This window comes from Leptidea sinapis, chromosome 43, assembly GCF_905404315.1.
Source record: "Leptidea sinapis chromosome 43, ilLepSina1.1, whole genome shotgun sequence".
Taxonomy (NCBI): Eukaryota; Metazoa; Arthropoda; class Insecta; order Lepidoptera; family Pieridae; genus Leptidea; species Leptidea sinapis.
Genome location: NC_066307.1, coordinates 2,716,950 through 2,789,038, shown reverse-complemented (window position 1 = coordinate 2,789,038; position 72,089 = coordinate 2,716,950). Strand labels below are relative to the sequence as shown.

At 35.6% G+C, this 72,089-nt stretch overlaps 2 protein-coding genes and 2 long non-coding RNA genes across 7 annotated transcripts in view; 2 read left to right on the top strand and 2 right to left on the bottom strand.

Annotated features, from left to right (window-relative positions):
• Positions 1–15,891: 15,891 nt before the first annotated feature.
• Positions 15,892–40,929, bottom strand: LOC126977105 (serine/arginine repetitive matrix protein 1). Of its 3 annotated transcripts, XM_050825798.1 has the most exons (14): positions 40,655–40,929; positions 38,224–38,313; positions 32,769–32,891; positions 31,767–31,937; positions 30,495–30,628; positions 29,946–30,049; positions 27,027–27,195; positions 25,986–26,074; positions 24,738–24,840; positions 23,401–23,538; positions 20,186–20,260; positions 18,003–18,137; positions 17,625–17,746; positions 15,892–17,412 (listed from the first exon to the last, which is right to left on the bottom strand). In XM_050825798.1, exons 1-14 carry the CDS (start codon positions 40,667–40,669, stop codon positions 16,082–16,084), a joined length of 2,799 nt encoding a protein of 932 aa, XP_050681755.1. In that variant the 5' UTR covers positions 40,670–40,929; the 3' UTR covers positions 15,892–16,081. The 3 variants fall into 3 exon arrangements, with proteins under 3 accessions (XP_050681755.1, XP_050681756.1, XP_050681757.1); XM_050825799.1 differs by lacking the exon at positions 20,186–20,260; XM_050825800.1 differs by lacking the exons at positions 32,769–32,891; positions 38,224–38,313; positions 40,655–40,929 and adding an exon at positions 32,529–32,604.
• Positions 40,930–42,855: 1,926 nt separating this feature from the next.
• On the top strand, positions 42,856–44,093 carry LOC126977125 (uncharacterized). Of its 2 annotated transcripts, none has more exons than XR_007732152.1 (3): positions 42,856–42,907; positions 43,594–43,737; positions 43,867–44,093. It is a non-coding gene; the product is annotated as an uncharacterized LOC126977125 (long non-coding RNA). The 2 variants fall into 2 exon arrangements; XR_007732151.1 differs by lacking the exon at positions 42,856–42,907 and adding an exon at positions 42,973–43,065.
• A 10,623-nt stretch (positions 44,094–54,716) lies between these two features.
• Positions 54,717–56,199, top strand: LOC126977126 (uncharacterized). The gene is made up of 2 exons (XR_007732153.1): positions 54,717–55,060; positions 55,975–56,199. It is a non-coding gene; the product is annotated as an uncharacterized LOC126977126 (long non-coding RNA).
• A 13,602-nt stretch (positions 56,200–69,801) lies between these two features.
• The window catches only part of LOC126977137 (sporozoite surface protein 2-like), a 5,239-nt gene continuing 2,951 nt past the window's right edge, over positions 69,802–72,089 (bottom strand). Inside the window, exon 3 of the mRNA XM_050825839.1 lies at positions 69,802–69,909. Coding sequence (XP_050681796.1) covers positions 69,802–69,909 — 108 coding nt within the window. The remainder of the gene's footprint in view (positions 69,910–72,089) is intronic.

Below are 72,089 nucleotides of genomic sequence, written 5' to 3'. Positions count from 1 at the left end.
AATAAACCATTGATTTAAACGCGACTTGTAGCTTTCCCATTCTTGTGAGAGATGGTCGAAGGTCGACAGAACGCCGAAAGTCACGGACGTAGACATTTCCACAAATTTTGAATACCTCGTCGCCACTGTTGAGTATTTGTCAAGTAACGGGAGGGCGCACGAGCGTACGTCAGTGAAACTAGTAAGTCGGTAACACACTAATTTATTGTCAGCTGTATCGTAGCGATGAACGCCGGGTCGCAGCCCGCACACATAGATGCATCTATACAACAATAATGTAATGTATGTTCAAGGCACATAAGTGAATTTGCCTGAAACTGTCATAACCATAATGTTAACACCAGGAACAGACATAAACTTATGATGCCTACTACTCGGCTAAGTCGAGTTAGTAAGTCTTTTGTGGGGCGATGTATATGATTTTACAACAAGATGCCAGAAGATGTTCAAAACAAAAGTATAACGATATTCAAAGGAATTGTTAAAAAACGTTTGTGTGGTAAAGGTTACTATAACATAAATGACTTTCTTAATGATACCACAGATTGGGAATTGAGCGACCGCTTCTGGCTATTAAATAATAAGTTTAATTGTACAATGTTATTTTGTAAACATATTTATTCGATGAAAAAAAAAAGCCCGCTGAGTTTGTTGCGCCATTCTTCTCAGGTTTGAGGCATTCATTTTGGAATGGGTGGTAGTTTTTTGACTTTCAATAAGTGATGTCACATCCTATTTTGAATAAAAATACTTGAATTTGAATTTGAATTAGAATTTGAGTTTGAATTAAATCCCAAATTTTTATTTTATTTCTTTTTTCTTATTACATATACACTATTTGTCACAATTTACTGATTTAAGGAAATGTCTATTCACTTGCAACATTATTTGGCTGTCTGTGTGCGTGTTGCCGAATACGTACGTGACGCTCACGCACATATCACTACATAGTATAAAACAAAGTTGCTTTCTTTGTCCCTATATCCCTATGTATGCTGAAATCTTTAAAACTACACAACGGATTTTGATGCGGTTTTTTTTAAATAGATAGAGTGATTAAAGAGGAAGGTTTATATGTATAATAACATCCATTAAATAGTGGAGAAATACTGTTATTTTTGAGGTTTCTAATGTGATGTCGTAAATAATTACATTTATTCCGCTTACATTGCAAACGCAGGCTGAACCCTACAAGATTTATCTAAATAATGTACTAAGTATCGTACACATTGAAAAGGTCTACAGAAAACTCCGCTATTGTATATGTCTATCTCTTATGGATATCCTACAATAACATTTTGTTGTCATTTTATACCCATGCGAAGCCGGAGCGGGCCGCTAGTTAATTATAATGTCTATACTGACAGGAACTATGAATGAAACTATGGTTCTGAGCGTTATTATTTTAAGGATAAAACAATTTACGTTAAAGGTTTAAAAAGGTAACTGAGGAATGAGGATGTAACCAAACCAATCAAAATAACGTTGAACACAGTGTAGATAATGGGACACAACACGTCGTAGATGACCACGTTATTTACTGAGAAAACAAAACATAATGAATGCAGGTACCTATTTTGGTATGTTACGTGTCTACTGAAGGACAGCCGGCCTACAAAGCGGCTCATTATATCTTCAAGTAAGGCTTCATGAACACAATACTAAAGTCCCACGCTTATAAAGGTTCGGAACTGTACGCACGAATGCATAGCTCATCTATAGGTTAAACTATTTGACGGTGCCTGACAACATACGTCGCGGTCGATGTGAATTATACCTGCAGTATCTATATAAAACACCACTTCATTTTGGGCTAAGGTGAGTTAAGTACGCAGATTTATAATAATTACATAATATATTATAGATATCTAATCTGATCACTACTCTCTTTTTGATATATATGTACAAATAAGTTTGTGAATTTGAATTATTATGTCTTGGAGATGTACTTAGCAAGAAATTTATTGAGATATTTGTGTAAAATTATGTTTTTGACTTTTGCTAGGGGTAGCCAGATTGTTTTTCTCATATTCGTCTTTAAGCTTCTTACTAACTTACCTATTATAGGTAAGCATCGGTCTGTAATCGAGTTTTACGATATAAAATATATTTTTGGTGTTTTTATAATTTTTATTTGCGCCATCAGTTTATTACTGAAATATGAGGATATATATGGAAGTCCCCTGATGGTAACTAAGTGATCACTGCCACCTGGTAAGGGTACTACGCCAAATCCTCTAGAAACACTATAGGTAGAAAATAGGCAGATTTGGACTCTACTTTGGACCTACTCGTTTCGACCTGCAAACACCGACTCTGGAAGTTCATTCGACAGTTTGGTTGCACGATGGAAGAAAGTTCATTGAAAACTGCCTTGTGCTCTATATAACGAAAGTACACATCCAGGTAGTGAGGATGATATGTTTGTGGCCTGTGGTATGATGGATAATTCGGCGGCAGGAATCAGGCGACCAGCTCTTTGGGATATTCTCCGATAATATTTGATGTTATTTAAACACGGGTCATACATTGCATGCAGCACCTTACAAACTATTTTGTTATGTATATTACAGCCAGTATGTAATTCACACAGCATGTAATTTAATAGTAAGTAGATTGGAAATAAAGAGGTTTAATTATTATTATTAAAATACTCTATTTGGTTAAAATGAGTGACCGTTGAGTTTCTTGTATTCTTCTCAAGAGCTCTACTCTTTCCGATCATATGGTAGATTCAGTATTTAAAAAGAAATATTTATAGTGAAGCCTAATTAAATAGAGTTTATTTGCCTTTATAAGTGCGGTAGAACACATTGAAGTTTAAGGGTAATGCCCAGTGTTCAGTTCACATACAACTGGATCTCTGATGTCTGAAGCAGTGCAGCGTCCGAGCTGATGCTGGGGTGCACCAGACCAGAGATGAGAGCAATACACGATACTATGTGACTGGATAGATGTTCTTTGTCTTGTCAAACACTACAGTTCAGACTGACAATTTCTTCGAAGCTAGGGCTATTCCGTTGTAATTATAGATATAATCAGTCGCGATTTCCCCTTTGTAGGTTTTACACTTTGACTAGGTATTCAATCGGATTTTGGAATTTCAGTTTTATTTTTGTTTGTTGATTGCAACACGCTTCTTTAGGAGGTATAGGAGGTATATTTACACGACATTTTAGAGTATCCCTTGTACCTATGTCATACAGTTGTCCACTCCCCTTCAAGACCCAATAACTAGACTCTATAATAACCTTGTGTATAAGTTCGACTTATTCTGATATTTCTTCCCTAGGTACTTAAACAACTTGAAAATTTTATCAAATCACCTCTTATATCCAAAAATAATTCATTAACTCAAAATAGGTAGTAAATCTTAACGCTATATGGCAGTAACACCAACATACAGCATTATCGCACTTTCGTAATTCAGATACACCTAGTACCTACCTAGACACGCTAAATTTATTCTAATATGTCAATGATATTTAAAATACTATAGTATCATTGTAATATGTAGGTACACTCCTTTTGGAAAACAGAAAAATTGGCACCTTAGTCATTAGATAATACCCAAGTTCTAATATTTTTAGTATGCCATCAAGTACAAATTCCTTATTATCAATGAGAATATTTTTTTACACATGATAGGCAATTTCTAGCGAACCTCAATCGAGCAATCCGGTGCTCCCGGGATAACATGGGTCGTCTTCTGCGTAGGTATATCAGCCGTTAAAAGCCTTCTAATTCCTGGTCCAAAGACTAACTTGTGCTCCTCATATCTTCTTCTCTCATACCATTCAAGATTTCTTTTGAGGTCTACGTAATTTCATTTTAGGTTCCTCAGCCCCAAAGCACTAAAAAGCGGACGTGTCTTGGTTGTGTGCACCGTTTTTCACCAGAATCTGGCCTTTTCTAAACGGAACCTGTACGTGTCCTGGTTGTGTGCACCGTTTTTATATATTATATTCAATTATATTCTTGATAATGTAATGTATATTCATAGGCACATAAGTGAATTTGCTAGAAACTGTCATAACCATAATGTTAACACCAGGAACAGACATAAACTAATAATGCCTACTACTCGGCTAGTGAGTAAGTATTTTGTGGGGCGATGTATATGCTTTTACAACAAGATTCCAGAAAATGTTCAAAATAATAGTATTACGTTATTTAAAAGAATTGTTAAAAAACGTTTGTGTGGTAAAGGTTACTATAACATAAATGACTTTCTTAATAATACCAAAGATTGGGAATGGAGTGACCGCCTTCAGGCTATTAAATAATAAGTTTAATTGTACAATATTACTTTGTAAACATATTTTTTTGATGAAAAAAAAAGCCCGATGAGTTTGTTGCGCCCATTCTTCTCATCATCATTTGAAAGTGAACAGTTGCAACCTTTTTCTTGACAATGTACCTCTGCAGATACATCAAAGTTTGAAAAATTGTAAGTCTATCATTTTTTTGCTAAAACGAAAATATCTCTTAAATATTTAGATATTTTTATGCTCTTCGAACGCAAATTATTTTTTTTAAGTAGGCAACACGGTTAAACTGTCAAACTCCTTTAATTTTCAACCGATGACGTGCTCCCGCGCAAACAGGTAAGAAAAATTTAATAAATAATGTATTTTATGGTTATTATATGCATGTTTTTGTTAAATTATAAAATATAATTGTTTTTCTACTAAATTTAATAATTTGCAGCATAAATCATTATCTGGTGGGTGGTTTTATTCACATTTTAATTCATTTTCATTCATTTCAATGGATGTATCTCGTCGTGCACCTTACCAAGTGTCCAACAGTTTTTTGTTTATTTGGGGTGCATCTCGTGGTACACACTGCCAACTTCTCTAAGAACTTTTACAGAATCTCCCTGTATCTACAGGTGCACACTGCCAAACCCATAAGCGATTCATTATGCTTAAAAAAGGTTAGCTTATTTTCTGTTTTTTTAGGTAAATGTGTTGCATGTGCTTTCAATGCGCAGAAAAATACTTGCTTTGTTTCCAGAACCTAATCAATCATCAAATGATTTGGAAAATTCGTAGTCTGCTTGTGTATTTGACAATATTATTTTTCAAAAGCACTTCAGTTATTAATCTTCACTGGTTGCTTTGCTTCCTTCTTCGCTTCAAAATTTTCACTTAGTTTCTGATGATGAATGTGACGTTGGAAAAGTGCAAACGATATCCGATTCCAGCCCTTCAGTACCAGCACAACCCCTTATTGGAACCATTTCCATGGACTCTTCAGCTCAAGATTCTCTTCTTTCGTTCATTCCTCCGTCATCAATTGCCTACTTGAATTTTTGTCAAACCAAAAGATCAAGGATTAACCGAATAGGACCTGAAACACCTGAGCCATCGCCACCAACAGTAGTAGCTTCACCATCATCATCCAACATAAAGAATACGCGTTCTAAGCAGTCAAGATTAGCTGTAAAGAGACCAGTGCCTGTAAAGAAAGCAAATAAATTTCTATTGGGTAAACAAGAAATTTCAACACGAGACTGAACTACATAAAAAAAAAGAGTTCCCAACTACGAACAGTTTTAAAATGCCACTAGAATATTTCCATTATCTCTTCGATGACAACCAGAATATGATAACATAACAAAGTAATGTATATTCAATTCAAACGATCGGTCTTTTAATTTTTCAAAGCAAGGTAAAACAATTATTGCAATTAATTTTCGTGTGGGAATTGTGAATAAGGTACAATTGCGTGGTGCGGAGAAGAAGCTTTTAACCGACAAAGCTCTAAAGAAATAAAAAGGACGAGGCTCATTCATTCGTGTGTCATTCATCTCGAGTCGTGTGCAATAAATTCTCTGCGGCATATGCCTTTAGAAAGATTAGAGAGTACACGAATGTTGCGACCGCTAGATTAGTGTACTTTAGTTATTTTCACAGCATCATGACGTATGGCATATTACTATGGGGTCATGCTGCTGACATTTATATAGTGTTTGCACTGCAAAAGAGAGCTGTTCGTGCTATATACCAGCTTGGTAATAGACAGTCTCTCAAAGAAAAAATTAAAGAAATAAATAGTAATTATGACTGTTCGTTGTCAGTACATTTATGAAAATTTAATAAACGTTCACAAAAATCGTCACCTTTTTGCTCTTAATAGTGATTTTCATTATTATAACACTAGAAATAAGGGATTGCTTGTAACTAATTCTAGTAGGCTTCATAGGATACATAATAGCTTTAAGGACGCGTTCTCAAAACAGAGGTATCGAATCGCACCACTACACTGACACCGCTCAAACACATAGACGTAGTAAAAGTTAATTGCGGGAATCAAATGAATTTGATACTTTGCAAGTTTGAATTTTGTTTTTTTAATACCTATGTATTTTTGATAATTGTTTGATGTATTCGTTTAGTAGTTAAATATTATAACTTTAGATGGCAATTTTGTCGGATAACATCGTGTGCAGTAAAACGCAATTTTTTTTAAATCCAAGATGACCGCCGCAAAAATTATGATTTCAGCAATATGGGTATCGTATCCGAGGTTATCGAAGGTGCAGAGAACGATTTTGGGATCATTTTTGAAATCCAAGATTGCCGCCGCGCACAATTATGATTTCAACAATATAGGTATCGGATCCGAGGTTATCGAGGGTGCAGAGAACGATTTTGGGATCATTTTTGAAATCCAAGATGGCCGCCGCGCAAAATTTGCTTTCAACAATATGGGTAACATATCCGGGGTTCTTGAGGGTGCAGAGAACGAATTTGGGATCATTTTTGAAGTGAAACTTCCTTGCCCGCATGAGGGTAAATTTTTTACGGATGGAACGGATTAAAGTGTCACAAAAATGAAGGACGTTTATATCCAAGAAGAGGGGAGGGAGATTGGGTCTGATTGAGATAGAGTGAGAAAATGCGAATGTAGCATGAAGCAGACGCTACCGCTGTAAAGTAAAACAACTTCACTACTAGCGTTGTATCATGCAGGTTTAGCGCGCGGCCGCGAGTAAGTAGAACATCTTCCCTACTAGCTTTGTATTGTGCAGGTTTAATGAGTAATAATAATTAGTAAAACATCAAATAATTTCTAATATTGACAAAAATCAATTGGTTTAGAGAACAGATTAGGATAATTATTAATATAAACGAGATTTAAAAATTGGTTTTCACAAATAAGTTTCACTTCTGATATGTGTTCTTTGTACGCACGCCATTTTTTGTGTTGTCTGGTGCTTTGGACGTAGCTTCCCGCCTAAGGACACCTCCTCTAAAAGTGGAGTTGAAAAAAATACTGGAGACTTACCTTGTGGGGTATCGTTGAATAGGTCTTTGAAATTTAGATTCATGTATCATACATGACATTTCCTTTGGTCTTTTGAAATAATGCGGGATTAAGGAAGATATACGTTACATTTATGTAATAGCTTATGATTACAATATCTATTCAAATAACTCTTCTTGACATAATATGGTGGTAATAATTATTGATAAGAAGGGTAGAGCGTCTTGTGGTTAAAAAGAGGATGAAATTTTTTTGAATGTAGGGTATCATTAGATAGGTCTGTCAAATCAAATTCTGAGATTTTTAATTAGATTGGTAACGGAATGTGTTTTGTAAATAATGTGGGTGAAAAGTCGAAACGTAAATATTTCTATATTTAGGGAAAGAAGAATTAATTTAGCATGTGTGATATTGTAAGATTTAGTTAGGCCTTTTATAATATAATTTAAGTTTATGAATGAATTCTAATTTTGACGATGTAAGAAGACCCATGAAGGAAATTTTGTAGATTTCATAGGCGCCATCATGGATTTCGATTTTGACCCGATATTCGTTATTGTTGACCCCGAAAACCATGAAAATGACATCTATGAAGAGAAGTTGGCAAATTTCATAGTCGCCATCTTGAATTCTGATTTTGACCCAATATTCGATATTGTTGACCCCGAAAACCATAAAAATGACACCCATGAAGAGAAGTTGGTAAAATTCAAAGGCGCCATCTTGGATTTCGATTTTGACCCGATATTCGTTATTGTTGACCCCGAAAACCATGAAAATGACACCCATTAAGAGAAGTTACTTAATTTCATAGGCGCCATCTTGGATTTCGATTTTGACCCGATATTCGTTATTGTTGACCCCGAAAACCATGAAAATGACACCCATGAAGAGAAGTTACTTAATTTCATAGGCGTCATCTTGGATTTCGATTTTGACCCGATATTCGTTATTGTTGACCCCGAAAACCATGAAAATGACACCCATGAAGAAAAGTTACTTAATTTCATAGGCGCCATATTGGATGTCGATTTAATATAGACCTTATATTTAGAGATGAACTTATAATTTATAAATCACTTATTCTTGAAAAAATACAGAAACATAATTTTTTGAAAATCTGACCGCGTACAAAATATGTAAAGTATCAAAGACAGTATTGTAGAGCTTATAAAAAATATTCATGTTCGTACAGCGATCTTTCCGAGTACGAGCTGCTACTTACAACCGACTCAGTGTCTACCCACAACGGCGGCCCAGCGCGGACTGACGTTGTTTCGATAGATCTTTCTGTGCAATGCGTACGGAGTGACAAAATAAAATAACCCTTAATACGTGTGGTATTAAGGGTTATTTTATTTAAAGCTCATGCTTATCAGAAAAATATATGAATTTTAGACGATTCATTTTTATTTTTTTATGAGATTATTTATAACATATTCATTAATTCTTAAATTACTAATTCATTATTTCCCGCGTTTTTGAAAATATTATATCTGCTTTCCTTACGTAATTTTTAAGAGACAAAATTATGTAAGTAGTAGCAGAAAACTGATCCTGAATGAAGCCCCATTTCGTCAATTTTGTGTGAAGAGGTAACGGATAATCGTTTTTACGACATAAAATATCAAAATTTCAAAGCAAAAATTTCCCGCTAATTGGAGATAAAAAAGTTATCTATTTGTGGCAATTTTTAGTTTTGTTAGATTTAGTTTCATTTCACCACAAACTCTACCGAAAAATATCTTATTTTGTCGGATTCGTAAACGCGTCCTTAAGGGTAAATGTATACTCTTTTATAATAAAGTCCCAGCCACTGTTCAGGCATTATCTATAGATAAATTTAAATGTTTTATAAAAAAATGGCTCTGTCGTAAATCCTATTACTCCACAGCTGAACATCTAAGTGATCGGACAGCCTGGGACTAGATTATGATTATTTTATAGCGATAGAAATGACTGTACAATATTGTTATTTTTATTAAAAGAGCGCATTAAAAGAATGCTGGGACAGTCTCTTGCGCCGCTTCTTCTCTCTCAGAGCGCCATTTGTTTCGGAAGCGGTAGTAGTATCTAGTATATTAGAAATGACATCAAAAAGAATTACAAGAAGTAATACAGTAAATATTAAATATTTTTATTATTTATTTCTACATTACTTTCAGATATCTACTTATAACAAGGCATATCTCAGTGACATAAGTCTATAGTATAAATAATAAGTACAAAACTATGTAGCATTTTATACTACGTTTATATAATTTATTATTACAAATTTTAATATATGACGTGCTTTATCGTAGGACCCGGTTCTTAATATTATCCACAATGCGGTGTTTAATTGATTTACTTTTACGCCTATCTTTATTCTAGAAAACTACCTGGGAGGTATTTACTTGTCAACTAGAAAAAAAAGTTATTTTTAATATGTTCTACATAAGTTAGGATGTTGTATATAAAATTAAACATATTAAGCAGTTATAATAATACTTAGTTTTAATTTGACGCAACAGGTATATAAAAAATATATATAAATAGTTTTGAAATAAAATAAATAAAATCGCATATAACTTGTACCACAACCCAAGAACCTGTCTTGCGTTGTTTTTACTATTTTGATAATAATTTCGTTACTCATTTACTGTATTAATTGTTAACAGTCATTTGCTATTGTGATATATCACTTGATTATTGCACCTGTTATTAACCAGTAATTCTTTATACTAACCACATATTCATACTGGATAAGTAATTAATACTAACCTTATTTTTTGTTTAACTTAGGTATCTCTCATGTAAGTGACTTTTTTGTTTTAATGGGAATAAGGAATTCTATACACCGAAATAATGTATCAAACATGTCTCGAAATAAGAAAAAAGGGTATAATATTTATTTCTAAGATTTTTTTTATAATATGCATAAATATCAGTTAATTTAATCAACGTAACCAACTCCATTTTCATATATAAATCTCCAATTATTTTGCTTTCCTCAAACATTATCCCTGTAATTTAACCAAGTGTTAATAAAACAAACAATAAAATGAGCTGTAGGTACTGTATCACGTGATGTACTTAGTTAATATTATTCATATGAGCTATTAATGGTCCTCGACATCACCATTATTACTTAACTTTATGGACATAAAAACATTATTGTTTTGAAGGCGGACATGACATCTGCGATCAAACGGCGAACAACAGGTGATTATTTTCCGAGGGTCATGCATGACTGTTTTACCTTCACAAGCTGCCTGGCAAAGTAATTAGTAATGTTGATTTGTGACGGCTAGGTTATCAAGCTAACGTAACTACTTCCGAATCCATTAATTAAAATGTATATTCAGTTAATTTAGTCCATTATTCATGGATTTGTGCTGGCTTTAAAATGAGTTTCATTAAAGTAATCTAAGCAAAGCCATTAAGACTAAGCTCTGCGCTTTGTACCTACAAGGAAAGTCGGTTGGAAATTTAAAAATCTTATTATTTATTATTAATATGATTTTAGAAACATATCTAATATACGTACGTACTTATAAATAATACCTTATAGGGATCTCTCTGAAATGATATCACAGGTTGTGCTGAGAGGAATTAATTATTCCGGCTAATACCAGTAGCCGAACTTCACTATCGGAGATTACGTCAAAAACCGAAATTCCACACGTATAACGAAGTCGGGCATTTCACAAGAGTTGTTTCGCTAGAAACTTTTAGGCATTTTGGTGAAATCACCTGCCTGATGCATGCAATCCCGATCCAATAGTACTGGGGGAACTTGTCTATTCTCCCACCTACAAGGTCATGCAGTATGTTTTACGTTATCGACATACACATTAACTGCTGAAACACAACATAGAAGAAGTACATATGGGCACCTGGTGTTTTAATACTTAAACGTTCGAGGGCTAGTAGCGATAAACATACAAAGGTTATAATATTTGAGAGTTTCAGTATCAAGGTAATTTGTTTATGTACTTAACAATAAGTATTTATTTTTTCTGCTTATAGATGCCGTTACATCATAGCAGTATTCATTACATCAGTAGAATATTCGTTGGAACATTTTTAATAGCTCGAAGCAATGCTGGAAACGTAAATAGAGTACAAGACTCCATAAATAAGGATCTAAATACAGCAAGCAGTTCTTGTAAGTAAATAAAAAGTTAAGACTATTACATAACGTAATAAAATAGTAACAAATAGTTACATACTATGTAAGTATGTAAGCTGAAATCGAACCTTGTCCAATTTAACCCGCAGAAGACTCAAGTTTGCGCGTTCACCACTAAAATACCGCATTTGTATACCTCTCCTCGATAACACCTCCTATAAAGCCTCACCTGAGGGCCTCCCATCAACTTTTAATAAGCGATGCGATTCCAATGCAGTTCAGTTTAGGTACCTAAACTGAATCGCTAAAATTCGTACCATGAAGTGCCTTTTACTGAATGGATCACTTATGAAGAATGAACGAAATAAATTTGTCTGTTATCCGCGGTGTGAGAAATAGATGACGCTCTACAGTCGTTGCATAAGTTTGTCTCTCTTACTTGAACCATATGGGTTCCGTTTTGAAACCAAAAATGATATGATTTTAGCGGTTTTTTTTGCGTTGTAAATACTATAAATACATTTTAAAATCGCGCTTTATAGCGCGATTTTTTTTTTTTTCAAATTGCAAACCATCAAGCCCTTTTTTGTACTTATTAAATAATAGTAATATAAATAAATATAGTTCTTTGAAATTACAAATTAAATGTTTGCTTAGGTGTTTTCGTAAAAATAATGAGTTATAAACGCACCTCCAATGATGTTTGATTTGACAGGAGCACAGAGTACATTTTTTTTAATTCGTTCTTGCGAACAGGCTACAGCCCGGGCCCTTACTGCCTCGTCTTTAGTATTTTCATTTTTGGTATTTATTTTCGGTATTTTGTTTTACAAAAAAGTCCAATAAAGTATTCTCATCACATGTTTCATCAATAAAATTTTCCTTTTCTGTATGTTTTCTCTATTTTTTAAAAGTTATTAACAACTCGATTCTTTTCTTAAAGGAAGTTGCAACTTTTTTCGAATAGCTCACTTTGAAACATAAGCTATCCAGTGTAGGTTGAAATATTACCTCATGGTACGAATGAATGAACGAACTAAATCAGTTTGCTATTCAACTGACATCATTCTTGAGTTGCAATTGACATCATTGCGAATTAATCAGTTGATTTGACGTCAACCTAAATTAGATAGCTCTAATCACGTCGTGGTACGAAATAGCAAAGCAGTTTATTTTAGGTTGTCAATTGAATTGCAATAAGAATTCATGATAGGCCCGCTGGTATCTGAATATTGGGTCACGATATCTCGAGCGATTGCCAAATCCGTGGTCATCTGTATGGTAAAGCCAAATTGTATGGCGTTCCTCTACAGTGCGATTTTCAAGTTACTTTCACTTCCACGTATTACAAAGCAATGGAGTGAGTATGCGGTGTTGCACTGGATACTTTCAATCATCTGCTGGTTGTTGTATTCCCGCATACATACATAGCTATACTACTTATATTAGGAGATAATATTGTGTGTAATGTAATGCACGGTGTACTTATTTGCGATTCGTTATTAAACCTAACCTTTTTGAAGAGATAGGTAACTGGAGAAGAATGTGCGAAAAGGGTCATGGTCAAAGGTCGTTCAGGGCTCACAGACTGTTGTAAAACCTGGGTTAACTCGAAATAGGTCATGCTGTACGTGTGGTGGTATTGCAAGGACATTGATCATTATGAGCTTTTACCGCCGGTGTGTCGATTTGGATCTGTAATACCAATAGAAGTAGTAAGAAGACCAAGAAAAATAACAAAGCGGCCGGAATTGATCAATTAATGGGTTTGGTGTTTCATCACGTTTGCTTGGGTTATGGGGAGTGTAAATGCATCTGCCATGGCTCAGAGCTGATCTTGTATCTTCAGATTTCCACCTGTTTTGGTCTCTTCAGAATTCTTAAAGCAGTGCCAGGTTAACAAGGACTGCTAAACCTACTTGTCTCGTTTTTTCTATCAGAAGTCCCATTACTACAGTAATGGAATCATCCTGCAAGATGTCAAAGTCATCATATAAAATGGGGCATAATAATATACAGAAAAAAGAAGTATTGAGTTCAAAATGCTAAGAAATTTGTTTCCCAACTTATTATTATACCTAGCCTTGCCAAACAAAGAAAAAAAAACTATTGCAAATAACATACTTTTACAGTGTGTTAGTTTAATACATAGTTAAATATAAAACAATATAAAAAGCTTATACGAAGTGGTCTCCATTAGCTGCAATACAGTCCTTAAATGTTGAGAACACGTTAGAAGTACGCACTCTTTCCATGGGAAAATTCGTCACTGCCAATTGTACGAATTGTTTATCCAAATTATCACGGCGTTTAGAGCATGCCGTACTCTCTAAGTGACCATAAATCATAATCCAGCGGATTAAGATCGGGACTAGACGACGGCCAGTCTTCAGCTCTGATGAAGTCCGAAACGTTCGTTCCCAACCAAGACTGCGTAGACCGAGCTTTATGACCCCTGAGTCTTGCTGGAAGAACCATTCTTGGTTATTGAATATGGTGTTGTTAAGGGGCTTCACTACCTTCTTAAGAATGGTATCTTGATACACACTTGTGTCGATGTTTTTATTTTTTATGGAATAAGAGGACAAACGAGCGTACGGGTCACCTGGTGTTAAGTGATCACCGCCGCCCACATTCTCTTGCAACACCAGAGGAATCACAAGAGCGTTTGTTTTGATACCTTTTGCCCAAATTATGGCTCAGTCACTCCTTCATAGCTAATACCCCACCAAACCATCGCTGAAGTCGGTTAATGCGCACGTTGCACTCTGTAGACTAATTGGGAAGCTTCCTTAGAGCTTTGAGCATAAATACGGTCATTTTCTTTGATAAAATGTTATTCAATAGTAAAAAAAAATCTTTGACCTCCCTTTACGCACCGCTTAGCGTAGCGTAGTTATTTCGATTTTACCACCCTATTATTTTTTCAATTATCACTTAAGGAATGACCAGTCTGTCTCGTATAGGCTGCAAGTCCTTAGTCTTCTTTTAAAATACGCGAAATGGCTCTACGTGCTTTCTTCATCTCCCGAGAATAAAGCTTTTGGACAGGATTTCTTCGAATTCACTTCCCTTACCTACCTTACCTTGACCACCTTTTTCGTGCGAACACTACGTGGACGGCCAGATCTTATTCTGTCAAAAACAGAGGTCTCATTGTACCTATTAATAGCCCGGTACACAAACATTTTACTAATACCAAGCGTATGGAGTTTTAAAAATTGCATTTGGCGGATCCATACCTACTTGGCGTAATGAAATCATAGCGATTCGGTTCTATTTATCACCCCATTCCATTCTAATATTGTACAATGTATTGGCGCAAAAATGAGAATTCTCAATGAACAATCATATAAAAATGACAGAATCCAAATGTAATATTTTGTTTATCTCTAATTGAAACAGTATTTCAGACTAGGTAAATTATCGACAACTATGTCCAAACTTTTATAAGTGGGTACGCTCTGGCTCTTTTTTTAAATGTGATTATTTCCTGAAAATCGCTATGTACCTACTCACTACTTAATACCAACATTCACCTTAAGATATACCTAGTACAGGATTTTTAACACCTGTATATTATCCTCAAACCCTGCATTCTATTCAATCCTTACTGTGTATTGCATAAAGCTATCACCGTGTATACTGGTACGTTGCTTTAAGCGACGTATTTAATTTTTGCGTGGTTTTGTCGCACTGTAGTGCTGTGGGTCATAACTGCGCGGTTATTATGTACAAAATATTAATATACCCTAAATACCTAGAATAATTTATAAGCATAATCATCATGCAAAAGCAAGTCATATAATTAATGTAGTGCAGTAAATAATTATACAATATTCAAGTGAATTTTATTTCTAACTTGATAGTTTATTTATTTTCAGATTCCTCACAATATTTTGACTTGGGTAAATACAACCCAGCCAGCTATGGCTTTGCCATAACTGGGACTGGAATTATCGACGACCCATATTCAAGGATTAATAGCTATTATGATAATAATAATATAGATGGTACTATTGGGAATGGTGCTGGCATTGGACCCCAAAATTATGGACATGCCGGATATCATGGAAATAGCGGTGGAGGCCACTCAGAGTTAGCCGGTAATGGAGGTTATGGAGGATACGGCGGAAATGGTGGATTTGACTCATATTCTGGTTACAATAACCCTAATTATCTTGGGGCTAACCATATAGGTTATGGATACTACAACAAGAATGGATACGGAAATATCTACAGTGGAAGTGTAACTCCAAACATAGTAACTGGTTACCGTGGCTATTCTAGACGCTGAAAATATTCTAGTAGAAAACAGCATCAAACTGATTTTCAAAGATATTTATTTTAATATGAAGTAACTTATGTTTTTTTTTCACGTTATAGTATAAGCAAGAGCAAAATATTTATAATTTTATTATTGACCAAAAATTACCAAAGATATATATATATATTAAAAATATATGCCTCCAAAAAGATTTTAGTTCATTTAAAACAACTCATTTTCCTATTCAAGTTTATTACCAACGAGGACATTGTCAATCTTATAGTTATACAATACATACTTCATTATTGTTAGAATACAACACTGTAAATTAAAAACTACTTCTACGCCTGTGTTTAAACCAAACATTTTAAAATACGAATTGAAAAAAATTGCCTGACTGCGTTACTAAAAATAAAGGGGCATGTTTACTCCGAGCCAGATGCGCTATTTTGTTTTTTCATGGATTTAAGTGCCCTTTCTCGAAGTTTCTTTTCTAAATCCTCGTTATTGACTTTATTTTCTTCTTCTTCTTCTGCTTCCTCACTTTCAGACGATTCATCCTTCTTTTTAGACGACTTCTTATGTTTCTTATGCTTCTTGTGCTTTTTCGAATGTTTCTTATGTTTCTTAGCTTTTTTGGACTTCTTAGGCTCATCACTCTCAGAATCAGAATCTGAATCAGAAACTTTCTTTTTAGCTTTCTTCTTAGACACCTGATCACTATCAGAGGACGATTCGTCCTTTTCGCGTTTTTTACCTTTTCTTTCGACATCATCACGGGATTTGGCCTTTGTTTCTTCACTTTGCTTACCTTTTGTCTTATCATCTTTTTTTGCTTTATGAAGCTCGGGAGATCCAGTCTTTGAAGACTCAGACTTCTTGCGCCTCACATCTTTATCTGAAGACGAATCACGTTTAGTTTTCTTCTTTGATTTTTCATCACTTTCAGAGCTTTCATCATTCGAATCATCAGAATGATCTGTTTTTTTAGCCTTAGCTTGCTTAGAATCCACTTTATCAGTTTTCAATCTATCAACACTTGGGTCTTTACGTTTTTTAGATTTTTTATCACCGTCTGATTCATCTGGAATGTTCTTTTGTTTCGATTTGGAACTCTTATGCTTGACCTCCTCTTCAGAACTAGATTCAGAACTTGAGGACCGAGCACGTTTCTTCCTCGATTTCTTGGCCAACTTCTTCTTCGAATTTTTCTTATTTTTCTTCTTTCTGTCGTCTTCAGATTCACTAGATGAGGAATCGTCAGATTCACTATCGCTCGATGAGGTTTCCTTCTTTGCTTTTTTTGACCTTTTCGAAGTAGCCTTCTCCTTTCTTTTCAGTTTATTTTTTTTAGATTTCGGCGGCTCTTCGCTGCTCTCACTTTCAGACTCGGATTGTTTTGGTTTACGTTTTGTTTTCTTCACTTCTTCAACTCTTTCTTCTCTCTTTTCTTCGGCTTGCTCTTTTTCAGAGGCCTCATCAGCGGATCGGTCTGATTTCTTGGCCACGCGCCTTCGCAGGAACGGCGATGGTGTGCGAGAAAGGCTCTTGGAATATTCCCGTATTACTGGTATAGCAACGAAATCGTCTTCATCAGATGAATGAATAGACTTACTCCTAGTTTTATCTTTTGAATCGGATTTATCTTTTTTTTCTACGGAAGATTCCCGACTCGAACTAGATACTTGAACCTTGGGTTCGTCGCGCGGCAGAGATACTCGTTCTACCGACTTAACTCGCGGTTTTTCCAAGTTTTCTAAAAGAATAAAGGTATATTTTTAATTTAGGATTTCACGATGATATTACTGATTTATTATAATTAATAGCTTTAACCTACTTATGCTTAAAATTTTTATTAGTAAGGAACACTTGTCGATATATAATGAAATGAAAACTTTAAAAATTGATGATATTTTCTAACAAAAGAAAAACGAAATATGGAAACCTGAATCATTTAAGACAAAGTACCTTTACGTGGTATCGACACAGATTTCTCGAGTCGCTCCTTAATCAAATCACTGGATCTTCTGTCACGTGACTTTCTGTCCCTCGACTTTCTGTCCTTGGTGCGGTCCTTTGAACGTCTGTCCCTGTTAGTCAAATGAAACAATAATTATTCACTATCCACTTAGTCCTATAATGACAGAACTAAATTCTGGCTAAAGATACAACTTATTAGAATAAGGCTCTCTTAGTCAATTATATACTACTTTACTACTGTCAATGATATGTGTATAACTATGTTATCAAATTTCTAGAGAAAGAAAGAGAGAGAGAGTGAAGCAATAGATAACTAGTTATACACACACACATATATCTATTATACTCATTGCTAGATCGTGTCACCTGGAGCGGTCTCTAGAGCGCCTGTCCCTGTCTCTAGACTTCCTGTCTCTTGAGCGCCTGTCCCTGGACCTGCGGCCCGAGCGCCGCACTGAACGGGAACGTCTACGAGACCGCGAACGACGACGCTCGCGAGACCTTAAAAATGTTACGAAAACTTTTTTATGACGATAGGGTAACAAAGAATTTAAACCACGATCTTAAACTTAGGTGGGAAAGAAATTCGTATTGATCTATCATTATTTTTCATAATTAATTTTACCGACTAAGTTGTATGAAACTCAGATAATAAGTTGTAGCATATTTAGTTAGGCCGAAACCCACATTCATCTGTCTACTAACTGCATTGACTAAGTATTAAGTAAAACATGATAGTTACTCATACAAGAATATTTTGTGTGTTTAAAACTTAAATGGAAAATATAAATTATATTCAATAAATAATATGATAATAATATGCTAAAAACTGTAAAGGGATGTCCTGCATAACCACATGCCATTATGGATAAATTGGTCCTTTCAACTACAATTAATTTAACTTAGAATTGAATTTGCTCAGGGGCAACACTTATATCGACCCTACACGTGGGAACAAGATGTCAGAAATACAAAATCAAATCCCCCTAATTCCTCCGGAGTGATTGACCAGGCTTCGGATTCAGCAAACATAATTAATTACATTACATAATCTTTGGATTTTTGGATCTAAATAACTCGTACAACAAGCTTTTCGACAAGACCATGCAACTCTCTGAGCGACACACCAAGTTCACAGACCACAGAAAAAATACAAAACTACATTTAATCAACTCAACTCAAGAAACAAAAACACCACAAAGAAAAAATTATTCTAGGCAAAGAATTCGCAACATTTTAAAATAAAGCGCCTAGATGTGATCAAATACTGAAAAATAAACCTTCGCCCTTCGGCAATCAGAAAAAAACAGTTATTTGCCAGCTTTTCTTATAGTATTAGTTACCTTTATGTGTTCACCTTTGCCTTTAAAATAAGACCAAAATTGAGGCCTACAGGACGTCGAACTTATACCGCCGTTGTTTTACAAATTAAGGAGAATTTTGCTGATAAAAATAAAAGAAGCTTCAGACTGGCAGGGTTTTGGATCCGACCCCCTATATGGGGTATTTTCGTCCATCAAATAATTTATAGATACTACTTCTTCCCGTGCCTCTCCATTATTGGAGGTCAGCAGACAGCTTTTTAAACTTCTCCTTGTCTATGGCTAACCGGAATAGTTGTTGGACTGTCTTGATGCCAGTCCACTCCCTTAAATTTCTAAGCCAAGACTTCTTTCTTCTTCCAACTCATCTTATCCCAGCAATTTTCCCCATCAAATAATATTGCAGCAGCCGGTACCTATCGTTGCGCAGTATATGACCGAGGGACGGGATCTTACGCTGTTTGATAGTTCTCACTAACTCGATGTTCTTCTATGATGATGATAGTTAGGACTCCGAAAGTTTTATTACTACATGCAGGGACACATTGTATAAGACCATCTTGAGGCCAATATGGACCATTGCAAATTCACTATTGGGCTCGGCAAGTGATTACAACATTATTATAATATAGAGATGTCAAAACTACATACTAAAACAGATCTCAAACGCACCGTGGTTTCTGAAATCTATAGCAATCTAAATACATATTAATGTCTTGTTGTCTACGCTGTCATGTCGCTAACTTCATAACAGCATAACATAGGTACTACACGGTGGCCTCATGCCGTTGCCATATGTCAACGGCAGCAAGCAGGAAGTTAACTCAGTGAAAGAGGACATAAGGAACATCAATATTAAATACAAAACCAACTGATGCAGCACCTTAACAACTTGCTGTGCATACGACTGTCCAGAGGTAACGTGCAGTCTGAGAAGACATAATTTAGACAGCGATGATTAAATATGTACAGATAAATTCCTTACAAGGAATTCAGTCTGATCGCCATTAATCTCGGAACATATCTGTCCATGGACTCGACTGATCGCATGATAATATTTATCTACAAAAATATATTGAAATTTTTATAGATATATTAGAGGTACTATCCACATAGTCTACCTATAGATTAATTGTAGCTTTCAAGGTCATCCATTTGCAGAAATTTACAATGTAAAGTGAAACATAAATAAATAAAAAATTGTGGGAGCAACTCATAACAAATTACCTGTCGTTTGAACGGCGTCGAGACCGCGATCGGGAACGTCTACGTTTCTCCAGCGATCGCCGACGCTCGCGGGACCTGCGCACGTGTTACTTGATCTCATCCGCGCGCTTCTCTCATCACACGAGTTAATAAAGTGCAATTTACAATGTAAAGCTCGGTTCGTTTCAGTATCTAGTAGCCGCGGACTAGTGGAGGCACCGACACCTCCTTCATGCCATCTTGTGCTACCCCACGTAAGGGTGATGTAAAATTTTGTTTTTTACATATATGATTTGTTTGTTTGAAAATTGTAATTATATCTTTAAAATTTAGATAAAGGTTAAATGTGTTAACCTGTGTTCACCTGTGTGTTCAGTTCAGTTAATGTCGCCAATGTAGCGCCACTATCTAATACTGTTTGATACCAAACAAAACAATTTATTGTAATTCATCCAAAATGATTAAAAATAAATGCATTATTGGATTTATGATTGCACGTTATTAACAGCGTGTTGCGATATTCGTAAACAAATTAAAATAATATTCTAATAAGAAATGATAGGGTATAACGAAAAAGGCAAAAAAATTAAATTAAAAATATATAAATACAAAATAATTAGATATAATATATTGTTACTTAATAATAATGTTTTTTTTTTTAATTGGAGACTATAGTTTCTACGCAAACAATATTGGCCACTTACGAGAAAACGTTTTGACAAAATTTTAAGAATTTAATTTTGCGTCGCAAAATGAAATCAACCACGGATTCACGCAAAAATTTTATACCAGTTTACATAAGTATGGACGGTTGCTATGTACAGATGGTAAATTAATGAAAAAAACTTTCTTAAGTTATTGTTAGTGCTTATAATTAATCGACAGTTCATAATCATTAATTAATTAACTAATTAACTAATTAATTAATTAATTAACGATGAATTTTAAATGACGGTGATATAATAAAGGCTAATTCAATTGTTCTTTCATTCTGCACATAAACGGCTGTTTGATGTCCATGTCACACAACCCAAGTTATCATCTTCACCAACAGATCTTACATCCTCGGACAAACTTAGTACAATATGAGCATGGCTCCAGGAAGTCCTTCCAGAAGTGTCATGTTGGACATCCTCAAGTGTTGCAAGAGTCTGGGCAGCGGTGATCGCTTTCATCAGGTGATCCGTACAATTGTTTGTCCTCCTTCTTCATAAAAAAATACACTAAACTAAGTTATACCTTTTCAGTTAATACTAAGGCTGCTGTTAAGGAGCTTGACATGATAATATATCCAGCGCATTCTAAATTTATAGAATGTGCAACTTTATATTATTGAATTTTCAATTGGTTGTCATACGGCTTTAAAATTAAAGTGAATACGAGTTCTGGTGTCGAAATAACTTAGCAGAAAAAGTTCACAATATCAATTCTCTGTTTGGAGAGGAAACGGCTATGCTTTTATTGAATGAGCTATGCATTTTTGGTTTTAACCCAGAGGAATATCAGCCCCAAGAGAGATAATGATAAATTGCTTGCGATGGTAAAAGACGATTCGCACCAAACTACAAAGAAACTAGCGGCGTGGTGCGATGTTAGCATACCCATAATATTGACCCAAATCAAATACGTAAAAAAGGTTTGTAAAATGAGTTTTCCGTTCAAGTGAAACCTACAGAAATAAGCACGCATTGAATCTTGCCTTACCATGTTGACCGCAAGTGTTATATTATATTATACTGTATATAATGTGGTGCTACACACGGGTAGAGCTACTTTACTAACCTGAATCACATAAAAATACATAATTCACCTTAATAAACATCATTTGGTAACAACCTGTAGTAATCTAGTAGTCGCGAGCTATCGTAGACACTGACACGTACTTGTTCCACGCGGCGCCGTAGCCTTCACAACTATAATAGCGGCACGCTATGACGGCCGTTTTGACGTGTCAACTCATGAAGTTTCGTATTAATTAATAATTACATTGAAGGAGCAAATTACTGTTCTTTATTATCAATAGTGACGTGCAGTTAGTTATTTCTAAACTATATTAGGGTCCCGAGAACGTTTACTTTTTATTTTTATAAGATTCTAATTATTGGTGTACTTATTTACCACAAAACACGGCATTTGTTTTTCGAAATTCAAAATTTTTAAAAATGAAATCTAATACGATCGTCACATAGGATCGCTGGCCAGCACAACTACAATCTCCGGTAAACTCGCGTCAATGCTCAATGCAAAACAAAGCAGTTGCCACTTGACGTTGCTTCGAAAAGAACAATTTGTGAGTGCACTGCAATTGTGATATAGTTTTGACCTGGTCGTTGCTCGTTAATTTGGACTCTGTTTACGCCTTTTGTTGTGGATTTCGTTGATATGGCCGAACGCACGCAGAGAACTGTTCTAAGATTTGGCAAAATTGTTGTGTTTTTGGATGAAACATGGCTTAATGCTAACCATACTAACATATAACAATAACTATACATATAAACCGTTCTTGGACCGATGACACTGCAGCATCTACATCCAAAGTTTCAGAATTAGTACGTCTTTTAAAAGAAAACAAACCAATCAAGACCAAGATCAAGACCAAGGCCAGCTTAAAGCTTTTTATGACAAGTGTATTATGGGCTTGGATCGGCTTCCATTACTCTTTCAATTCATTGTTGTCTGTGTGGGCGTCCTTCCACGTGGTTCGTTCTACAAATCAAAATTTCCATCACGAAAGCATTCAAACCAAAATAGCACGGTGCGTTCATTAACAGGCCCCTCTCCAAACGCAACATTGATATTACGAGCTGTTTCTGCCGCGTTGGTTCCGCGTATGGAACTCGTATTCAAAAATCACTCAGATTTTTGAAGTATCCATTTTTCTTGTCTAAGCTCAATAAAAAAAAACTACTGAAAGTTGATAATTGAATACTACACATTTTGAAGAAGAACTACATAGGTACCATGTGAAATAAGTTTCGCTAAAAAATTTTAAACCATGAGGGTTCTAAATGTCAATTCGAAGTACCTTACAATAAAACGGCAATTTCATACTTTTACCCCTAAATAGTATTTGTAAGAGGCAGGTACAGCAAGTTAAACGTATAAATAATATCTGATCAGTGACCTCGCTTTAGCATTAAGGATGAGGAGAAACAGTTTCATATCTGACTCTCAATCAATCAAGCTACAATGCAAGCTATAATACTACCTCATATACTTATAATGTTTACACAGACCTGTCTCTCCTCTCCCGCTCGCGCCGCCTCCGCTCTCTTTCCCTCTCCCTCTCCCGCTCTCGTTCCCGTTCTCTATCTCGCTCTCTGTCTCGCCGGTCCACTGACCGACGTCGACTGCTACGTTGCCGCGACTTGCTTCTGTGTTTTTATGTTCATCGTATCATTATTATAACTCTTTCCAATGAAGTATTTATAAAAAAAACTTTCATGTAAGCAATTTACACGTGGTAGAAGTGAAAACTATTCTATAAGGCTATTCAAACGCGCCATTTTGCGCGGGGTTTCTGTGACGTCAGAGTCTAAAATCTGGGTTTGAAACACAAAAAACGCATCATAATTGCGTTTATTTTTAAAAGATTATCTGATTGCTCTTTAACAAATCCACTCTCAGTCATAATATACAGATATAGTAAATAATGATTATACAGATCAATCAATAATAAAAAACCAACATAAAATGTAATATATTGTAACCACCGAAAATAATATCTAGGAACCATACCCGTGATTATGTTTATCTAGACTTTGATGTCACACTGTGCTTCGACCAATAAATAGCATTGCGTTTCGATGTTTTATATTTCGCGCGTATTTATTGCACTTTAGTTTATTTAATAATTATTATTCAGCAAAAATTTAATAGGCAAAATCTAAAATAAATGAATAATAATAAAGATAATAAAAAATATTTGAAATAAATATTAGTTACACGCATATACGCCATTTTATAAGAAAAATGATGAAAAATCTCTACAAACGTATAATACGTTCACGCAAAACACCACGCTTGTTGTGATGACGAGTCTCAAGCTTTGTACTACGGATACGAGCACAAGCAAGCTGTGGGAGATGGACGAAGCAGAGCACACAGAGAACAACGACGGGTTGGTACTGATATAATAACTTTAAGACGTGGCTTGTGCATGAACCTCTAAACTGCATATGAGGTCCTGGTACATGGTCCTGAGAGGACATATAATTTCAACCGCTATGTAAGGCATTACTATCACCACTAATATATATATTATGCTCTCCTGGTGTCTATGTAATACGTCGTGCATGACGTCAGAATATATTAAGGTATACTATTCTGATAACATTATAGCGTCATACATAAGACAATCTCTTCTTCAACTATGATCGCCCTGGTATTAAAACACTGTATAAAGCTTCCTATCTCATTTTCTCCCACGTTAAATTTTATGAATTTATGTGTCTCATTCTCTCGCCGGCTGTATCCTGTACTATTACCTGCTTGTGTCTCTATCTTCTCGCTTTTTCGTTTCATCGAGTTTCAAATCACAACGATTCTAACGAAGTTGTACTAAAAAAATTACCTCTCTCTTCGAGAGCTACGTCGAGGACTGACGCTGGTAGAGGAGTCCCTGTTGGAGCGGTAGTGGCGCTTCTTGAGCGAAGTCGGTTTCTTGATACTGCCATCTAAATTAAAATGTCATTATATATTGTTAGTGAACTCGATACTACTATTGTGTAAAGCTGTTAACTAAGAATGTGCCAATCTCTGGACCTACTGGTTCAATCTAGTTATTATTTTCCTAATACGATATCCTGATTCATGAGGCTTATACAAGGCTCCTCGCTTTCCTTAAAAACTATTAACTATGATGTCGGAAGAAATGTCGCGCCCGAACTGATTGCTCAGACGTTATAGCTATTGATCAATGTGATACCACGTGCTCATTTATTATCCGTAAAACAGCAGGTTCGTGTTTCAAAATTATTTGAAATTGGACTGTCCGTTTGTTATGTGAAAATAAATCCTTACTACTGAAGTTATATTATATTCTAGACGAACAATTAATATAAGAAATAACGCCTTTTTTGGCTTATCTTCAAAACACCGGTCCGTTACATGGAATAACTTCTGATACTTTTATATTAGAAAATGAATTAAGGTTCCGTTAATTTTTTAAAAATTCCGTTAATTTTTTAAAATTACGATTCAGTGGTGTGGTTGACGCGTAAATAAAATCTACGTGTGCAGCCAACGCAAGACTAAAAGTGAAACTGTTTGTTAAAATTTTATCATATCATAATATAAAGACGTCACCACTTGTATAGAACCATTGGATGGGCCTGTAAATATTGTTAAGTGATATCATTCAATATACCAGTATTCGATGTGACAGCAGTACACTTCGATATGCCTATTAAAATAGTTATTAATCCTATTTTGCTCTGTCTTCCTTCTTTTGCTCGTAGTGCTTCGGTGTACATTTAGGTAAAGTTTTAATAGAAATTTTAAGCATATTATTTTAAGTCAAGCACAGTGTATAACCAGTGCGATCTGGTCAACTTGTCACACAACCTTTGAAGTTCTCTGCGGTTTGTTTAGCTTCTCTCGATGGCTTCCTTCATTTGGTACCACTGCTTTGGTATAGTATAGCATCGAATAAACACACACTGAATTTGCAACACGATTGTATGTGGTGAGAATTGAACTGGCAATTTGTGATTATTCTAAAATGATTCCTGGTCACAACAATCTCTTCCTGTGTATTATTAATTGGTATAAACAAGTTGCGTCCATACTTCAACTACAACAGTCAATGGATATGACTTACGCGACGAGCGAGACGACGACCGCCGTTCACTTGAAGACCTTTGCTTCTTTTCCACTGTCTTCTCACCATCTTCCTTACCCTCAACAGACCTAATATAAAAAATTGACATTAATTTCTTTATAGATAGAAGTGAGGTACATATCGATACCTCAGTTCCAAAGATTAACAATTCCAAAAAGGGTTCTCAAATACAATTCAAAAATCAACTTGAGCTGTTACTGTATGAATAAAAAATATCCTAGACTCATGAAGATATATTGGAAGTAACAATCAAACTATTTGTTATGTTTTTAAAGTGATAACCTTCACTTCTAGGATTAATACACAAAAAAAGACCTCTGGCGTTCCGTGCCAGTGCTCCAACAAACTGAGCTAACGGTTTGAGTAACGTATCGTCATAAATTCTTGTATGCTTTGTTCAACTCTCAGGTTGTGGCTTCATCATATTTCAAACGCAAAATGTTTGGAATGTTATAATAGACACATTGTAATTATAAAATAATATTTCTGTTTCGGATAAAATGGACGCCATTTTGGAAAAAGTGGAGCAAAATCGGGATATCAGTAGTTAGGGCGCTGCTGAAGAAGCGGGAACTGACCAAAAGCTATTTTTAGAATTGACAAGAAGATCGATATTTCAAGTGATGAAAAGTGGATCACGTCAAACACAGACCAAAGATTGGCGAAACCCGACTTTAGTCGCAATAAGGTAATGAGATAACGCTAGACCACACACATCTTTAACCACTCAGCAAAAATTAAGAGTTTGGCCGGGACGTGAAAAAGCCTTGTCACTATTATATCAGATTTGTCTTGTCCCTAAATTCGTACAGCAACGGGGGATTATATGTGACTATCTATATACTTTAATTAAATGCAAATTAATTTTGAAAAAAGTCTCGAGTTTTCGAATTAAATGTGATTTTTTACGATACTACAAAAAATATACAAAACACTATTATAACTTTATAACTAACTTGCAAGTCCTATATTATTAATGATATATTAATTATTTTCAATATTAAACAAGGTAATAAATACTTAGCAGGCGACGCCGATCTTGACTTTTTTCCATTGCTCTCAACAGCTTTCTCCCCACTGTCATTTAGTTCTTCTTTCACGGAATCATTAGTATGATTCTGTACGGTTTCTTCCTCCTCCTTCACATCCGATACTTCATTCGTCTCTTGCCGTGGTGACTTGCCATTCTCTAAAAAAGTTTATGTTTATATTCGACTCTTTAGCTTACTTGGAGAAAAAGAAAATTATTTATTAAGAATTAACGACAGTAACAAAGACTGATTCCTAAAATTAACGGTAGAAGAAAGAGGTCAATTTCTGGTGTAGAAGAAATGAAGTCAAGTATCAAAATCGCAGAATCAATCATGTCTTTCAGCCGGAAATATTTGCAAAAATGATTTTCTTTATCATCATCCATAACCTCTTATTGCAACAATTTTTATCGACCTGTTTAATAGTAAGTGATGGGCAGTAAACAATGGAATAAAAGTTTCAAATTCTTGTTTCATCTTTTGTCTAAAGACTGTGATATCTGTGAAAAAGACGATAAAATTGAGGTTGGCTGTCTAATCCTGCAAGCTCCAGCCCTATAGCTATTACCTCCCTGCTTTCCAAAATCATTGAGAGCATAATTAACCACCAACTCTTGGTATACCTAAAATTTCACCAGTTGATCAACGACCGACAATAGGCTTTCACCATGGTCGTTCGACAGGCGATCTGTTGGTATACCTAACACATAGACGGACGGCGGCTATCGAAAGCAAGGGGGAAGGCCTGGCAGTTTGTCTGGATATAGCGAAGTCCTTTGATCGTGTTTACACAAGGGGCTTCTCTAAAAACTTCGAACATTTGGGTTTCCCAAGAGTTTATGCAAGTGGACCTGCAGCTTCCTCACTGGGCGCAGCGCAGGTCGTTGTCGACAGTTATTCCTGGGACCCGAAGCCCTTTAACGCTGGAGTGCCCCAAGGCCGTGTGCTATCCCCTACACTGTTTCTTCTGTATAGCAATGATATGTTGGACGACTCCAACATATTATAATATGTGAGTTTTTGGGCTAATAACCAACGGTAGATAACATGACAAGACTACTTCAATGTTATATATGCGTTCACCAATTCAGCTCGCACGTCGCAGTGAGTGACTACCGAGTACTTTATTAGTGAGTTCATTCATATTTATCAACTATAAGATGATAAATATTTATTGTTTTTTCCCATTCTTGTGCGCAGATTGGAGGGCCTGGGCATTCGTAACAAAGATAAATGACCGAATACAGGAAGTTAAGGTTGACCTATACCACAGCACAATGGAAAATGTGAAATTTGGCGTACCGCAGGGCAGTGTCCTTGGCCCGACACTCTTTTTAATCTATATTAAAACCTCCAGATCGACGGGCGAGTATATTCACTTATGCTGACGACACAGCCATTGTTTTCTCTGGTATCTCGTGGGAAGCCGTACAGAGGAAGGCTGAGATGGGCCTTGAAAGTCTCAAATTGGCTAAACCAAAATCTATTGTCACTCAATATATCAAAAACAAACTATATATGTTTCTCTCCACATGACAGATACCAGCCCGTTCAAAACTTCTATATCAGAATCCATTCATGCTCCAACCCACACGATTTGAATTGTAACTGTCCCTCCATAGAAAAGGTGAATTGTACCAAATATCTCGGCATCCTGATTGACCAAAGGTTAAGTTGGCATTCCCAAATCGAACTGGTCATAACCAGGGTGAGAAAACTTATGTGGATTTTTAAAACTCTGTGGCACGTTATGAATAGCACAGTCCTCAATAAAATATACATCGCTTTGGCTCAATCAGTGATCACCTACTGCATCCCGGTATGGGGCGGTGCAACTAAGATAAGCCTCTTAGAATTGGAAAGAGCTCAAAGATCACTTCTCAAGGTCATGTACTTCAAACCTTTAAGATTTCCAACTGATTCACTCTATTTGACTTGTAATCTTTTGACAATTAGGAAACTTTATGTTCTTAACATCATTTCAGCCGTCCACAAGTCACTTCTGCTAGATCACGCCAAATTGATCAGTAGAAGAAATGATAAAGTAGCAGATACCATTACTGTTCGCACTACTTTTGCTGAACGACAGTTTAGCTGTCAATCAGTGTTCTTATATAATAAAATAAATCGTGTCCTAAATATATATCCTATGACATTACATCTATGCAGAAAAGCTTTAAATAATTGGCTAACTTGTTTTGCTTATGATGAAGTGGAAAATCTTCTGAGCAGACTGACATGATAAACACACGCATTGCATAGATGGACCCAATCAAAGGTCCAATTCTAACCCACATCCACACACTCACACACACACACACACACACACACACAATTAATTGTAAATTGTAAAATTTGGTTTTTAATCATTTCTGTTTATTTCTATATTGTTTACTAAATAAAAAGTTATCTGCTAAGGAAGTTGCGAGATATTCCCAATACAAGTGTCCTGAGACAACTTACTGGGAAGTCTCAACCACTAAAAAATGTATATGTAATCTTTGAAATAAACGAAATTTAATTTAATTTATTTATTATTGTTAAGGACTGACCACCGACCGAAAGCAGTTAGCACCTTACAAAATTGAATCAAAGGTTTAAAATGAAAGGAATATGAAAAAGTCAATTGTGTCAGTCAGTCTTGTGCAAGTCACTACTTGGAAGTGTACAAGGTTTAATTCCACTACAATTCAATTTGTTTTGTTTCAAAGCTATGCTAAAGAAAAGGATACCAATGCATAGTAGATTACTGAATGACTGGTTCGGCACCTTGTCACTGGTTGTTAGTATGCAATTGGTTGCCAGCCCGTAGTCAGTGGAGTGAGTCTTTGCTCAACTCATGTCAGCTTAGTCTAGGAGTTTGTCAGTTAGTGAAGATTGGCAGTAATTAATATTAAATAATATATACCTTTAGGTTCTGGTAGTTTAATTTCCTCAATGTGGGTGGATTTAGGTGGACTCTTGTCCCGACTTCTACGACGAGATCTACGAGATGAGCTGCTTCCGCGATATCTACAATATTATATTTAACAACTAAGTTTAATCACTTTGTTGTGACTTAATTTAATAGTTTAGAAAATATGATATCTTGTCCCCAGGTTAAATCTCATACCACTTTTTAGTAATTTTGTTTTGAACTAAATAAGAACGTTACAGAGTTTTGAAAATATAAAAAAATCTTACCTCAGTGCTATTTATAATAATTTAAGATATAACTTTTGCGCAAGGACAAGAAATGAATTACTAAAATTCTTTTAGTTTTCCAAAATTTTTCTACTTAAATTTACAGTTAATTTTTAAGATGATAGCTTGTTTGTAAATTTTAGTACGTGGTTTTACAATTTATTAAAAAAAAACCCTTTTGATCTTATTTCCTAGAATATATAGAAATAATATTATGGTCCAACGTTGGCCCAACTCCCCCTTTGAACATCAGTTGTACCATGTTGTGACTCACTTCCTGTCCGCTGACCGGTCCCTGGAGCGTGTCCTGGAGCGGCGCCGCTCCCTGTCCCGCGAGCGTCTGGAGCGACTCCTGGAGCGCGAGCTGCGGCGCCGGTCTCTGTCCTTCTCCTTATCTTTCTGCTCCTCCTAAAACAACCAATATTTGACTATTAAGCTTATATTGAGATAGTATTTAATGTAATTCCCGCGGAATCCCCGATGCAACATTACTTGAATCACAAATCAAAAGTTACGGCAGTGTTGATGTGACATGGTTCCTCCCCCGTTCCGACGCGCTGTCATTTAATATTGGTAAAGGTCAGATATTTATTAGTAAACATTCTCTATGGCAGCCGAAATATTTAATAGATACTGATTCCAGAGATCATCGAAACAAATTTCAGGGCTCTTAAAGACAATCCCCCTTATTCATAATAGTCTGCTAACTTAAAGCATTGCTAATTCGCACTCTGTCTTCTTCTATTGACCTAGGTGAGAATGAGAAAAAACACTCCTTAGCGGCTGTTTAAAGTAAGCGGACCATTATGAATAAGGGGGAAAATTGTCTGTCAGTAGAGTGAAAAATAAATTTGTAAATGAGTGTGTTGTGTTTAATATTGATGGAGTCATGGGTTTGTATTGAGTAAATGAAATAAGTGATATTTGTGTTTTTTATTAAAAAAATTATTGAGCATTTTATTAAATAGAAATTGAAGGATTTCCCTTTTAAGTTGTCAGAGCCGAGTACTTTTTGACATTAATTCAAAGTATTACATTTGTTAAATAGTAGACATTAGGTGGTATAGAACCACCTAGAACCAGGCGGTGAATAATTAATGCCTAACATGCTCTCTTGCAACACTAGTGGGTTGCCAGCCTGTTACGATTGTGTTTTATGAAGGTCCCCATGTTGATACAACCTGGAACTACGCCCATACGCCCAAGGAATAGCATCCCAGTTTGGTGAAGAGATAGGCCGCGTATCCAGATGGCCAGGATGATATTTTATAATGCAAATCAGATCTAACAGTTCATCGGAACACACCCCGTGAAAAATGCGGGAAAAGACACAATAAATGGACATCTCTATACAACACCAAGCCGTCAAGCCTTTCACACACTATTGTCTCCCCGACAATTTGAACAGCATATAAATGGTTTTAAAGTGATACTAATACATCAGACCTTAAAGCAATACTTAAATTGTTTTTTAACCCCATTCTATGCAATGAAATAATAATAATAAACATGTGTTTTATATGATACAATGATAACAATGACACACCATCCTCTTCTTTATTTCCTCTTTCTTCTGTTGAGTAAATGTGTCCGGTATCCCACTCTCGCTGGCCTGCGCACTCAGCAGCAGCTCCCACAGTTCTCCCATGAACAGCCGCGCGTTCTTGCCGTTCAGGAAACCCGTCAAATTGATCTGCATCTTTTTGGGGCAAGGGAACTGGAATCGGGGACGGTCGGGAAACAAAAAAATATATAATTAGTTATCCATTCATTGATAACAAGCACACTCCTAACAGCCCTACACTGCTTCTGTGATATTACGTTTACTTGGAACTTTGTTGTATCTTTTTGAATCTGTTCCATTTGGGGCCACTTCATAAAGACGATCAGAGCATTTATAAGATAATTAGTGTTAATTGTGTACAACAAAACATTCAACAGTTGATATGACTCGGGTAGGGAAGTGAATGCAGCACAAAATAATACATCATATGATTAGTGGCGGCTGTTGAATGTAGACGGCTGCTGCGGCGCCGCGCAGCGAGTCGAGCTCGAGGACGCGGCGCGTGTCGGTGACGGAGTCGGTGACGGACGACGTCAGCAGACGCGGCGCTCCGAGTCTTCAATCTTCACTCCGAGGTATCTGGAAGGGGTTTGCGACACAACCACATTATGCTGAACGCCAAGCCTAGCGGGGACACTTCCTTACAACGAGTCATGCGATACTCTGAGCGCCTTCACACAATTACTGATGTTTGGTGATAATTGGTATGAATTAGCATTAAGTACTAAATTTCCCCGTAAATACCGATTGGAAATGTAAATGGCCTCTGCGAGTCGGACGGCGCCCGGAGTCTGCGCGGCGGCGGAGGCAGCAGGCGGCGCTAACCGGATCGGACCAAGAAATAGCCATTCGCAATCAGTACAGATACACCTCGACATGTAACATACAATTGCAGTTTCCTCTCATGCACTTCAATGGTTTCCAATTCAACACACTAAAGAAACTGCAATCAGACATGTTCTACTATACATAAAAGTGAGCCACCTTTTCCTCGAGTTGGTTGTTGACGTAGTCGATGACGACGTCGTCTTCCATCTTGAGGATCTCCGTGATCTTCTGAGTTATCCACGGCTTAATGATGTCCAGCTTCACCTTCGACATGTCCACCTACATAAAATCGTTTATGTACTTTACATTTCTTAGTGATGTGATTATTCTTATTAATATTTTTTTGTTGTTGTTATAATTACATAGATAGCTTTCATTATGACACACTTAAATATTAGGGGTTAAAGTATGAAATTACCGATTTGTACAGAAAAATTGAAATTCATTTATTTTCAATTTAACATATTTATTCATTCAAAATAATTACCACTATTATCTATAAATTGCTGCCAACTAATAGGAAGGTCATTTATGCCGTTGCGATAGAACTGTAGTGATGTAGATTCGACAAACTGTGTGAATGCATTTTGTACCGCCTCCTGAGCAGAAAACTTTTTATTACGTAGAAAATTGTCCAAATCACGAAAAAAGTCCATTGGAGCAAGGTCTAGCCAATACGGAGGGTGACGAATGGTTTCTAATTGCACTTCCTGTTGACTTAAAACGGTTTCTCATGCTGTATGAGTTGTGGCATTATCATGGAGCAATAATGGTGAAGATCGATTCATAAGTCGTGTTGTTTCACTGCTTGCTGTTTTGCTATCATTGTTCGGAGTTCGGTACAGTACTGTCACATCTGCCGTTATTGCTTGACCAGATCGTAGAAATCTATAGTGAATTACACCATGCTGAGACCACCAAACAGTTGTTACCACTACCTTTTTATTAGTAAGCTTTGTTTTAGGACACTGTTGGGGCGTTTAACCTGGATCAGCCATTGAATTTCTCGCTTACGGTTGTCGAAAAGAATCCACTTTTCATTGCATGTGTCACAATTCGATCCAATATTCTTTCATTTCTGTATCGATTCAACAAGGCAACACAAGTTTCAACACGCGTTTCTTCTGCAGATCAGTCAAATCATGAGACACCTATTTTTCATATTTTTTTTATTTTATGGACTTGACGCAAATAAGTTAATATTGCTAGTAAGGTAACGTTAAACCATGCCTCTAATGCATGGGTAGTTTGGCTCGGATCAGCTTCCATCACCTCTTTCAATTCATTGTTATTCATCTGTGTGGGCGGTCTTCCACGTAGTTCATTCTACAAATCAAAGTCTCCATCACGAAAGCGCTTAAACCAAAATTGCACGGTGCGTTCATTGGCAGTCCCCTCGCAACATTGATATTACGAGATGTTTCTCCTGCGGTAGTTCCGCGTCGGAACTCTTATTCAAAAAGCATTCGAATTTTCGATAAGTCGATAATCGAATGTTTCCCTTTTTTTAAAAAGAAGAACTACATGGGTACCATGTGAATAGTTTCACTCAAAAATCTCAAACCATGATGGTTCTATGTTAATTCGAAGTACCTAATACAATAAAACGGAAATTTTATACTTTAACCCCTATTATATGCACGTACAATCCGGCACATCGTACTGTGGCTCATACCAATACATCTATACCGAGGTCTCTCTCTGCTCTCAACGCTCATCTTGAAGTCGACCCTGCTTGTGATATACAGTGCTTCCAAATTAATAATGCGCATATAGATCTTCGCCACTTTTGGGCAACGGTCGTATTTCTCGACCGTCGGGAGACGATATCTATATAGAGTGGTAAAATGCATTACTTTTGCATAATTTTGTAGAATTATATTACAATAATAATAACAAGAGGGGTGTGTAATAGGAGCTCTATATAATTCCACATAGACTGAACACGTGCAGTCGGCACCAATACTTAAACACGACTGACTGACCGGCTACCACAGCCGACCGCCCGATTTGTTTTCGTATTGTTGACGCATGATTTGACTCCTATTTCTTTCGCACAAGGTGCAAAATGCAAGTGCATTGTTTAGGGCTCTTACGGTTAAATGATTCGGGTGTTTCCGGGAATACGCCCATTAGCGAAGATCTGTATGCGCATTATTAATTTGGGAGCACTGTACTTAGTCTGGCCATAAATACTATTATATAATATATACTATTATATAAATATTACATTTGAATTTACAATCTGTCATTTTTATATTATTATATATAGTATATTCATTGAGTTTTCTCATTTTGGCGCCAATACATTGTACAATATTTTGCGATATTAAAATGGAGTGGGGTGATAAAAGAGAACCAAATCGCTGTGATTTCATTACTCAAAGTAGGTATGGAGCCGCCAAATGCAATTTTTAAAACTCTCCAAACGCTTGGTATTAGTTAAATGTTTGTGTACCGGGCTATTAATAGGTAATAGAAAAAGATCCGGCCGTCCACGTAGTGTTCGTACGAAAAATATGGTCGAGCCGTCGCGTATTTTAAAAGATGACTTAGATTTTAGAACTTGCAGCCTTTAAGAGACGTACTGGTCATTTCTTAACTGGTAATTTTAAAAGAATAGAGTGGTAAAATCGAAACTAGTACTAAAGCGGTACGCAAAAGGAGGAAAACAGAAAAAAATTGTTTACAGATGAGATTTTTTTTTAATCGAGCAATATTTTAACAAACAAAATGACCGTATTTATTGTCAATGCTCTAAGGAAGCTTCCCAATTAGTCGACAGAGTGCAACGTGGGCACTGGTGGTTTTGTGGTATAGCTATGGAGGAGTGACTGAGCCATACTTTTGTGAAAAAGGTATCAAAACATCGGCAAAGGCAAACAAAGGCAAGAAGGTAGTGAAGCCCCTTAACATCACCATGTTGTTCAATAACCCAGAATTGTCCTTCCAGCAAGACTCGGCGCCGGGTAATAAAGCTCGGTCTACTCAGCCTTGGTTGCAAACGAACGTTTCGGACTTCATCAGAGCTGAAGACTGGCCGTCGTCTAGTACTCAGTTAACTCGCTGGATTATGATTTATAGTCATTTTTAGAGAGTACGGCTTGCTCTAAACGCCATGATAATTTGGAGTCCCGAAATAATCTGTATGATTGGCAGTGAAGAATTTTCCCATGGAAAGAGTGCGTGCTTCTATTGATAATTGGCCTCAACATTTAAAGCACTGTATTGCAGACAATGGAGACCACTTCGAACAAGCTTTTATGTTAAATTGTTTTAAATTTATGCATTAAACTAACACACTGTAAAAGTAATAAATGTTATTTGCAATATAATAATTTTTTCTTTGTTTCAGTAATTATGGTAAGACTAGGTATTCGCGGATGGATGGCAGACGATTTTAACAGAGTGCTTGCGTTTTAGTGAGAGGAACGGATGAACGGTATTTTGATGTTTATTAATTGTTACTAAGTACAGTAAATTTTGTATTTATTTACTACTAATAAGTTTAGTTTGTAATTAATTATTTGTTTTAATATTGTAATTGGCTCACGCTGTTTCATTAAAGTATAAAATAAATAAATAGCACAGACACTGATAATTAATCCCTTGACTCCATCAAATAATATACATTGAAAATTAAGAAAATAATATAAATCAATAAATATTAAGCAAAAACATATATATATATATATATATATATACAATTATACATAGATTATAAGTAGATGGTAAAAATTTCACTACGCACTTAATTTCTATTTAAAATAACCTTATTTACATATATTTTGACAAATGAAGTCAGTGTTAATCAAGTCCTAACAATAAGTCAGCAAACACACTTATATATTTATCTACACCCATGCTTTAAATCCTCTATTAAAGATTCTGAACCAGATAGCTTATTGCCAACATTAAAACACCCAATGTTCTAATAACCATTACATCACCCAAAAGTGTGTTGTAATGTTGTACTGAATTTCACAACAACACTCCTATGTTTTTTTTTAATCCCTTCATGCGCAAAGAGTTTCAACATACAGCCACATTCTTATTGCTCGATGCGTGGTATCTGTATGAATTTCAAAAAAAGAACATTTTCGTTTACGCGCGCTCCACACTCCCAGAACGTCGCGCGCCGTAAAAAAAAAGTAGGTTATTCGAATCCCCGCCATTTTTCTTCGATATTTTTATTGTTTTGTTTACAAAAAATGAGCGATTCATTTTAAACGCTGCAAAAGAACATTATATTCGAGTGAATTTTAATTATTGCACTATACAAAATGTAAATTACTACTAAAATAAATAATTGTTTCATTAATACTTATTTTATTTGTATATAATCAGTAACGACTGATATTAGGTTACTACTACTATTAGGACTGGTGTTTTAATGTTAGCAGTAAGCTAAATATTCCAGAATCTTTTAGAGGATTCATATTCTGGGTGTAGATAAGGTCTTGTATGCAAAATTTTTTTAGTAATTACAGTGAATGCAATAATTTTGTTGTACTTAATAATATTATGTGTAGTTGCTTTAGCAAATAAAAATTAATGTTTGTATTTAGAAAACTGACAATATGGAGGCCAAAACAGCAGTCTAGCAGCTGATGAGCCATTGAATGTAGATCCCAAGGAACAAGGATGACTGTCTTACAATCTTTAGTAGGTCTGACGGTTTGTCATTGGGGTGATGAAATGTACCATTGTATCTACAAGGTGAAAAAAAGTCAAGAAATCTTGACATTTTAGACATTCTCTTATTTTAGGTGTCTTCTTCTGGATATTCCAGTCATTAATTTATTTTTAAACTCAGTGAAGCATTATTTTATGCAAATTCATATTTCATGCCAATTCTGTTTTAACATATTGAGCATCTATAATGAAACTGATGATGGTATAGTTAAATTTAAAAACGAATTCAGATAAAGACTATTGAAATATGAATCTAAAAAAATTAAATTTCAATCAAATGTGTACCAAAAAAAGATATAAATACTTAATTTTTTTTTATGACAGTAAGGGGCGAGACGACCAGGACGTTCGGATAATAGTAATTGATACGCCCTGCCCATGCAGTGCCGCTTAGGATTCTTGAAAAACCCAAAAACTCTGAGTGGCACTACAACTGCGCTCGTCACCTTGAGACATAAGATGTTGAGTCTCATTTGCCCAGTAATTTCACTAGCTGCAGCGCCCTTAGGCACTAATAGGTTCAAATATTTCCCAGAGTTCCATTGAGAACGAGGTTTACTCACTAGAATTTGCCACAATGAGGGACATGCAGGTTGTTTCTACTTACATACTATTAAAACTTGAAGATTAATCATCACCTAACATTCTGTACTGGGTGGCCTACATTAACCTGACACTGGCTAAATTGTGATTGATAGGCACAAAACCCACAAAGAAAGAACAGAATAGAATTTGGGATATTTAAAATCATTACTAGAACAAGAAGAACAAGTTGAATGTTATTATGTTAATCAGTCCTTTAATGTAAAATGTATTAGTCTAAATGTAGTATTGTGAGGGAACCTTTCAAGCAGTATCATTACTACATTGCCATTGTTTCTGTATTATTTAAGTGATGTATGTCTCTGTATTATACCTGTTGCGTCAAGCAGTCACCAAACTTCATTTGCTTCATCAACTTCTTCTCCTTGTCACTGAAGCGTGTGTCCTGTTCTGTACTAGTCCCCTATAAGCCAACATTTTTAAAATGATTAAACATTTATTAATATATATATCATTGTATATTGGTGTGCTCATATAAACACAGCTGAACCTTGGAAACTAAATCCATCTAGAACTAGTATACCCAAACCAGTGTAATTCTTGACATTCAATGATTGATTTTCAATAAAAATATTAGAATTTCAATTGTACATTTATGAAAGAGGTCATACAAGCATTCGATGGATCATCTGATGGTATCACCATGGCCCAATATCTCAAGCAACAGCAATACTCATGTTACAAGTAACACAAGGAGCCTTACAAATATGGTTTCCATTATTCCTTTCAGTTCAGAACTTGGGGTCTCTAGCTGAGTGGTTCCCAACTTACACTTAGTTTAAAGCAATATAAACAAATTATGGTCACACATAGTCCTAGGACCTTTGACATATATTCATAATAGCACTTAACCTTCCTATACCTACTAATAGACATGTTATGCAGAGCTTGCTTACTCTCCATTTTTTTCTCCATAAGGATAGAGCTTTGGTCCACGATTATAGTGCTACTAATGTTTACTCCTCAAGAACGATTGTTTTTGAGTGGGTACTAAGCAAAATCAATTCCAATGGAGTCGGTTACAAACAGACATACAGCAAAACCTTATAAAAGGGTACTAATTAAAAAAGATCGACATCATATGTAAGGGGTAAAGGTAATGAAAATTCTTAAATAATATATATTTTTTTATTTTAATTACATTTTTTACAACGATTCGGTGTAATATTATATATCAAATATTTTACATGTAAGTAGATCTTACATCATTATAATTATATCATTAATAATCATAACTGAAACTACAAAAATAGTTTAGGTTAAAAATTTACTATTTGACGTAAAATGTGCTATAATATATATCTACTCTCCATATCAAATTAAACATTTAATTATGTGCATGGCTCATTTAAATTTGTATGAACTATATTAATAATTCAATATTTAATAAATACAAACGACACATGTTCATATATTATACAATACATGTCATATTAATGTATGAATTGTAACTTACTTAGTACCCACATGCTTATCAGATTTTCCAGCATTATTATTTACACCACTTTCTTCCATAATTTATAGAATTTTCACTTAACTTTATGCAAGTATAATAAGAAATCAATTTCAATAATATAATAAAGCTTCAAATTCCAAGAAAGTGAAAGGTGACTAAATTGTTACTAAGTCATTTGATGAGTAGGTTTTACTCTCCATATGTTTCTCATACAGGGCTCTTTATATGAAAATCGATTCTTAAGGAGTAAACTCCAAAAACAGGAACATTCACACAACTTCAATAGATAGTAAAAACAGAATAAAGTAAAAACATATGAAAACGGAATAAAAAATATAGGAAATATAAGAAAAATATTATAGATTTTTTTTTACTGGCTTATCACTCAGGGTTCCAACCTTTTAGTCTAAAAATTATAATTGATGAAGCTGTCTGGTCTTCCCAAGACTATTTTTTACCTTCCATTTTTCTGTTTTGCATTTATAATTGACAGTTATAAGCAAGTTTTTAGCCTCTTGGCACCAACACTTGACAGGGCTCATCTACAGTTTTGTTGTGATTTACTTGTTTTTAGGTTACATTTTTTTATTGATATTTTCTTGAAAATGTTGCATTACCATGTTGGTTTCATTATAATCATGGACTAAAAAGCTCTCATCAACTACAATATTTTTTACCTCCTAATATAAGCTACGGGATACTAAGTCCAACCCTGTTTAGTTATTAGTAATCAATGTGTAATAAAATATGTCTGCAATTTTAATATTCTTAAATGTTTTAATAATAAACATCATTTGAATGCCAATAATAAAAACATCTAAATTTTTATCATGTTCATGTAGTGCCTTTGTTATGGTTCAATTTATATCCTAATTGTGGGTTTATTTCATAGCTTTACAGTTTTCTGTGAATCTATAGGCATTCTTATGTTTAACAAATACTTGTTATAGTAGTTGATTAAATATGCTATTTGAAAAGAATATGCTCTCCCACTAGTGTAACACAATGATTAAATTCATGTCAGTCTGAACTTGTTGTGAAAATGAAAACAATTATATAAATCATGTATGTTTTTCTGTAAGTGTGTAAGAATATGTTATCATATATTTTTGCTTATAAAATACTGATCTAATACAAATCAATATTCATAAGCAAGCCGAGGTACAAACTGAATTGTTACAATGATAGCGTATCCAAAATGTGATGTGAGAAATTAAATTGAGCGGCTTAGTGAAGTTAAATGAAGAAAAAATTCAAAATTATAATGGGTAAATGGAAATGTTCTTACCGTATACATCATCATATTTGATATTATTCGGGTAAATAATCAATAAACTAGTAAAACGCAAGCGTCAGCTTGCAAATTGGCTAGCAAGCCGCTATTAGGTTATTTGAAATCACTTTCTTAATAATATTTCTTCTATTTCAATACTGCTTGGCTTAAACAGTATCTCATATAAGAAAAAAATCATTTCTTTTCAAAAGTTTTTAGAAGTCCATATATCATATTAAAAAATATACGACAATTTCGCCATTATGAATCACAGAAGCGCCTCGAAAAGATAAGATTAAACATGGCGGCAAGGCAAGCAAGATGGCTATTTAAAATCTTTTATTTTAAACTTTATGGCACAGATGCCGGTTTATATGCCTAATGCATCTTCTGCCACCTTTCCAAACCTAATGAAAATTAATCAAAATTATTTAATAAGATAGGCTGGTTTTGCGCAATAATGTAATAATGTAAAGTAAAATTAATAAAATTGGATGGATATCTGGTCCTGAGTCTACATATTATTATTCCCAAAGGCGGCGTAAAAAAGCTAAGGAAAACGCAAAAAATAAACGGAGTGTGGTTAAGATCCCACGACAGGAGTGAAATCTTCAAGGCGAGGTTAACAATAATATAATAATAATAATAAATCATTTATTTTCAGGCATTTCACACACAGATCTGCAAACAATCTTAAATTACATTAGTTTAATGTGATTTTAAATAATATGCCGATTAAAATTTAATATAAGTCATAATTATTACAAATCAAAAAGAAAATAATTAAATAATAGATATAAAATTATAAAATTAATATAGTCCGATAGAATTCAATGATGTTAAATTTAATTTCAGTACTTACATTATTAAAAAATATTATCCCCGTTATTCATAATAGTCTGCTAACTTAAAGCATTGGTAATTCTCACTCTATCTTCTTCTATTGACCTAAGTCAGAATGAGAAGAAACACTCCTTAGCGGCTGTTTAAAGTTAGCGGACCATTATGAATAAGGGGGTATGTTAATTAAGTAGTATATATTATATTATAGGTTGTCATAGTTCACACAGCATTAATTATTGAATTACAGCTTTTTCTAATGCGGTCTTAGAATAATGACACTAATGCGGCCCATAAAGAAAGCGGCTCTTTTTCTTTAATCGTACAAAAAAAAACTTTTTTTAAAGTTCATCCAATTTATATATTTGTTATAATTATTAAAACATTCGAATAACACAAAAATATTTGTATTCTAGCCTTGGGTAGGTATTTGGTAATGGTTGTTAAATAAGGTGTATTAAGTAAGGTAAGTGAGGTATTCCTTATTAAAGACTTATTTTTTTCGTTATTTTCGAGTCGTTCCAGAGGTCAATGTACGTTAATAATAATAATAATAAAACCTATATATTTCCAATCAACTTATAAATTACATTCTTACAGTTATATTACACTTATATCTATGATTAAATCTAATATAATAAATATTACTTATTGTTACTATTATTTACAAAGATAAGAAAAAAAAATTACATAAATAATTTTTATTTGTATTAATGACTATTGTTATGTACCGTCTTCATCATTATTTATTGGTACCCCTTCTTGGGTATAGGCCTCCTCCAGCTTGTTCCATGCCTATGCTATCTTTTTCCATAAGTATCCTGCTGTCGCTTGAATGTCTTCTATCCACCTTTTCCTAGGACGTCCTATTCTCCTTTTTCCTATTGGCCCTTCCCACATAGTTATAGCCTCTGAGGTCCATCTATTGTCTCTACATCTTGCTATATGTTCAGCCCACTTTCACTTCTGTTTCAAAGCGTAATGTAAGGCATCCACAGCCTTTGTTTTTCGTCGTATCCCTTCACTTTTTACTTTATGTATTCTTTTTATTTTTAGTACGCTCCTTTCCATTGCTTTCTGGCATGAGACAAGTTTAGTTTTAATTTTTGTATTATACGTCCACGTTTGGCATCCGTATGCGAGAGTAGGTAAAACACACGTATCTAAAACGGTTTTCTTTAGGTGGAGGGGAAATTCTCCTTTTAGGATTTCCTTCAGGGACCAGAACTTTTTCCAGCTCATGTTAATATGGCACTCGACCTCTTGTTCTTCGTTTTTGTCTTCGAATGATAATTGCTTACCTAAGTCCAACCCTATTTTACTAAGAAACCAAAATCATTTTATGTCAGTTTCTACTTTCTAGCCTCCCGCCGCGATGGCAGCGCCAGCGCTCATGTAGTGTTTATTTACGTGATTTACCTGTTTTAGGTTAGGATTTTATTTCGTTATTTTCTTTGAAACGGTGCATTACCTTGTAATAATAGTGGTATCATTATAATCTTGGACTAAAGCTATTTCAACTATAATATTTTCTACAACCAAATTCGTGCTATGGGATATTTATTTACGTGATTTATCTGTTTTAGGTTAGATTTTTTTTCGTTATTTTCTTGAAAACGGTGAATTACCTTGTAATAAGAGTGGTATTATTGTAATCGTGGACTAAAGCTCTATCAACTAGGTACAATATTTTTTACATCCAAATTCGTGCTAAGGGATACTAAGTTTTTACCGTAAAATATAAGTACAGGGAAAGGGTTTAAGCTCATTCAGCCATAAATTGTATGAAAAACAGTGAAATGAAATGTAAAAAAAAAGTCTGTGACAGATAAAACGGCTTAAATTGTATAAAAAACAGTGAAATGAAATGTGACAGATAGGCTTCATCAATAATTATTTTTATATAAAAGGACTACAATAATTCATTAAAATTGGTTGATATTGAAGTTGATTGTAACTACAATATTTTTTACATCCAAATTCGTGCTAAGGGATACCACGTCCAACCGGGCGGGCTGCCATATTAGTGAAATTTTAAAGTTTATTTAGACTTTTGTAGTGTTTGATTGAGTTTTTTCTGGGAGAATTAAATTAGTACCTATATATAATTACAGCATTTGCCGAAGGGCGAAGAAAAAGGCTTTTGCAAATGGAAAGACAACAAAGAGTTCTTGGCTTATTTTAACATTCCTTGAATGATTTACTAGTAAATCATTAATGGCTTTGGGAAAGAAATCGTGCATTCTGTTAGTTATTAGGTATGTTTAAATATTACAAATTAACTGTTAAAGATTTATATATAATGGACTCAATGTTAAATAGGTGTATATTTTTATTGAAAACTGGTTCAGCTTATAAAGGCTATTTTTTATATTTTGATATTTTAGGTGATTCTGATATGTACAATGCACTTGGATAATGACACCTATCTTAAGTGCTGCTCCGAGTCCATCAGAAGAATATTACACTCAACTTCACACCATGGTCAAAAATACTGTGTGAGCATCGGAGTTATTAAGGCTTGTTGTTGCACAGGGTGCTTTTCTATGACACAGTTAAAGCTGGTCATAGAAAAATGTGAACTGAAAATAGTGAACAATATGCAATATTTTGATAATTTGAATATATTTTATTTATGTAATAATTAACTGTTGCATCTCAATATATTTTTGATAATGTTATGTATATAATGTTAAGAAGGTAGTAAGCCTTTAGCCTACGCACCTTCTTGGTAACTGAACATTATAATTATTGTCAAATGTTTTATGTGTTGATATCTGTCTGACAGAATTATGTTTCGATTCCGTATTTGTTTCATATTGTAATTATATTATAAATATATTATACTCGTGTTTACTTGCACATCAGTTCATTATTCGTTAATATGGTAGCAGAGCGTTTATATATTGGCATAGTTCTAATAATTTGACAAAATTGGACCTGCAGTCAAGATGGATAAATCTAATGCAGAGGTTTCCAAGGTTCGAATTGGGGATTTAGATGCCAAGAAATTCAATACGTGGAAGTTTAGAGTTTTCATGGTACTAAAGGGGCTACCAGGGGCAAGAGATGTGTTGGAAGGAAAGAAACCTAGGCCAACACTACTGCCTAATGCCTCACCAGAAGACAAGACGAGGTATGAAAAAGAAGTACAGGAATACGATAAGCTCGATAGCGTAATTTCCGTCCTGTTGATATCAAATCTGCAAGATGACATACTAGAGAAAATGATGCGCTTCAACTACTCAAAAGATATGTGGGATGAGTTACACAGACTAAGGTTGCACAGTAGATAAAAGCTACGAGTTGTGCCAAACTTTCTTCTCATACAAGAGAGACACTACGCATGATATGGCAAGTTATATTTCGACGCTCAAGAATTTATGACATGAACTACACAGAGCTCTGGAACTGGAAAAGGATCTGCCAGATATTCTATTAATCTACAAAATTCTTGATACGTTACCGCCGGAATACATGATGTTCAAATCAAGCTGGCTGTTGATGACGAAGAAGGAACGCACAGTTGATAACCTGACTGTCCAGTTGTGTTCTCATGAGAAGGTTCTTGTGAAAGTAGAAGAAAAGAAGAAAAAGAAGTGGGAGAGTCACGCAGCCGTCTTTTGACGTCAGCACAATCGGGCCAGACTCGTCCGGGTTAATTACCACACTCGCACAGAATACCGGCGTGAAGTAGCGGCCTAGTGCCGCTATGTTTCGCATAGGTTAGTGTCAAGGACCGGAGGCCATTCCCCCCCCCCCCATCCCCAGCAAAGATTATGAAAGCGGTCCCTAAAGAGATAGTACCCCAGGAGGGTACCGGCTCTACCAGAGTCGGAGAATCCCACCCCGAGCACTCTAGCTCGGGCTGCCCTTCGTATTCTGGGGAGGGCACAGTACCGCGCATGACCAAGGACAAACGAGGCAGTAACACCACGGCACCCCACTCCACACTCAACGTGGACTTTTGCAATATCAGGGGAATTCACTCCAACTTAAACGCCGTCCACCACCACCTTGAGACGACGAAGCCGGCCTTGTGTTTCCTTACGGAGACGCAGATATCTCGACCTAGCGATACGTCATATTTAACGTACCCCGGGTACAAAATTGAGCACAATTTTTTGCCTCATGCCGGGGTATGTGTGTACGTTAGGGAGGATATCTGCTGTCGCCGTCTCGGCAATTTTGAGGGTAGGGACCTGTCCACTCTCTGGCTCCGCGTAGATTTAGAGGACCGCGTCCGCATCTATGCGTGTGTCTACAGGTCCCATAGTGGTAACGCAGAAACCGATCATCTCATGGGCTGCGTTCAAGCGGCAATTGATGACGTGCTTGCACAGATCCCCTCCGCTGAAATCGTAGTCTTGGGTGATTTCAACGGGCACAATGCCGAATGGCTTGGATCACGTACCACAGACTACGCAGGGTGATCTGTGCATAATTTTGCATTGGCGTACGATCTGTCCCAATTGGTTGAGTCGCAAACGCGGCTCCTGGATGTGAATAGCCACATGCCGTCCTTATTAGATCTTCTGCTGACTACACATCCCGATGGTTACCAGGTCATTGTCGACGCCCCTCTCGGAACGTCCGACCATTGCCTGGTCAGGAGTGTAGTGCCTATACGACGCCCACGTCGCAGACCACCAGCGACCCGCCGCGTTTGGCACTACAAGTCAGCAGATTGGGATAGGATGCGTTCCTTTTTTGCATCCTACCCTTGGAGCAGGGTTTGTTTCCCTTCGGATGATCCTAGTGCCTGCGCCGTTGCAGTAGCCGATGTGATACTACAGGGCATAGATATTTTTATACATTATTTATTTATATAATATTGTAATAATAAAACTATAACCATATAATTTACATTAGCTTGTTTTGTCAAAGGTCGAAAGAGAGTAAATGAAGCTGACATGTATTGTATAATATACCATTTACCAAGAATCACAATGAAATTATTCTATTTTTAATTTAAAATGCTTTTTTTATTGTGTGCGGTGTTGAATTCTTATCAATATTTTTTGTTTACCAATTATTATTCTATATTTTGTTAAAATATAAACATTATACAAAAATAAAGCATTTTATTTCTTTTCACATTGAAGCCAATCTTCATAGATCACAGGTCCTGAGGATATGGGATTAAGAACTCAGGACTTAGGGACAGTTGTAGATCTACGGAATGGGAAAAAATAGGATTGGGGGCTGAATTTCCACTATCAATGGGTTGTCTGTAAAAAATAATTAGGTACCTATTAATAATTATTTATTAAATGATATAGCACAAATAAGTAAATTCTCCTTAAAAATTACTATTCGGTTACAATGACAAAAATTACTAAACCTTACATTTCACCAAAGATAAGGCTAGCAATACAAATTCATATATTGAATAATAATGATAGGAAATAACAAATATAGGCAAGGGAAATTTAGACAATTCCTCCACTGCCACTGGACCTATGATTCCCAACACTCATTTAAAGAACATGCTTATTCAGCCCTCCACCATTTGCCTCTGTATTTCTTCTAGACTGCGGCATTTGCTTTCGTTTTCTCCTTAAACTTCATCCAATGCTACAAATAAAATGAAATCCATACTTACAATATAATTTCTATTGGAGATGTTAAGGACCAAGGGGAATGTGACAAAAACTGTGAGAAAGCAAAGAAACAAAACAAAATTTATGTGCTTTATATAAACTAACTCTAAGCCAGTGTATATCTATTTTGTCACATGGATAGGTACTCTTCTTCGTGCAGGGATTTTAAAAATACATTTTTTATATTTATCTGCAATTCACTTTACATATCTATCACATACAGTTTTTAATGTTATTAAGTGTTAATCACCTAAAAGAATTTTGGCTAATTGTAACTTAGGGCTAGATCCTAAATAGGATTATATTGTATATAATCTACTTTATAAGTTTTAAATCTCCCAAATGTTATACTTAGAGTTAAGTGTTGTTTGTTGTAATTTTTTACTTGTGGAGGCATAAATGGCGTTTACTTATTTACGTTTAACTCTGTAATAAGGCTGTCAGCCCCACTAATATAAATAAATATGTTTAATTTATATATAGAAATAAACTTTCCAAGAAAAATCACAACACCTCAAGTAAGATGTATTGTGATTTATTCAAGTAATAGAAAGGTAGAAAAACTTTCGTCGGTTTACATAATTATACTAATTTCGCTAGGTATGTATTTTGTGTTTTACTTACCTGTGCTAGATTTATTTTAACTTTAACTTAACTACGCACATATACGCACCATTAAAAATATGAATTAATACAGGTATTCAACATAAACGTTGAATTTGCCTATTTAAAACTTTACCATTCTATTATTTCGGCTAAAGAATAAGCATCCATGGTCATTAAATAAATTATTTAAAAAAAAAGATGTGGTGTCGTGGGACCAATGTACATATCGGCTAATGTACATAGAATCATCACAATTTGTAAAAAAAAAACGTGTTCAATTTTATGTAGGTTTTCTTGATTTTTCTCTTAAATTTTGCAGATTAGTTTTTATTTAAGTACAGGAAAGTATTTAGGATATTCAGTATTTTAGGAAATAATAAATTATGTAAAATAAAAAAATCGTAATCCAAATTGTCAATTAAAATAACAAAATATGTCTCTTTTTATAATTTTAAATTTTGTGAGTAGTGTCGGTATGTCTTTTTTTCTATAATGGTTTTGTTTGACAGCTTATTTCAACTTGTGATTTAATTTGAGCTCTAGACTCTTAAGAAATGCTGCCCTGGTTCTACATTTTCTGAGTGCTACTTCATTATGATTTGATTTTTGGTTTTATTTTTATTTTTCTCCATTATCGTCTGATTGAAATTGACGATTGAAATGATTTAAAATGTATAGTTAAAATTCACTCTGACAAAGTGGGCAACAAACTATATAAGTATTATTTCCAATTTCAGATGCATCTCAAGGTGCTTGATGCGGGAACATAATTTTATTTTTTTAGGGATTTTATTAGGAATCATGAGGGTAGTTGTACGTGCTCCACTATCCGATAACACAAGTCGCGCTTGGGTTGACAAGCGGGCAGAGACAATTGATCGTTGCTCGGGCGTGGTCGATAGCACTACATATGTAAACCGTGTTTACCCTGAGTAACCAGTGATCATCAAGTCTAGTGTTGACGTTCAGTACTAGTGTCTACATATAAAACTTTGCAAGCTTGCGATCGCCAGTGACGTTCACCTGGAACACCAGAGTCAGGACCGTTGGAGCTGCTGCGCCGCCGCCACCTGAGTGACGTGGGAGTGTTCAAAGGTTAGTGGATTGCATTTACTTCTTTCCTCATGATTCTGAGTTGATTGCAAGTGCCTACATATATTCATTTATTTAAAGAGCCAAAACCGGCGACTATAGTAAACCTTAATACAGTCCCAGATATTATTCCTGAGCCCGAACATTGGTCCTTCGAGCCGGATATTGGCCTACGTAGTCGGATTTTGTTCATTTCATTCCTATAGGTCCTTCGAATACTTTGATTTAACTTTAATATTACTATTTAATCGGTCTAGTTACAGATAAATCTTAATTCTTTTGTTACAAGTAGATACTTAAGTCTACCTACACATACGTAATTCATTTTGTTGATAAACTTACTTATTTTTTACATTATTACTTAGCAAAATCCTTAATAATTAATACTTATACTAAATAATATTAACTTGCTACCTACGTAATATTGTAACCGCGTCGCTTAAAATGGCGACCCGCAGGAAAGTTGAAGTCGAAGGAGACGAACAAGATATTCGTCACAGAGTTTGTACTCATAATGCAGTTAAGCAAATACTATTCTCTCAGGTTCAAAAACTATACGATACTTCTTTGAAAATATGTTCGAATCCTGAATCTGTAGACATCGACATGTTTTTACTTCGTGCCTCTGAAATTAATTCTATTCGCGAGAAATATGAAAAGGTTACAATTAATATATTTGAACTAGAAGTTTTGTTAAATCCTAAAATACAGTTTAATTCTAGTGAATTAGATAGTTTTGATGATTTATTCTTCCAAATCAAAAGTTGTGTTAAAAACCTTGACTTAAAAACAGAAAATAACTCGTCAGATAATTCATCTAAAACCGAAATAAATAGTCGTCCTAGGTTACCTAAACTTGAGTTAATCTCCTTTGACGGAAACATAGAAAACTTCACAACCTTTTATGAGACATTTTGCTCCTTAGTTCATAACCAAAAAGGCATATCAAACATTGATAAGTTTCACTATTTGTTGTCATGTGTTAAGGGTTCTGCCCTAAGTGTTATTAAAGTGTACCGATTACATCATCGAACTATGATGTGGTATGGAAAGCCCTCCTTGATAAGTACCAAGATCAACGTATGCTGGCTAGTAAATACCTTGATAAAATGTTAACTTTTCCACCCATTTTAAAAGAATCTCCTTTAAGTCTAAATAATTTTATTGAAATCTTTGAAAATTCCTACAAGGCAATTTGTTCACTTAATATACCTAACCTTCATAGTTACGTCATCTGCCATATTGCGTTAAAATCACTTGATCAAAATTCTCGCAAATTATTTGAGCAAAGCATTGATCAAACAACAATTCCTTGTTATGAAAACTTAATATCCTTTGTGCAAAATCATGTTAAAGTATTGGAACATTCACAAACGTATACTTCAAATATAATTATACAAAATAATGGCACACAACGTAACAAACAACATTTGAATTTAAACAATAATAATAATAAAAACTTAACTTCACGTAAAAATTATACTCAAACAACGAACAACAAAAACAAATTGAATAATTATGCATGTCTTCACTGTAACGAAAATCATATGATTTTTAGGTGTACAAAGTTTCGTAAACTGACACCAACACAGCGTATTAGCCGTGCTAATACTTTAGGGATTTGTTATAATTGTTTAAAACTAAATCATACAGCTGATGAGTGCCGCAGCGAGTTTCGATGTTACACTTGCGGACAAACGCACCATGCTCTGTTACATGTCGACTATAACAGCAGTGCACCCGCGGCCGCCGGCCGGCACCCTCTCCTTGAGCCGCCTGTTGACGCGTCAATCATGCACTCGCGAAATGACAACTGCCACTCATCGTTATCAGATAGCAAACAATATTCCGTTATATTAGGTACGGCTATAGTTAACGTTGTTGATGTTTTCGGTAATGAGCAGCCGTGTCGTGTGTTAATCGACTCAGGTGCACAATCTAACTTTATTACTATAAATTGTTTAGAACGGTTAGGTTTAAGACGTTATAAATGTCCTTACAATATTTATGGCTTATCGGGTGAAAATGTAAAAACGTATGGTATGACGACATGTACATTAAAACCTAGGTATAACTGTGATCCGGTATTCACAATAGATGCCGTAATCCTTTCAAAAATAACTTCTGATTTACCCACTTCTAATATTTCAGAAAATATTGTTAAAAAATATAATAATTTAGTTTTAGCGGATCCTTTCTTTTACAGACGTTCTGTAATTGATATTATTTTATCGGGAGACGTTTTTCCACACATTTATGATGGAAATCGAATCGTATTCGGTCCCTCCCTTCCGTGTGCGTTGAGTAGCGTATTCGGGTACGTAATTACAGGGAGACTTGAAGTACCGTGTGCTTCAAATAATTTAAGCGTTTCTATTACTTCAAACTTAGTGTCGTACACTAAGGACGATGACGTCATCGATACTTGTCTTCGGCGATTCTGGGAGATTGAAGCCTCACCGTGTGAGGTACCTCCAGATCCCCTAGAACAAGAAGCGGAAAATATATATTCATCGCGTACGTATCGCGACGCAACTGGCAGGTACGTGTGCCCGCTGTTGCTGCGTGAGCGCCGTGCGCCGCTGGGAGACTCCCGCGCCGCCGCCGAGCGCCGCCTGCTGCAGCTGGAGCGCCGCCTCGCCCGGGACGATGGTCTCCGCGACCAGTACGTAGCCTTCATGCGCGAGTACCAGCAGCTGGGTCACATGGAGCCGTACACCGGAGACGAGCCTAGTCAATACCTTATTCCGCATCATCCAGTGGTTCGCACCGCCAGCACAACTACACCGGTTCGAGTCGTTTTCGATGGCTCAGCTCAAACTTCGAATGGAGTTTCGTTAAATGACAACCTTTTAATCGGCAAAAAATTACAGCAAGATCTTTTAAAAATAATAATCAATTTTAGACTTTATGACATTTGTTTTACGGCCGATATTACAAAAATGTACAGATGCGTTCTAACAGACCCCTCTGAGCGTAAATACCAACACATTTTATGGAGGGAGTCACCTAATGAGCCCATACAAATATTTGAATTAAAAACAAATACATACGGTTTACGTTGTGCACCGTTCATAGCTGTGCGTACGTTACGTCAGCTGGCACACGACGAGGCGAAGCGACACCCGCGAACAGCGAGCTTGCTGCTGCACGGGTTTTACGTCGACGATCTTCTGGGATCTACACCCACGCTGCAAGACGCTTGCACGTTGCAAGATGACGTTATCGACATATTGTAGCGCGGTGCGTTCACACTCCGGAAGTGGGCGAGCAACTCACAGCTCGGGTTGGAGTTGACCAGTGCGCGTCTATAAACTTTGATGAGGATTCTGCGTCTTCTTTAAAAATTCTTGGATTAAAGTGGGATCCAAAAGACGATTGTTTCTCGTTTCAATATAATTTAAAAGATAATATTTTCACTAAACGTTCAGTATTAAAATTATTAGCAAGCATTTTTGACCCTGTTGGTTTTCTAGCACCGTGTGTTTTCTTGGCTAAATGCCTCCTGCAGGATATATGGAAACTTAGCAAAGGCTGGGATGAACCCCTGCCGTCTGATCTTTGTGAGAGATGGAAAACGTTTATTTCATCTTTGTCAACCTTGTCTGAGCTCCGCATTGAGCGTCATTTATTAATAACGGACTTTTCTGACGTTCAGATAGTTGCGTTTTGTGATGCCTCGACGCGCGGGTATGCGGCTTGTCTGTACGTTCGTAGCGTAGACAAGAATAACATTGTTAAAACTAGGCTGCTCACTTGTAAAACTAAAGTAGCACCAATTAAACCTCTTTCAATCCCACGATTAGAATTGATGGGATGTGTTTTATTATCAAAATTAATATTATTTTTAAAACAAAACCTTAACAATTTTAATTACAAAATCATAGCTCTGACAGACTCTAGTGTCGTACTTGCATGGTTGCAAACGCCACCTTACAAATTAAAAACGTTTGTTAGCAATCGTGTTGCCCAAATAATCGAAGCAGTGCCGTCAAACTGTTGGTATCACGTTAGTAGCGACGAGAATATGGCGGGCGTGTGCACGCGCGGCACAGCACCCGCGGCCCTCCTCGCCGACCAACAGCTCTGGCTGCATGGACCAGAATGGCTCATGAGAGACTTTCAACAGTGGCTGATTACCACATTTTATGTTAGGGACGACACTGATATTTTAGAGTTAAAATTAAATACGGAGAGTTTTAATTTGTTGAGTAATAAAGAACGGTCGGATCATGAATTGTTTTTAAAATTCTCAACTTTTAATAAATTGCAGCGCGTCATCGCTTGGTGCTTGCGATTCACTAACAACTCACGTAATAAAAATTGTGATAGATATTTTAAAACTTTGACAACTATTGAATTAAATTCTGCACATAACCTTATAATTAAATTAACTCAAAAACAATTTTATTCCAACGAAATTAATTCACTTAAAAATAATACGTTAATAATTCAAACCTTGAAAAGTTTATCTCCATTCTTGGACGAAGCAGGGTTCCTCAGGGTGGGGGGTAGAATCTCACAGGCAAATCTACCTTTTAGTCGTAAACATCCCTTGCTTTTACCTAAACGTAGTCACATTACAACTTTGATTATTGATCATTTCCATCGTAATTATTTACATGTAGGGCTTCGTACGTTACAAGGTATAATTAGTCAGAGGTACTGGATCGTATCCGCTCGTAGTGTCATACGCTCCGTTCTCTCACGTGCTTCAAGTGTAGTCCACGGTTGGCTCAGCCGAGTATGGGGACGTTACCTAAGCCTCGGTTAGAACCCAATAAGGTTTTTCATTACGTTGGTGTTGACCTTGGTGGACCCTTTAACGTAAAAGAGCACAAGAGGCGTAACGCTAAGCTATACAAAGTATATCTTTGTTTGTTCGTCTGCTTTTCCACAAAAGCAGTTCACCTTGACGTCCTCACTGATCTGTCATCGGATTGCTTCTTAGCCTGTCTAGATAGGTTTACCGCTCGTCGTGGCTTGTGCTCAAATTTATACTCAGATTGCGGTACAAATTTTGTAGCAGCAAACAAGCACTTACAAGACGTCGTTAAATTTCTTAGTAATAACGGAGTAAAAACTTCTATTTCTGATGGCTGTTCAGCTCGAGGTATTACATGGAAGTTCAACCCTCCAAGCGCCCCCAGTATGGGAGGTCTTTGGGAAGCCGGCATAAAGTCGGCGAAATATCATTTATTGCGTGTCGCAGGTGACAAGTCCCTCACGTTTGAGGAATTGTCACACAATTGTGAACACTTTTTTGTAAAGTTGAAGCCGTGATGAATTCACGACCGCTTTCCTCTCTTTCAGATAACCCAAACGAGTTTGAAGTTTTAACTGCTGGACATTTTTTGATTGGCCAGAGCCTGCTCGCAGTGCCTGAGCACAATTTAGAGGACGTTCCTATTAATTTATTGTCTAGGTGGCAATATATTCAAAAATGTTCACAATCATTTTGGAAACTTTGGTCACATGATAACTTACACACATTACAACAACGGTCAAAATGGCATGTATCCCCACCTAATTTGAAGGTTGGTGACCTTGTTTTAATTAAATCTGATTTAACTCGCCCTTTGCAATGGCCATTAGGTAGAGTCATTGAAACGTTTCCTGGTCCTGACGGCGACGTTCGCGTAGTCAGTGTCCGGACAGTTAATCGTTGTTTTAAGCGGCCAGTTAATAAGTTATGTCCGTTACCGTTTTCTCATTAAATATTTAGAACTTAACATTTGTAATGGTAGGTATTGTTGTTACATAAATAGGTTAAGTTTATTTGGTATCCATAGTCATAATTTACTTTTTATAATTCTTATTATCACACTAATTACATAAGTTTTTTTTAATACACTTTTATATAGAGTTAAATGACTCTGATTTTATTAAATACATAGACAAATACTTTAATTTTCCTTTACCTGGAAATCATTACAATGATTTCGGTGGGGGGTATGTACGGTACTTGCTGATTTTATTAGGAATCATGAGGGTAGTTGTACGTGCTCCACTATCCGATGACACAAGTCGCGCTTGGGTTGACAAGCGGACAGAGACAATTGATCGTTGCTCGGGCGTGGTCGATAGCACTACATATGTAAACCGTGTTTACCCTGAGTAACCAGTGATCATCAAGTCTAGTGTTGACGTTCAGTACTAGTGTCTACATATAAAACTTTGCAAGCTTGCGATCGCCAGTGACGTTCACTTGGAACACCAGAGTTAGGACCGTTGGAGCTGCTGCGCCGCCGCCACCTGAGTGACGTGGGAGTGTTCAAAGGTTAGTGGATTGCATTTACTTCTTTCCTCATGATTCTGGGTTGATTGCAAGTGCCTACATATATTCATTTATTTAAAGAGCCAAAACCGGCGACTATAGTAAACCTTAATACAGTCCCAGATATTATCCCTGAGCCCGAACAAATATTATTATACTAATATTACAAATGGGAAAGATTCTGATTTCTTTTGAAAATATTGTTTTTATACTTTTTTATCCAAAAAGTGCTGAATAAATTTGTATGAAATTTGGCATAGTTTATGATCTTTTGTCTAGGTGGGCAAAGTAGTTCCCTCATAGTCCCGGAGCTGGGGACAAAAATCAGCAAGATTCTTGTAATGGCCCATCATTTATTTTGTAGTATGTGAGTCAGCAAAGTTAGGGAGTAGCACACCTGACAATGGCGGGCTTTGATGTAATATTATAACACTCATAAGAAATTAAACATAATAAGAAATTTGAAAGGTATTTATTTAACAAACATTAACCATAAATGTGACAGTAATTTTATAACAGCAGATTAATGCATGACATGACATAAGACTATTGAGCCAAATGTCTTTTTTGATGAAGGCTGCATAGGTACCTGATAGGATTGAGAACAGCTAATGTCCGTGTGGGAATGAAATTTTGAATATATTTTTATTCATTACTAGCTGACCTGACAGACGTCGTGCTATACATATTAAATTCTTCTTATCAAAACCTTTACTGGACTTCCACAAAAAATTCAAGACCAAAATTAGCCAAATCGATCCAGCCATTCTCCAGTTTTAGCAAGACTAACGAACAGCAATTCATTTTTATATATATAGACTTAAAGACTGAATCCCTTTTCATATTGTCCATTTATTTAATACCATATAATACATATATTATACTATACAATTTGTTAATTAAACATTCTTTCACAGATCTAATGGCTCCACAGCGCACAAAGATCAAGCATCCTCAAGGAGAAATATCGCGCTTGTGAAAAAAAGGACAATCTTTCAAAGCAAGGTTAAAAGGTGGTGCAGATCGATCAATCGAATTTTGTCAGGAAAATTAACATATGTGGGTGAAGACGAAACAAAAACAGCTGCCCAACAATATTATGATAAACATAAACATTATAAAAATAAAAAATAATATGCAAACATTGCTTTTTATTTCTCCCACCCAATTACTTCAATTACTCATACCAACACTACTAAATCCTATCCCATTATGTTCTATGTTGTGGCAAAATTAAATAACTAACTCTACGCGCAATTGAAACATGGTAAAAAATTACAATACCTACATTAAAAAGTAGAGTTGGTTATTTAATTGCGTCACAACATTAAAAATGAATTTCATAATTTCGAGCTAATATATAGTTATTTTCGGGGCCAATATTCAGATGGCGCTAGTTTTCAAATAGACAGCTCATAATGCGTAGAGAGGGCTCTCTTTTCCCTATATATTATTAGAGGTACTTTTTGATTTGATATTTACGATCGTGTAAGCAAGTGGACATCAAGTGTCAGTGATAATCATTTATTATTTTGTGAAGGGCACTGCTAAATGGTAGATTGGTGTTTTATAGATTATAGTGATTATGATGAAGCTGTTATATTAATGAAATTTTAAAGTTTACTTAAGTTGAGACTTTTGTAGTTTTTTATTTTGTTTATTCTGGGAGAATTAAATTCGTACATGTTTATAATTACGGCATTTGCCGAAGAAGAGCGAAGAAAAGCGCTTTTGCAAATGGAAAGACAATGATTTATTGGCTTTTATTAACATTCCTTGAATGATTTACTAGTACGTCATTTATGGCTTTGGGAAAGAAATCGTGCATCCTGTTAGTTATTAGGTATGTTTAAATATTACAAACAAAAAGATTTATAATATATAATGGACTGAATGTTTATTAAGGCTATTTTATATATTTTGATATTTTAGGTGATTCTTGATATGTATAATGCACTTGGATGATGACACCTATCTTATTTGCTGCTCCGAGTTCATCAGAAGAATATTACACTCAACTTCATACCATGGTCATAAATACTGTGTGAGCATCGGAGTTCCTAAGTCTTGTTGTTACATAGCTTTTCTATGACACAGTAAAAGCTGGGAAAATAGTGAACAATATGCAATATTTTGATAGTTTGAATATATTATAGTTATGTAATTAATAGAGTAATATTATTAAAAATTTTAAGATATAACATCTTAACTGTTGCATGTCAATATATTCTTGATAATGTTATGTATATTATGCACATTAGGGAATTTGCTAGAAACTAATAATCATAATGTTAACAGCAGGAAGAAACAAACTTTTAATGCCTACTACCCAGTAAGTCTTGTTGGGCAATGTAGTTCTTAGAGCTAACAAATAATGTGTATAATGTAAGAATCATTATTTGTTAATTATATGACATTCATCCAAAAAATGTTCCTATAGAATTTTATTTAGAACATAATATTGTAACAATAAAAATATAAACATATAATTTACATTAGTTTGTTTGTCAAAGGCCGAAAGAGAGTAAATAAAGCTGACATGTACTGTATAATCTGCCATTTACCATGATCATAATTTAATTTTTCAATTTTTAATTGAAAATGTTTTTTTTTTATTGTGTGTGGTGTTAAATTCTTATCAATATTATTTTGTTTACCAATTATTCTATATTTTCTTAAAATAAAAACATTATATAAAAATAAAGCATTTTATTTCTTTTCATTTCACATTCAATTTCATAAATCACAGGTCCTGAGGATATGGGATTAAGAACTGAGGACTTAGGGACAGTTGTGGATCTACGGAATGGGAAAAAATAGAATTGGGGGCTGAATTTCCAATATCAACAGGCTGTCTGTAAAAAATATTTATTTTTTAAATGATATAGTACAAATAAGTAAATTCTTTTTAAAAATTACTATTAGGTTACAATGACATAAAAATTAGTAAACCTTACATTTCACCAAAGATAAGGGTCTAGCAATACAAATTCTATATTGAATAATAATGATAGGAAATAACTAAAATAACACTGCCGCTGAACCTATGATTCCCAACACTCATTTAAAGAACATGCTTATTCAGCCCTCCACCAGTTGCTGCCGTATTTCTTCTAGGCTGTGGCATTAGCTTTCATTTTCTCCTTAAACTTCGTCCAAAGCTTCAAATAAAATGAAATCCATACTTACAATATAATTTCTATTGGAGATGTTAAGGAATGTCTAAGGTCCATGAAGGACCAAGGGCAATGTGAGAAAGCAAACAAACAAAACAAATTTATGTGCTTAATATAAACTAACTCTAAGCCAGTGTATATTCATTTTGTCACATGGATACTTTTCTTCAAGCAGGCATCTGAAAAATACATTTTCTATATTTATATGCCCTTTACTTTACATATCTATCACATAAACTTTTTAATGTTATTAAGTGTTATTTATTACATCTTCTTTCCAAAGTTAGTTTATATGTACAATACCAGCACTTTCGGAAAAGAAACCTCAGTGTCCCACATAGCTGTTCCAATGAGAGAGCTCTTGCATTTGTCCACTGCACTTCAAATACTTTCAATAAATGACATCACTTGGTTAATATTGACCTATTCTGCTCTGACGTGCAATCAGCTAAAATAATTTTGGCTAATTGTAACTTAGGGCTAGATCCTAAATAGGATTGTATTGTATATAATCTACTTTATAAGTTTTAAATCTCCCAAATGTTATACATAAAGTTAAGTGTTGTTTGTTGTAATTTGTTACTTTTTTTTTTTTTTGCGCCATTTATTGGCCTGCACGGTTTGTGCGACAGCCATACAAAAAGGTGAGGAAGTGTGTCATTGGATTGAGAATTGGAACGGAATTTGGAAAAGGATCAGGTAAATTTAGTATATAAGTACATAAATGGTTATAATTTTATATCGTTAAGAAAAATAAAACTAGCTAAAATTCTATATACATCAATATTTATATTAGATAAAAGGACAGAAATTGAAGTAGGAAAAGGAATTTTAATGTACAAAAGCGAGGAAATAAAAGCGGAACGGTCATGTCGAGGACAGGCAAAGAATATATGATTAAAATCCCCAACGTCATTGCCACACTCACATATATCACTAGGCAAAAGGTTAAGCCTTGCCAGATGCAAGGGAATGCATGCATGGCCCAGCCTCATACGAATAAGAGTCGAAGTGGTAGCTTTACCAAACGTCAGATTTGAAAACCACGGTTTAGGAGGTATATCCACCTGGATCGTGCTGTAATATCGACCTTTAGTCTGACTTGAAGAAAGCCACATATGTGTCCAAGAGTTGAATAACTGGGATTTAGGAAGGAGGGCCAAATCACAACAAAAGTTTTGGTACGGAACCAGATCTCCGTCATTGACCGCAGCTTTGGCAAGGCTATCAGCCTTGGTATTGCCAAAGATTCCTGAGTGCCCCGGAATCCAAGCAAAGGAAACTGTGTAATTTTTGCTACAACATTGATACAATAAATCACGACATGCAATAATGACTGGATGATTGTTACTGCTAAAAGGAAATCTGTCCAAGGCTTGTAGGGCACTTTTAGCGTCGGTAAAAATTATTGTGTTTTTTAATTTCATGATTAAAATGTATTCCAGAGACTTCAGCAGACCAAAACATTCTCCAGTAAATACTGAAGTCTCTGGAGGCAATTTTATTTTCTGTACAATGCCAAACTGTTGATGAAAAATGCCAACTCCCACACACTTCTCAGGACCGGGTTTGGAAGAATCACTAAAAACTAAATGGCAATGTTTCCATCGGCTGTCACTGTCAATAATATCCATAAATTTGGCATTGGCAGAAGGATCTTGTTTACAAACACCAAAGTCAAACAAAATAGATGGATTTAAAATTAATGCATCATAGTTAACACAAAATATAGGAAGAAATTGTGATCTATGTGTTGGAGCTTGAAGAGCTAAGTATTTTTGGAGACTAACAATAAGGCATGGCGGCGATTTATGAGCCCAGTACGAATAATCCATACATTCCAACAGAGACCGTAACTTATAGTAAAGAGGATGAGTATAAACTTGAAATGCTCTAAACAGGAACCTGTCACAAAGAAATTGACGTCTGAGGTGCAGGGGGGCTTCAGAACATTCCACCTGCAAAGCGTTAATAGGGCTCGACCGCATAGCTCCCGCAATTATTCTCAGAGCCTTAGACTGGATAATGTCTAACTTATGGAGAGCTACAGCATTACAGGGTTCAAGTATAAATGTTCCATAGTCTAAAATGCTTCTTATTAGAGCATTATATAGAAGCTTTAGAGAGAAAGGATGGGCTCCCCACCAAACTCCAGAGAGACAATGCAGTATGTTTATAATCTTCTCACATTTGGCACTTATATAGTAGCAATGAGGGCTTCCTGTAAGTTTTGAGTCTAAAATTACCCCAAGAAATGTTGCTTCACTTTTAGTGGGAATTCTAATGTTATTATAAAGTACAGATACTGCTGGAGGAAGTCTCATACGTGAGAATAAGACTATAATACTTTTAGGAACCGAAAGGCTTAAAGTGTTATTGTCAAGCCAGACTTTTAGTAACTTAAGACATGTTGTCTACAGAATCACCAGACACATAGAGGAGTAAATCATCTGCATATTGGAGTGTTTTAACTTTACCCTTAAGGGAGGCTTCCAGATCATGAGAATATATATTGTAAAGTAAAGGACTTAAAACTGAGCCCTGAGGTAAACCTTTCCAGGCAATACGGGATTGGTAGGAGTCTCCTGATATTACTTTAAGCATTCTACCAGAGAGAAGATTGATTGTGAAGCTTATAAAAATTTGTGGGATATTCAAATTAGTCATTTTTTGTTTCAGAATTGAAAGGTTGACATTATCATAGGCTGCCGACACATCTAAGAAAGCCGCTAACACAGACTTATTGTAAGAAAATGCCAATCTTAAGTCTGTCATAAAAATACTGAGACTATCCATTGTATTCCTGCCTTTCCTAAATCCAAACTGGTTTGGTGATAGTAACCCCTTACTCTCAATAAACCATTCTAATCTAGTTTTAATTAAATGTTCAGAAATTTTGGACATAACTGGAGCTAATGCAATTGGTCTGTATGATGATGGATCATTAATCGGTTTGTTGGGCTTGTGTATTGGGATAACTTCATGGATTTTCCATGATGGAGGAATATTACCTGATGTTAAGATTGAATTAATTAAACTGAGAAAATAAGAAAGGCAGGAATCATTCAGGTTTTGAAAAAAGGAATATGGAATTCCATCACAACCAGGGGCTGAGTCCCTTAGTTTTGAAAGAACCCCTTTGAGTTCTGAAAGGCTAAAGGAAATGAATGAATTGCTACTATCATGCTGGGGGAGGAGAGAAAGCTGTGAGTTAGAAGACATATTATCTATAGATGGGACAAATGGTGGAGCTAATCTGTCAAGAAACAAATCAACAGTACTGCTATCCATAAGAGGAGACCTTGGAGGTTTAAAAGAGGATCTGAATCTACGAATATTTTGCCAAACTTCAGATGGAGAAATGTCTGGTGAAATTGAGGCACAAAAAGATTTCCAGCCATTGAATCTTTTTTGTTTTAATAATTTACGTGTTTTAGTTATAATATTACAAAGAACATTAAAATTTTGTGATGTGGAATTTTCTCTGTAATTTTTTTCAGCTATCTTTCTCTCAGCTATCGCAGCAGAACACTCACTGTCCCACCAAGGAGGTGATGGAATATACCCATTGCCATTATTATTTTTAATAGGAAAAACTTCCTCAGCAGCCTGAAGTAGGGCCTGTGTAAAAGCTTCATTACAAAGATGATTATTGCTATCATTTAGTGGAGGTATGGTTGATAAATTTTGTTGAACTTTATCTCTATATAATGACCAGTTAGCATCCTTAAGTTTATATTTTAACCGGGAAGGAGACTTTGACAACTTTTCACTAATTTTTTGAGGAAATGATACAATTAGTGGAAAGTGATCACTTCCATATGAAGACGATAGAGGCCACCAGTTTAATGTAGGGGCAAGGGAGGGACTACACAGGGTTAGGTCTGGTGCACTAATACCCTCATGGGGCTGTGACCTTCTAGTAGAACAGCCAGAGTTTAGAAGGCATAAATTATTATCATCTAAGATGTCTAAGATTCTAGCCCCATAATGATCAGACTTAGAACTTCCCCACATAGAATGTTGTGCATTGAAATCTCCCATGACTAAAATAGGGCGCGGGAGTGAAGATAGAATGCTACAAATATCATCAAAGACTTCAGTGGAAGGGTGAGGTATATACATATTTACAAAACAAATATTATTTACACTAGCAGCAATAATGGAAAATTTATCACTGTGATTAGGGATGGGTATGTGGACAAAGGGCACACCTCCTCTAAGAATTAGTGCAACTCCACCATACCCATCTGTTCTGTCTTCTCTAAGACAGAATGGAATTCTAAAATTGAATCCGGGACGAAGCCAAGTCTCTTGAAGAGAGACTGCAAATGGTTTGTAACTATTCAATAAATAAATTAGGTCACTTTTTTTACTATTAATACTCCGGCAATTCCACTGAATCACTAGAGACTGGTTTTGTGGATGGTCCTGACTGGCCATGATTTAAAAAACTTTTCAAAGTAGCACCATTGTTGGACGGTATTTTAATTATATTAGATTGTGAAAGGTACTGAATGATAGAAATGATGAGATCCTTTGTTATTATTTCTGACAAATCATTGTAATTCTTGAGACAACCTGTAGAAAAGGAAGAAATGTTGTTGTAATCTTGGATAAGCTCTGCATGCGCTTTTTGATCATATCCTTTACTAGAATTTCTGGGACGAACTTTGGGTTTCAAGAATACTGTTTTCCTATATGACTGTGTGGGACTCTTAGAAAGGATTGTTAAATTATTGGGGTTGGAATACGTAATAGTTGGACCAGTAGGGGCCGATGAAGCAGAAGCAAGAACGTCAGCATAAGATTTCGAAACTGGTGGATGGACTTTACTGGCTTCTGAATAAGATATAGAGTTTCTAGCCATTGTTTCCTTAATAGCTTTTTGTCTAGCATACTCCGGGCACTTTTTGTCGGTTGCGAAATGGGAACCAGAACATAAGATACAGACAGCATCATTCCTTTCAGTCTCACAGCTTATACCTGAGTGGTTGTCACCACATTTGTAACACCTTGGAGTGCCTCTGCATTGCATTTTGGTGTGACCAAAACGGCAACAATTAAAACATTGCAGCGTGGGGAAAATATAAAGCTCTACAGATAAGGAATTGAAACATATAAAGACCCTGGGAGGTAACACCTTCCCGTCAAAGGTTAAAACTACGGTCTCAGTTGGAATGAACTTGGGTGTCTCTCCATCATATACCTTTCGGTTTAATCTCCGAACTTTCAAAATGCTTCCACTGTTCTGCGGAAGCTCAATATTTTCTATAATATCTTTCTCATCCCAGTCACATGGCACACCTCTCACAATTCCCATGCGGGTGATAGTGAAGGCCGGAATAAATGCTTTGAATTTATTAACATCAAGAGATTTGTGATCTAGAAATGTGTTAGCATCCTGAAATGTTTTAAATTGTAAAGACAACCTATTCCTTCCAATCTTTTTGATGCTTCCCTCTACAATGTTTTTTATCAAACTTTTTTTAAGGAAAAATCCAAATTGTACTGGGTGAATAGATCCGGTTTGATTTAGTTGTAAGATTTTTTGAACATGGACAACATAAGGCGCAGGGTCTGACGCGTGGTAAAGTGACCGAGCAGAACGAGGGTTACTTGTGATATTATTAGACTGAACAGCCTCATTATGGTGGATTTCGGTGTTTTTATCATTAGACTCAAGCATGTTAGGAATAACATTATCCTTCAAATCATTGGGAGAGTATTGGGAATCTGATGGACCCTTATATCTGTGATTTTTTCTCTTCCTTTGATTTCTATCTGAGATTCTCTTTCTTTTAATTGATTTCATGTTTTCCGAACAGTCCGTATCTATAATTGAACTTTCCGTTTCCATTCCCGACGCATCTATTGTGACTACATGAGACACCTGGAGGGATGCCCCTCCAGGGTCTTCGGGCTCCAACATGGACGCCAAGAGAAAAATTCTATTTACATATAATACAATAAAATGACTTACCAGGTGAAGAAAAAAAAAACTAAAACTATAAATAATAAACACTAACTACTTATATATACACTTTACAACTTAACTGATCCTATAATATCAAATTAATTTAACTTTCAAAAGTTTTGCCAAAAAAGGACGTCTGCCTACTTCTACACTTCCCGCCTTTTTTTCTATCCTTTAATTTTTTAGACACCTTTTTCTGATATTCCTACAGCCATTTGCAAAATTTGTTACTTGTGGAGGCTCATAAATGGCCTTTACTTATTAACATTTGTCTTTGTAATAAGGCTGTCAGCCCCACTAATATAAATAAATATGTTTCATTTATATATAAAAATAAACTTTACAAGAAAAATCACAACACCTCAAGTAAGACGTATTGTGATTTATTCAAGGAAAAGAAAGGTAGAAAAAACTTTCGTCAATTTACATAGTTACTTATAATAATTTCGAGAGGTATGTATTTTGTGTTTTACTAACCTGTGCTAGATTTATTTTAACTTTAATTTAAGTACGCACATATACACACCATTTAAAATATGTATTAATACATAAAGGTATTCAACTTAAACATTGAAATTGCCCATTTAAAACTATACCATTTTATTATTTCGGCTGAAGAATAAGCATCCATGGTCATTCAATAAATTAAGTAAAAAAAACCTTTATAAACCCCATGAAATAAAAATGTTCTCGAAAATGTAGCATTCCAATACTCAAAATGCGTCACACTATTTGACCGTATAATAGTCGATAAAAAATAGAGATGTGATGTGCCTAATTGAAGAGCACTAACATTCTCCCGTTAATCACCGTAACAGGATATCCACCGAATGTGATACGTAATACCAATGTTATGAAATTGTTAGTTATCATCAAAGTTCGGTGTACAACCAGTGTCGGTTGGTCACTGATATTGACAAAGATACGCAATAGGCCTACTGGTCACTAGGCTTGGCTAGAGGTCCTGGGTCTATGTGTTGAATTTAAATAGGCATCTATCAGTGAATTTTACTTCACACTTAAACAGGCTTAGAACTGTCTAGTGTCTACACTCTACAGTGTCTTCGCTCAAAATACCTAGTCCCATTTAGCAGCAAAAGGTCGTCGTTCGGGTTGGACTTAGTATCCCTTAGCACGAATTTGGATGTAAAAAATATTGTAGTTGATAGAGCTTTAGTCCACGATTACAATGATACCACTCTTATTTTCTCGAAAACGGTGCATTACCTTGTAATAAGAGTACAACTACAATATTTTTTACATCCAAATTCGTGCTCAGGGATACTAAGTTTTAACCCGTCGTTCCGCCATAATTATAAATAAAAGCTTTTTCTACAGTTATTTGAATATTTAGATGTTTTTGTACACTGTGATCACTAATTACTAACACTAATCAACTAGAAATAAGAATTAAATTTAATAACCAAAATGTACCTAACAATCAAAAATATTTTCGAACCAATAATGTTCGCTCGACTTGTCACGGCACCGCTATGCAAAAATTAAGACTAATTGAGATTTGAGGAATACTGAACACAGAAAAAAAACATTAGATTTAATTTCAGAATGTATCTACTAGAGCAAGAGCCCGTGGATCCCAGACCTACGTCATTTTATAAAAGCTGAAAGTTTGTCAGCGCATGCTCCCAAAACCGGTAAGAACGATGGTCCATTATGGAGTTTGAGTTGCAGTGGCATTGTCAGGTAAACGGTACTAAAGGTGTGTAAAATACCGATCTAAATACATCAAAGAATAAAGTGCGATTTTTCGGTATTACCTTCAGAATGTTATTAAAAATCACGTTATTCATTGTCAGACACTTACCATCGTGGGAACCCCTTGCCACAAACTTATAATTTTACTCCAAGTTGAATGGCTCATCAAACTTAGCCCCCCAAAAAAAAATTTTTTTTCTATTTTTGAATTTTCAATATCGCATATCGTTAGTTCGTAGTTTGTTCTTAATTGTTCGCTATAAATAATTGTTTGTTCTTTTGTTGTTTATTTAAAAACAATTAATTAAAAATGGGGGAAACGCCTACTATTTGGTTCTGGCACTCGTCGGCCGCTGCCGCGGCACGCTACGCTCGGCTCGTGCGTTGTTTTAACTGTTCTAACATAACCTAACCTAACCAATTTTTAATAAAATGCAAATTTAAAAAAAAAATCGAGAACAAACAAATGTTTATAGAGAACAATCAAGAACAAATGGCGAACTAACGGCTAACTTTCTTGAGCTAAGTTGAATTTAAAAATAAATAGTGTTAGCTTATGCGACATCTAATGTCACTTACATAAACTATTTCGTATGTCCAAATCGAACATTGAATCTATCGAGTGTAATACAACATAACAGTTTCCGATAGATGCCGCTGATCACGGAACACTGGGGGATGTAAGGTTTTATTATCGTTACGGATTTTCTTGATTCGGTCGCCGCGCTCAAAGCCCGCGATAAAAACTTTGCAATAGCTTAATAAAAAGTGTTCGATTATGCGACATCTAGTGCCACTTTAATAAACTATTTCGTATGTCCAAATCGAACGTTGAATCTATCCAGTATAATACAACATAACGGCTTCCGATAGATGGCGCTGATCACGAAACAATGGGGGGTGTTAGGTTTTATTTTCGTTACGGAATTTCTTGATACGGTCGCCGCGCTCAAAGCCCGCGATAAAAGCTATGCAATAGCTTAAGGCGAGGTTTTCCCAACAGTTTAGGTAAAAACTGCGCGAATATAATAATAATAATTTTGTGCGGCGGCCATCTTGGATTTCAAAACTGATCACAAAATCGTTCTCTGCACCCTCGAGAACTTCGGACACGATATCCATATTGCTGAAATCATAATTATGAGCGGCGGCCATCTTTGAATTCAAAAATGATCACACAATCGTTCTCTGCACCCTCGAGAACCTCGGACACGATATCCATATTGCTGAAACCATAATTTTGTGCGGCGGCCTTCTTGGATTTCAAATATGATCACACAATCGTTCTCTGCACCCTCGAGAACCTCGGACACGATATCCATATTGCTGAAATCATAATTTTGTGCGGCGGCCATCTTGGATTTCAAAAATGATCACAAAATCGTTCTCTGCACCCTCGAGAACCTCGGACACGATATCATTTTGCTGAAATCATAATTATAAGCGGCGGCCGTCTTTGAATTCAAAAATGACCACAGAATCGTTCTCTGCACCCTCGAGAACCTCGGACACGATATCCATATTGCTGACTTCATAATTTTGTGCGGCGGCCATCTTGGATTTCAAATATGATCACACAATCGTTCTCTGCACCCTCGAGAACCTCGGACGCGATATCCATTTTGCTGAAATCATAATTTTGTGCGGCGGCCATCTTGGATTTCAAAAATGATCACAAAATCGTTATCTGCACCCTCGAGAACCTCGGACACGATATCCATATTGCTGAAATCATAATTTTGTGCGGCGGCCATCTTGGATTTCAAAAATGATCCCAAAATCGTTCTCTGCACCCTCGAGAACCTCGGACACGATATCCATATTGCTGAAATCATAATTTTGTGCGGCGGCCATCTTGGATTTCAAAAATGATCACAAAATCGTTATCTGCACCCTCGAGAACCTCGGACACGATATCCATATTGCTGAAGTCATATTTTGTGCGGCGGTCATCTTGGAGTTATCTAACTTCCCTAAAGTACATATATACAAAAATCCCGCGTAGCATAATATTCAAAATAATATTACGTAAATTTTATTTTAGTACTTTCCGACTTACATTTACCTATATATTTCAACAAATACGCTGTCGCATCATCATTATTTTTTTACTGATTCCCGCTTTGTACTTGTTTGCTAAAATCTTACGTAATGTGAGCCCGAGAGACACGAACACAGTACCTTCCTTGACAGTGGTCACGGGCGTACTGCTGGCTTGAGCGAGCATGCAACCTAGGCGTCGCGTTTGGTTTATTACGAAAAAAATTAATATAAAATAATTCATAAAGCGTATTGATAAATCCCACAGTGATAACTTATAAATACTAATAAACTATCGAATAAAATAAGTTTTGTGTTTATAGCTATCATAGTTTTATGATAATATAAACAATTCAAATAAAAAAGACTATTTTTCAAAAAATAAATCTATCGAGATTTTTTTTCGTAATCGTGTTTTCGAAACAGCGATAATTTAGATAAAGTAATGAAGATAAACATGTCAAAAAATTGGAACCGTCGTATTTGTAGAAGTATTTTAAGTAGATTTTTAAAAATGTTACTTTTTAGGACTATAGCGCCTTAATAAAATAAATATGTTTAATTTACATATAAAAATAAACTTTACGAGAAAAATCACAACACCTCAAGTAAGACGTATTGTGATTTATTCAAGTAAAAGAAAGATAGAAAAAAGACGTGTGGCACTGGGGACTGCCGCGGTAAAGCTATTGCATTGCATTTTTTATCAACTTATGCAATTATAATTATTTATTTATTTTATTTATGCAGTATTTTTTTTGATAAATTTATTTAAAAAAAGCAAACGGGAAGTGAGTAAAATTCAACTTGCAAGATTTTATTACAGACAGACAACGGGACAGGTGAAACTAAATAAAAATGCTTGTCATAATAATAAAATTAAAAAAAGTGATAAAAAAATAAAGAAATTAAAAAAATCAAGACGTACCCCAGGCTCGAACCTGGGACCTTCTGCACAAAAAGCCTGCGTGATAACCGCTGTTCCACTGTAACTGTGCAACTGTAATGACCGTGGCGAAATATCTGTATACATCTAGTAAGTAAGTGTTAGGTTATTTTCGTAACGGAATTTCTGGATTCGGTCTCCACGCTCAAGGCCCGCGATAGAAGCTATGCAATAGCTTAAAAACTTTCGTAAATTTATATAATTATAATAATTTCGCGAGGTATGTATTTTGTGTTTTACTTACCTGTGCTAGATTTATTTTAACTTTAACTTAAGTACGCACATATACACACCATTTAAAATATGTATTAATACATAAAGGTATTCAACTTAAACATTGAAATTGCCCATTTAAAACTATACCATTTTATTATTTCGGCTGAAGAATAAGCATCCATGGTCATTCAATAAATTAAGTAAAAAAAACCTTTATAAACCCCATAAAATAAAAATGTTCTCGACAATGTAGCATTCCAATACTCAATATGCGTCACACTAATTGACATTATACGGTCAAAAGTCGATTAAAAATAGAGATGTGATGTGCCTAATTGAAGAGCACTGTCGTTCTTTCGTTAATCACCGTAACAGGATATCCACCGAATGTGAAACGTAATACCAATGTTATGAAATTGTTAGTTATCATCAAAGTTCGGTGTACAACCAGTGTCGGTTGGTCACTAATATTGACAAAGACACGTAATAGGCCTGCAGTTTTCAATAAAAATATACACCTTATAAACATTCCATTATATATAAATCTTTAACAGTTAATTTGTAATATTTAAACATAACAATCTAATAACTAACAGCATGCACGATTTCTTTCCCAAAGCCTTAAATGACGTACTAGTAAATCATTCAAGGAATGTTAATATAAGCCAAGAACTCATTGTCTTTCCATTTGCAAAAGCGCTTTTCTTCGCTCTTCTTCAGCAAATGCCGTAATTATATACATGTACGAATTTAATTCTCCCAGAATAAACACAATCAAAAACTACAAAAGTTTCAACTTAAATAAACTTTAAAATTTCACTAATCTAACAGCTTCGGTGTTAATCACTATAATCTGTAAAACACTACCATTTAGCAGTGCCCTTCACAAAATAATAAATGATTATCACTTTGATGTCCACTTGCTTACACGATCGCAAATATCAAATTATCGATAAGAAAACGACTGTCAAAATGACAGACGGAATGTGAACATTGCATTTGTCAGGAGGAGAGAAGAGAAACCTATGATCCGACTGATCAGTACAGATTCTATCGACGAGAACTAGAGCAAAAATGCAATGAGGACAGCTCAGGAGAATGATAAGCATCTTCAAAAGCCAAAATGGTCTGAAGTGGCTTAGACACAGTACGGCCACCAAGAGTCACTGGGCACAGTGCGACAGTTTGGTGATGCATGACGGGTTGCTCTGCTGGAAATTGGAAACCCCGCACGGGAAGGATTGCCATCTGCCACTGGTTGTTCTTACGGAGAAGGTGATGAGATTCTGAGAACCTGTCACGATGGCTCTTCGTGTGGACATTTTGGAATGAGAAGAATTCAAGAACAATGACGACGAACTGGTTGCACTGCTGTGATGATGTGGAAGACTGGTGCCGTAAATGCAGAGTTGTGAAGTGCAAAGTTGTATAATGTTGGGGCTCTGTGGGAGAGAGTAGATATAGCCGGACCGTTTCCAGTCACCAAAGCTGGAAACCGTTACATAATGGTGGTGATGAATATTTTCACGAAGTGGTCGGAAGCATTTGCTCTACTGAATCAAAAAGCAGTCACCGTTGCTACGAACCTGGTAAATGAAGTCTTCTGCAGATTTGGTGTGCCTTTGGAAATGCACAGCGATCAAGGGCGGAACTTCGAGTAACAACAACGTATTTCATGAAGTTTGTAAGATCTTGGGAGTCCATAACTGAAATAAGACCAGAACTACGCCATATCATCCACAGTTGTACGGGATGGTGGAGAGGTTTAATCAAACGTTGGAGGAGAATCATAGGTAGTCGACAGTCATCAGGATAACTGGGATGAGTACATTTCACTGTATCTCATGTCGTATACAACCACGTTACACTAGACGACTACGGCGACTCCTGCATACGCCAATTTTGGAATGGAATTGAGATTGCCAGCTCTCAGGCTGTCCACCTCATACTCCGAAGAGTATAACAGAGTATGTGGATGAGTTACGGAATAAGATGGTGTACATTTACGATGAAATTAGAAGAACTGGGCTGAAGGCAAGTGAACGGATGAAGACCCGCTACGATCGAAGGGCTAATGTTTCTAGTATTGATGAGGGAACCTTGGTTTAGTTACATAATCCCGTAAGGCGAAAGGAGAAGTCTCCGCAGCTTCAACCAAGTTGGGAGGGACCATACAAAGTAATCACAAGGATAAATTATGTGACTCTCAGGATCCAGCGTAACCCTCGAAGCCCCTCGAAAATCGCACATGTTAATCGGGTGGCTAAGTATTACGGAAGCAATGATGATCGAGATGATCATGTCTTGGGAGCGGGCAGTATTGCGTAGCAACGGTTCGACGTACATGACGAGAGTTGTCAAATTTCATGTCGTATAGCAACGCTTACACGAGAGTTGTTAAACTTAAGGTAACAATACTCGTAGCTCAGCGTAAAAGTGTTACTTTGTGTACTTCAGACGCTGGAGACCCGGGTTCGATACACATACCAGTGCAAGGAAATTTCTTGTAAGTTCAGGATCATATCGAACAGAAAAAGTGTAAGCAGGATTAAAATAGTTAAAATAAATTTCTAGTACAATTTAAATTTAAAGATGGAATGGAAGACAATCATTTTGAAAAGAGAATATATACGGGGGTATAGAAGCCGTACTAAGCGTGGCCTATGACAGTAAGAGTTCAAACTCAAAAGTGAAAAGGAAAAGAAGGAAGAGAAGAAGAAGTAGTGAAAAATGGAAAGTAGAAGAAAGCAGGAGAAGAAGAAGATAGAAGAGACCTAGTGTACGGTATGGTGTGATCTGTTGAAGGCACCGCCATCAACAAGAGGAACAGCGGCAGACCAGTGAAGTGTAAGTTCGGTAAAGTGAACGCAATAAAGGCTCATTCCTTTGTTCCTTTAAGCTTTGTATTTATTTTCCAATCCCTGACCCACTTTTGTGTCAATATTTATTACTTTATTAGTT

Coding starts and splice junctions, on each gene's coding strand:
- LOC126977105 (XM_050825798.1), bottom strand. Junction 18,138..20,185: donor CGACGCCGTTCAAACGACAG/GTAATTTGTTAT, acceptor AACATTTTTAAG/GTCTCGCGAGCGTCGTCGTT. Junction 17,747..18,002: donor CGCTCTAGAGACCGCTCCAG/GTGACACGATCT, acceptor TTTGACTAACAG/GGACAGACGTTCAAAGGACC.